The 72,089-nt window shown below is 35.8% G+C and overlaps 2 non-coding genes across 2 annotated transcripts; both read left to right on the top strand.

Moving 5' to 3' along the window:
• The first annotated feature begins 35,017 nt into the window (after positions 1-35,017).
• Positions 35,018-35,123, top strand: LOC112533753. The gene has a single exon (XR_003078087.1). It is a non-coding gene; the product is annotated as a small nucleolar RNA R71 (small nucleolar RNA).
• Positions 35,124-43,427: 8,304 nt separating this feature from the next.
• On the top strand, positions 43,428-43,534 carry LOC112533748. The gene has a single exon (XR_003078082.1). It is a non-coding gene; the product is annotated as a small nucleolar RNA R71 (small nucleolar RNA).
• Positions 43,535-72,089: the final 28,555 nt, after the last annotated feature.

Below are 72,089 nucleotides of genomic sequence, written 5' to 3'. Positions count from 1 at the left end.
CCATAGGATTTTCCGTAAGGCCCTCAATATATGAATCTGGAAAATGGGTGTTGACACTAGACATTTAGGTAATTTCACCCTCATACGAGAAGTTGTAACACCTCTTTTCTCAAATGAAACTCTCCCCCAAAATAAAGATTCAATCTATGTTCATTAACCTTAAACTTACCTTTTTAGGATGCGTTATTTTAACCATACCATATGGAAAAACTTGTCTTACCACGAATGGACCTGACCAATGTGATTTTGACTTACTTGGGAATAACCGGAGTCTCGAGTTAAATAAAAGTACCTTGTCTCTAGCTTAAAACTCTCTCATTGACTTAATCGAGCATCATGCCATGTCTTTGCACTCTTTGGTTAGACGAGTGTTCTCATACGTGTGTATCTCTATTCATCTAACTCATTAACATTTAATTTCCTTTTCAACCCTGCAATAGCTAAATCAAGGTTAACATGTTTAATAGCCCAAAAATCTTTATTCTCAATCTCAGCAAGTAGATGGCAAGACTTTCTATAAACTAATCTATAAGGAGTAGTGCTTAGAGTTGTTTTAAAAAGGGGCCTATAAGCCCATAAAGTGTCATCAAGTTGCATTAACCAATCTTTCATAGATTGCTCTACGGTCTTCTCAAGGATTCTCTTGAATTCTCTACTCATGTTCTCTACTTGGCCACTAGTTTAGGAGTGATAGGGGGTGGCAAATTTATGCGTGAAGCAAACCCTTTTTAACACTTTTTCTAATTGAGCATTATAAAAGTATGTGCCTCTATACTACTAGTTGCCTTAGGGTTGCCAAACCTACAAAATATCTTTCTTAAGAATCTATCAACTACCCTAGCATCATTTTGAGGCAAAGCTTGTGCTTATACTCATTTAGACACATAACCGATAGCTACCAAAATATACTTATTTCCAAAACAATTAGGGAAAGGTCCCTTGAAGTCAATGCCCCACACATCAAAAATTTCACATTCAAGTATACCTTGTTGGAGCATCTAATCACGAGATGAAATATTACATGTTCATTGGCAACAATCATATTCTAGCATAAAGGTTTGACTATCTTTGAATAGAGTTGGCTAATAGAACCCTAATTCAAGCACTTACTGAGTAGTTCTAGCTACTCCATAATGCCCTCCTGTTGGTCCACTATGACAATGACCAAGAATGCTCATAGTTTCTGGCCATGCCACATCTCTTGATTATCCTCTCAGCATAAACTTTAAAAAGAAAAAAGGGTCTACTAAAAAAATGATATTTCAAATAAGCAAAGAATTTCTTCTTTTATTGATAAGAATAGTCTTCCGGTAATTCCTTTGCAACGGGATAATTCGCATAATCAGCAAACCATGGAATTGTAAAATCTGTTCCACTTACTAAACTTACCATGGCATATAATTGCTCATCCAAAAAATAGTCATTGATCTCCTTCTCATATAGCTCTTTTAAATGATGGTTTTCAAGGAGAGATAAATGGTTAGCTGCTAGGTTTTCCACCCTTCTCTTATCTTGTATTTCTAAGTCAAATTCTTACAAAAGCAAAACCCATCTTATCAACCTCAGCTTCACATCAATTTTAGAGAATAAGCACCTTAATATCGAAGGTTAGTATAGACAATAACTTTTGATAAGATCTGGCATGATCATAACTTGTCAAAAGTGAAAATAACTGCAAGCAATTCCTTTTCACTAGTAGTTTAGTTTCCTTACACTTCAATCATTATCTTACTGGCATAATAGATAGGCTAAAAATGTTTCCTTTGACTTAAAACAACTCCAACTATGAAATCACTTGCATCACACATTAGTCAAAAGGTAGACTCTAATTCGATGCTACCATAATTGGAGCATTAGTGAGTTTGGCTTTTAGAGAGGAGAAGGCTAACACACATTCTTCATCAAACAAAAAGTCGACATCCTTCTCTAAAAGCCTTGTAAGGAGTCTAGCTATTTTAGAGGAATTTGATGAATCTGTAATAGAATCCCGCACGTCCAAGAAAACTCCTAGTAGCTTTAACGAATGAAAGAGGTGGCAATTCCTCAATTAGACTTAATCTTTGTCCTATTTACCTCAATTCCGTTACTCAAAATCTTATGGCCTAAACTAATGCCCTCTTGTACCATAAAATGGCACTTTTCCTAATTTAGCACTAGGTTAGTCTCCTCACATTTAACCAATACCCTCTCTAAATGCTCCAAGAACTGACCATACAAGTCTCCATGAATAGAAAAAATCATCTATGAAGATCTCTATAATATCCTCTACCAAGTCATTGAAGATTGCCATCATGCATCTTTGAAGGTTGGTGCATTACACAAACCAAATGTCATTCTTCTATGGGCAAAAGTCCAATAAAGGCATGTGAAGGTGGTCCTTTCTTGATTCTCAAGGGCTATTAGAATTTGCAAGTACCTCGATGTACCATCTAAGAAGTAGTAATACTTATGCCTGGGCAATCTTTCCAACACTTGATCAATAAAAGGCAAGAGGAAGTGATCTTTCCTAGTGGCATAATTCAACTTCCTGTGATTGATGCACACTCTCCATATTGTTACTATTTTTATTGGGATAAGCTCATTTATTTTCATTTATCACAACTATCATACCTCCTTTCTTAGGCACTACTTATATTAGGCTTACCCAAGAACTATTCTATATGGGATAAATTATCCCTAAATCAGGAAGCTTAATCACCTCCTTCTTCCCTACTTTTTTCATGTTGGGATTTAGACGCCTTTGAGGTTGCACTGAAGTTTTAAACTTCTCTTCCATTAGGATCCTATGTATGCAAAAGGAAGGGCTTATCCCCTTGATGTCTGCAATCTTCTATGCTATGGCCCTTTTTCACCTTCTCAAAACTTCCAATAGCTTAACTTTTTGTTCCTCCAATAATTCAGAGCTAACTATTACTAGCAGCTTAGAACCTTCCATTAAGAACCTATTCTTAATGAGCTGGGAGCTATTTAAGCTCCAAAGTAAACGGGTTCTCAATGGATGGTTTCATCTTCTCTTCCTTTGGCATCTCAGTAGACACAAATGCCCTCTTTCTCATTATTTTTCTAGCCTCAAAATTGGCTAATTGCTCTAAAGCTGCTTTCATTTCCAATTTTTCCTACTCTTGTATAAAACAACTCAAGAGGATCTTTAATAATAATAGATGAAATAAAATTAATAGTTTCATGCTCAAACTTATCATCACTAAAATCCATGTCATCGAGTAGAAGTGGATATGTCATGGCATAAGAAATTTGAAAGATCACTTATTCATCCCCTACCCTAAGAATAAGCTTACCATCATGAACATCAATAATGGTTAGCTATAGCAAGATAGGATCTATCTAAAATAAAGGACACGCCAACAGTTTCATCTATATCCATAATCATAAAATTCACAAGAAAATAAATTCTTGAACCTTAACTAACACATCCTCTACGATACCCTAGGACATACAACATATTTATCACCTAGCAGAAGATTCATGAATGTTGGTTTAGGTTCTTCTAGTCCTAGTTTCTTAAACAAATTATAAGCATAACACTAATGCTAGCCCCTAAATTAGCCAATTCATTATCAACATTTAGATTACTAATGAAACAAGGAAGAGTAAGACTCCTTGGATCTTTCAATTTCTTTGGTAAGCGCCTCTGGATGATCTTCGATCTCTTCTCTCACAATTGCACCATTGACACTTCCTTAAACTTCCTCTTGTTAAAGAGGAGTTCTTTCAAGAACTTTGCATACTCGAGCATTTGCGACAAAGCTTCCGTAAAAGGTATGTTAATATGCATTTACTTAAAAAGTTCAAGAAACTTACCAAATTGTGTATCCAACTTGTTTTTCTGAAGACGGGTTCGATAAGGCACCCTTGGTTGGTACTCCTTCATAATAGGGGTAGCCTTTGATGTTGCTTCTACTTTTTCTTTCACTTTAGCTTCTTCATCCTTCTCCTCATCAACTACCTTTTCAACTGTAGTAGATCTTTTACTTGCTTCATTCATTTTGTTTCCCAATTCCTTACCACTCTTCAAGGTAACATTCTTAAGCTGCTCTTTAGGATTTGCCTCTGTTTATTTGGCAAGCTTCCTTGGGGCCTTTCATTTAATGATTTTGCAATCTGCCCCATTTAAGTCTCCAAGTCATGAATTGAAGCTTGCTGATTCCTAAAAGTGGTTTTTGTAGATTGAAACCGACTTTCGAAAGTTGAGATGAACTTCTCCATTATCTCCTCTAAATTACTCCTTCTAGGAGGAGCTTGTTGTTAAAATCGTGGTGGTAGAGGTCTTTGTTGATTCTGATTACTCCAAGAGAAATTCAGATGATTTCTCCACCTCGGAATATAAGTATTGTTGTAGGAGTTATTCTTTTTCCTTGTAGCATTAACCCATATAATCAACTTACTCTGGTTTTGCATAAGTACTGTCATTTTGGCAATCTTCACTTTGATGACCACCGTCACACCAATCATAAGTCATAATCTATGCGTACCGTCTAGATGAAGACGTAATCAAAACATCCATTTTCTTACTCATGGTCTCTAATTATGCATTTACTGCTACCATGGGCTCTCTTGCATGGATCCCACTACCTTTAACTCTAACCTGCTCTCTACGATTTTGCCAGTGATAGTTCGTAATTGCCATATCCTTAATAAGATTCATAGATTGTTCTGGATTCTTATTATTTAATGACCCCCCTACTTCTGCATTAATAGATTATTTACTTGCATAATTCAATCCATTAAAGAATGTCTAAATTTGTAGCCATAAAGGTAGACCATGATATGGATAGCTCCTCAACAAATCCCTGAACTATTCCCAATAATCAAACAAAGTTTCATTGTTCTATTGAAGAAACACTACTATATCATTCCTCAACTTGTCCGTCTTAGAAGGTGGAAAGTATCTCCCTAAAAATTTCTCAGCTAACTGATTCCATATTGTAAACTTCGTAGTTGGAAATGACTTTAACACTTTTTTGGCTTATCAGTTAATGAGAATGGGAATAGCCTTAACCTAACCATCAATCTTCAAGGTATCACAAATCTCAAGAAAACTATCCAAATGAGTATTTTGGATCCTTATTCTGCAAACCATTAAATATGTAGTTGTTTTGCACTATTTGAATAATATTAGGCTTAATCTCAAAGTTATTTTACCGCTACATTCGATCTAACAATACTTGAGGCTTTCCCATTTAGAGTTGGACGTGCATACTCTTGCATAGTTCTCTTCCTAGGTGGACTTGCCATCCTTAATCGACCTTTTCCCATATTTGGATTCTCAATAGTCTCTTAGTTCTGATCTTGAACACCCACCACTTTTTAGCTAAGATTCATTCTCTTTCTTCTTTTCACTCGTTTCCTCAAAGTCCTTTGTAACTCAAGGTCGTGAGCAAGTATATTTATAGAACTAGTTCGAGTTATGCACATATCAAAATCCCTGTATAGAACACAAACATAAGGATAAAAGGATAAAAAAATAAAATAAAATTGCTAAATTACTAGCTTTTGAATTACTGATAATATCACAATATGATGTCCACAGCAACAACCCTAAAAACTTGATGAGCATTATCTGCACATGATAAAGTGCACCGATCGTATCAAGTAATAAAGTGAATAAGTACAAGTATCGTTCCACTAGGGACTTAATTATGAATACTATTTTCAACCTTTGACTAATTCTTAGCGAATAAAATGTTATTGATTTGTTGTAAATAAAAAGGAACTAAATTGAAAGCGATAAAAAAGTGATTAATAAGATTTATCAAGAAAGAGTCTATTCAGGTGTTAAATCCCTCTAACAAGGTAAACACTTTATGAACAAATAGCAATTAAATCAAATCCAAGAGATGAATTGACATTCTATAAATTTAGGTAGAAATCTTTCTCAAGTGATTACACCCTTAATTCCTAAGAGGAGGGAAAGAAATCTCTTCATAAACTTACCCACTTAGGTCATGCATTAAGATTAAGGAACTTATATACCAAAGAATCTTGTAGATATATCTCTAGTATCCCAATTGTTGTCCCTTGGAACCATAAGGGGGTAGAATTGGTGACCTTGAATTGTGAAAAATATTTTGAAGTATGAAATAACACAAGAATCTTAATGAAAGATTGAGCGGTTTGGAAGAAAGTTAGGGTTAGAAAGATTAACACAAAGGTATATAGTGGTTTAGGAACAATCCTCCTTACATCCACTACTCAAGGTCATACTTGAGTATTCCACTATAATCAACTTGATTACGACCTTTGGGTTTTAGCAAGCTCACCCAACAACTTGGTGTTTTCAAAAGGCTAAGACTAAACGTCTTCCCTTAGTGTCAACTTAATACACTATACAAGGAAAGAGTTTAAGTGTAGAAAGTTGAGAAATAAATTTACAAGAGTTTGGGCACTAATAAATTCACATACTTATGTCTAAACTCTTTATGAGGGGTATTTATACTCATACCAACCCTCAAAGAGTCATTACAAATAGTCCATACCATATTTAATTCAAACCTTGATGATTTAACATAAGTTACTTTCTGCCTAGAAAGCTTGAGGGTGCTTTCTAAAAAGAGTCGTTGGGGTTCCAACAATTCTTGGCATGTGGCTCTGCTGAAGCAGCTATCTTTGTAATGGTTACTAGCGCAACATTAAATGCAAAAAATTGCCCCCGCACCATGGGAGGGCCCTCGCGCTCCTCATCACTTAGTTTACTGCCACTTCAGTGCTTTTGCCTCGAATTAGACCGTGCTCGCGCTTCTTGCAATGAGGACTTATTGACTGTGAGGCGTCTTCAAGTTCTTGGTATTCTGTTAGGGCTTCCTTTAAACATGGATGTTCAAAATGACCATATGAAAAGCGCCCTTGCCCTTTCAAGGTGCCCTCGCGCTTAATAGGAGTTTTTATAATCCTTACTTGAAAGCTTAAGGCACTCTTGCCTAATGTTTGAACCTTTAAAGCACTCTCATATAGACACTCTAATATAAAGTTAGCAATGCTCAATTTGGGTGTTAAGATCAAGATAGAGATCAATTGGCCCTTAGGTCAACAATCTCTTCCTTTTTATTTTATTTTGACAAACATATAGAAAATAAAGGTGAAATTGATGTTCATAAGTGTAATTAGCTGAGCAATGACAAGATTCATAAGAAAATTATATATTTCTCCTTGAAATAATTGAGTTTCACACTAAGAATAATAAATTATGATCATTTAGATTAATTTTTTTTGGATATTTTTCTCCTCCCTTAATATGACATTCATTACAAGTATTTCTTTATAAATATTATCCTTATTATATTTTCCAAAGAGTCATTCCTATTTTATCAATTATTTCATTCTCCCCCCTTTGGTAAAAGCAAAAAGAAAGACAAAAAATAGGAAATAGAAAGCATAAAGGAAGAATAAATAAAGAAAGAATAATTGCATTCAATTAAGAAGAAAGAAAATATATAGCAAGATGTGTGATCAAGTAGGGACTAATGCATGAAAAAGAAAGCATGAAAAGCAAAAGAAAAGAAAAGTAAAAAGAGTAAGTTCTCAATCTTCTTCTTCTTCTTCTTCCTCCACTATAAGTTCTTTACCTTTAGCACCACTACTTGATCCAACATGAGTAGTAGGAGCATAAGTCTCTTCCTTTTCTTCCTCTTCCCAATCCTCTATATAACATGAAGGAAGCTTATGAAATTTTTGAATTTCCATAAGTTCCGCATGCAAATGGTGAAGGCAGTTCCAAGTCCTCTCCATTTGTTTAAGCACTTTATCTTCAAAGGAAAAAGAAGATTGACCCCCGAAGGTATAAGGGGTAGGTTCACTTGGAATTCTATGGTTTTTTTTCCTTTTCTTCCTATCATCAATAAACTCCCCAATGAGCAAGAGAAATCTCCACTAATTTCCCATTTAGGACTAAGCCTTATGACCTTGGCATGCTTAAAAAATGGTAGACCTAGGGAGTTGGAGCTATTGGAGGAGTGAGATAGGTTTTTTTAGAGGGTGAGGAGTTGAAGGTGCTTGGCAATTTTGGTGATGTGAGAAGAGATAAGGAGAGTACCTTTTTGAGTATTTCCAAGGTGAAGGGGATGATTAAGAAAGAATTTTGAAGTTAGGATCTTCTTACCATTGATCATTATATAGAGGAAGAGAAGGTTTTTTGAGGCACTTTATCACCCCATTGTCTTTAGCATGAATATTCGAAGCCACCATCCTATGCGCTATCCAATGAGAGAGGAATTTTAGATCCTTGGAGAGAGTCTTTGGAGTGAGTTCTTTTGTAGAAATTCGCCTCCAAAATTGGGAAGCATAGAGAGGTATTTCTACAATGTTTTCAATGATGCGCATTAGACCTCTCTTTTGAAATCTAAAAATGGAGGAGAATTGGATCTAATTAAGGTTCTTTTCTCCCTAAACATCCTAAACTCAATTCCATAAAAGTCATCCCTATCAACCTTTTTATTTATCACTAAAGACGAAATAAGTTCTTTAATAAGGTTTTCATAATCTACCTTTAAAGATTGGGGTAGAAAGAAGGGTTTTAGACTTACATTGTCAAGGAAGGTGGTGACTTTTCGATCGATCTCAAGCTTTTGGAGGGTCTCCTCATTAAAGAATCTATTGGCTTGAAGTTCCTTTCTCTCAATGGTCATGAATTTAATACTTACTTCATTATCAATTCCTTTTATTCTTTCTTAGACTGATTGAGATGATGAAGGTCCTCTTTCCATAACTTTTCTTGACCTTATTGGGTTAAAGATGAAGAGTAGAAGAAGAGAATAAATTTTTGAAAGAGAGGATGAAGATTTTTTGAGGGAAAAGAAAGAATACTTTGCAAAAAGTGATAAAACCTTAAGAGTGTACCTCATATAGCCTTTGGAGGGTGAGAGAAATGGCTATATTTGACTCAAAAGTCATTTTAAAAAAGCAGCAATGATTATATTCTTACAGAAATTAAGAAGAATCATAGGCGATTTGAACTTGAGCCACAACAACTATTTTTCAAGGAAACCATGGTCGTGCTTCTAGGACGCAAGCACGCTTTTAAGGTCAGTTTCCAGTTTGAATGAGACTTATAAAGCTCGAGCGTGCTTTGGAACTACAAGTGCACTTTTCATACAATTTTAAAGAAAACATGTTTAAAAATCATGCAAATAAATACTTGATCACATAATTTACTCTTTGAGTACAAGAATGCACAAAAAGCAAGGATATATCTCATTATGCCAAAAATAAATATTATACTCAATTTGCATAAAAAATAGAGATGCAAGACAATTATATCATGCAAATAGAGTAAATAGATATCGAGCCTAAACAAAAAAATTGAATAAGTAAGAGAATATTTGAGGAAACAAAAGAGAGCTAATATGAAGTGCTTCCATCAATCATCCCTAATTCTCTTTTGATGTAGGTTAATCTCTCCTCATTTAGGACTTGTCTAAAGATACTAGGTATGGGCAGCGGTTTCGGTCGTGCACCTAAATGTCTTTAGCGACTACGACACTGTAAGGCTTTTCAACCTAATAGGAACACGCTAACTAATTATAAAGACTAGCATGGAGATGAGAGTCACCACACAAGTAATTCTCTAGAACACTTTTACTAATCAAGTGGCATTTCTCGATTCTATAAGAAAGCTTTATCACATCTAAAGCTGGATCTAGAAGCCAACTTTCTTGTTTATGTATCCTTATTTTTTATTTTATTGTTTAACATGTTATTCCCTATAAATACAACAATTATATATTTACAAGCAAGCATTGCAACATATGAGGTACACCTAACTGTAGCCCATTTTATTTAAGCCCATATGTAACACCTGCATTTTCTCATCATACATGTTATATGCATTTACATTTAATCATTGGGCATATGATGATGTATTAATAATATTTTTATTTTATGAGAATAGATATATATTAATTATAAGTAGAGAATAAGAAGCATGATATTAGATTATTAATTTATATAAGTTGATTAAGTACTTGGGTTATGTGTATTAAGCCTTAAGACTTAATTGAACCAATATTTGAAAGTTGGGTAAATAGATTGGACTTAAAAGATACAATTAAAAGTTAGTACCTATGTATGGTTAGTAAAAATTAACTTAGGATGATAAAACTAGTTTAAGTAGGTGGTGGCGTTGAGAGATAAATCTTGGAAATTGGAACCATGAGCAAGCTCATTTTACCTCTTCATTTCTTTGAAATTCGTACATGATCAAAAACTCAAAATCTGGAATAAGAGAGAGGAGTGAAATACCTAGAAAAACTTAAGATTAAGATAGGACTTTACCAACTATTGAAGGAGCCAAGCTAAAGCTAAAGGATTTGAGCATATTAGCAACCCAAAAGCTGAAATTGGTGAGTTGTTACTTGAGTATTATTAATTTGTCATTAGGGTTCTTGATTACAAATTGGGAAAACTTCAATTGATGCTTTCATTGATTAATTAAAGGTCTGATTATCATGAATTAGTAGAGTATTGAATGATTGCATAGAGATTAAGCTTGATTTAAGTTTAAGTATGTCAAGACAGAAAACTGTCAAAATTCCAGCAACCTTGATGTTCTGTATTTTGGGCATAACATGCGTTATATAACACCAAATTAAGCTTAATTGGTTTCTATGGAAATTTTGAAGAGTCCTATATAACTTTGTAGTTTTGTGATTTTGCTATTTTTGCCGTTTTGGTTGCTTAAATTGAGCAAATAGATTGCTGCTCGGGTACAACTAGTTGTATGACCCTTGCTCAGTAATTTGAGGATAATTAAATCTATAGAAGTCAGAATTGAGTAATTCTTCTTGGAGATGAAACTAGACACATAAATGTATATGTATATTTAATATGAGATTTTTTGATTAAGCCAATTTTTCCCAGCAATAAATATACTTTGGTACTAAATTCTGTCTAGAAAATAGAGATGTTGGAGATTAGTTTTATGCAATTTATTTGATGTTAATTTGAGTTAAATTGGTATATAGCTAGATGGAAAATGTTTATATGATATTAAAACAGTAATTGAGAGTCTTAGAGGAAGAGTTAGACCTATAAATTAGAGAGGGGATGATCTTGTAATGCATTAGAACTAGCATTTACGTGAATATTTGGAATATGCATGAAATGTGAATTGATGAATGTGTTAATAGGAACTCAAAGGACTGGAAAGGAAGTTGTGGAGAAAGGAGGTTCTTCTATGCTGAAAGAATAAGTGTATTTTGAGTAAGTAAATAGTTAATATTTGCTATGTTCATATATTCAATCAAATGTTCCGCGAATGGTTGTGTTTGCTTAATATTGTGTTATGTTTGAATGAATGAGATGAAAATGATTGATGTTGAGTGGAACAATTATTATTGCTTGAATATGATATAAGTGAAATGATTGAATTGTGATGTTAAGTGCATATGTGCATGTGAATGGTGGATTCCCCTGTGAAAAAAAATATATATATATATATATATATATATATATATATATATAAAGCCTTGGGAGGCTAAAGCCTAGAGAGGCTATAAAAGTGTGTAATGTGAGGATGAGGCGGAGCAGCTTACGTGTGTGATAGGTGAGGATGAGGCGAAGGCTCACCCCTCTCCAAAATTTTTCATTTCAGGTTTGTAAATAGTAGTGCATCCATTGGTTGTATCCGAAGTGTAGCTTTTAGCAGTTCTGTCAGGTTGGGCCAGTTTTGTGGAGTCTCCTCCTGATGCATTTTATATGCAGTTATGTGATGTATATGGAAGTGTGCCTTGTAAGGCATAAGAAGATGTTTTAAATACTTGTTAAATGATGTTTAAGTATAATCATATGTTTATATGTTAATAACCTTGTGGCTTGATTCTTAACAATCTGCATATTGACCTATCTACATGTGGTATATAGTCTACGATGCTTGTATGCTACCTGGCTAATGTCTGTTGGTTAGCATGTAATGGGGATGTGACATTTAGTGGTATCAGAGCAGGGATTAGATTCATTAGGAGTAGATTCATGTTGCACATCATTAAGCATATGACATGTGTTCTTTGAACTTGACTGAGTATTTGCATTTCATAAATATAGATGGAGAGATAAGGAGAACACGCAGCTGGCCCAGATAAGTTATTAGAGTTTGTGCATGGTCATGAAAATGCATCTGAACATGATCAACATGATGAGCATGAGCTACATTCTGAAAATGCTGCACAATCGAATGTACAAAATGTTATGGAACAGCTTATGGATTTTCTGATGCAAAGGGTAGGCTAAAGCCTAGAGAGGCTATAAAAGTGTGTAATGTGAGGATGAGGCGGAGCAGCTTACGTGTGTGATAGGTGAGGATGAGGCAGAGCAACACATTAAAGGGGATCCACAAGCCATGAGAACTAACCATAATTGCTGAATTGTATTTTTTCTATGATGGTTGTAATGAATTGAGTAGAATGGTATGAATTTATGCCTAAATTATGAATCATGGTAAGTTATGTGATTGGGTGGAAATTGTATTAAGTGTATGTGATATAGATTATGTTGATTATTTATTTACTGAGCTGGAGGCTCACCCCTCTCCAAAAATTTTCTTTTCAGGTTTGTAAATAGTAGTGCATCCATTGGTTGTATCTGAAGTCTAGGTTTTAGCAGTTCTGTCAGGTTGGGCTAGTTTTGTGGAGTCTTCTCCTGATGCATTTTGTATGCAGTTATGTGATGTATATGGAAGTGTGCCTTGTAAGGCATAAGAAGATGTTTTAAATACTTGTTAAATGATGTTTAAGTATAATCATATGTTTATATGTTAAAAACCTTATGTCTTGATTCTTAACAATCTGCATATTGACCTATCTACATGTAGTAATCTACGATGCTTGTATGCTACCTGGCTAATGTCTGTTGGTTAGCATGTAATGGGGGTGTGACACCATATCCCATTTAAAGTTGTTAACCTAATTAGGCTACTTATTATGTACGGGTCCATCTAGACTAGCCCAAATACTAATTATGCTTTTTGAATTCCAGACCTTTTTAACCTAAATGGACTACCTTTTTTATATGCTGAGGCCCAATTAGGTGACCTTATTATGGCAAAAGTCCATTAAGTCTATATGAATTTTAATTTAAGCCCAATATTCCATCTTATTAACCTAATAGACTACCATTTCATGTTAAGGTCCACATTAAAGCCTAATATCTAAATGTCTAATTTTTAATTAAGTAATTAGAAATCAAGTATTTGGAATACATCAAAACTAAAGTTGAAAATTAAAAATTGCCAGTATAACCCTCCTACAACTAAGAAATGAAAAATAAAACGACTAAACTGAGTTACAATGTACAAGAATTGCCAAAAATAGAATAAAATCTAGATTTAGGTCAACTTTGGAAGCAGACCCAATTAGCTGGGGTCATAGAGCCGATTGGCTCAGCCTTAAGCCGATTAGTTTAGCATTGAGCTGATCGGTTCTAAGTCTTGGTTACATATGATTTTGTCTAGTTCTTCAACCCCCTCGCCTAAAATTTGATTTAACATGCACAAAAAAATAAAAAAAATCGACTGATACACATAATTAAACTAAATAAAAGAATACAATTCAATTAAATAAAATCAAACATATAAAAAAAAGAATGACTGATAAAAGACAAGAACCTAGCATTGCTGATCCTAGATTGAAGCACAAAACCCTAAAAATACGGATCTAATCAATATAACCAAATGTAATGTCATAAAGCAAAAACAAATATAACATATTGTTATCATAGAAATTCAGAAAATGAAGTTATAAAAAGCCCGATGATGAGAAGGTTTAGTTGGCTGCAAGTCAAAAAATGAAAAGGAACTCTGATCGTAAAAAAAACAGGAAATTGCCCTAGAGCGAAAAAGGAAAAGAAAAAAAATCTAAAAGATATCAGTCTCGAGCTTGACTTTGCATGAGTCCAGGTTGACCCCGCCCGTGTTCGGTCTGTCCTTACACAAGTGGACTTAGACATTGCTGCAGTTTACAGCCTCACGCATGTCCCAAATAAGCTCGCACGCCTTTAAGTCGAACCCATGCAACTTCATTAAACCTCGCGTGAGGAGAGGAATTGACCTAAGGGAACTGCCCCTACACATGTGTTCGTGCAAGATCACTTTAGGCCGGCGCGTCCAAGCTAAGCTCGCCCGAGGACTCCCTCTGACCTCATGCAAGCTTAGTCTATACAAATGACAGGCTAGAGGTAACGTGTCAATCGTTCATTGCTTGAGAGTTTGGATGGGATTTTTCCCTCCAATGGGGAAGAAACACATGTCCAGCCTCTATAAAAATTAACTCTTCCTACTTAGTTAAAGGTTGGTAACTTATTTGGTTGGTGAAAAATTAAATATTGTGAGTTAAGAAAAAAAAAAAGGATTTTTTTTAGAGAAAAGACAAAAGAGAACTTTTAGGGGGCAATTAATCTAGTCTCTTTCAAAGAAAACAGTGCTCCTTTCTATTTTTTCATTCACAAAAATCTTATATTCATCCTTGATTTCAAATCACTAAGGTAGTTGCTTGAGGGCCCAAAATCTACTTTTGATTTCATTTTCTTGCATCTTTTTTCTATATCTGATGATTTAATTTCTGCCTATTTCCCACTATTTTCTTATTCTTGTTTTATTTACTATTTCATTAGTGCTATTACACTTTTTTGAGTATTTTGAATGTGTTGAATATCTCTTGAATTGGTTGAACTCACACGAGTTGACCCTATACTCGCACGAGGTCAACCTGTTCCCCACAAGTTTCTATCGCTTTGAGTATTGTGCTTTGCGTTTCGTGTTGGAACAATGTCATTTAAGGCTGTTGGGACCTGAGCCATTAAGCTCATGCATGGTTAGCCTCTACGCATGCAAGGTCAGGGAGCCTAAGGTTTCTTGATGTTGTTTTGCTTGAAACACCATATTTGGCATGATTTAAGCCCTAAGACCTTAAGATCATGCGAGGTTATCCTCTTCGCATGCTGGTCTAGGTGTCGTATGAACCCAAACTATGGCGTTTTGAGAAAAATAACACCACATGGCATCTATAGTCATCAATAAGGAACATTGTCATATACGAGCCGAACCACGTGCAAGTTCGATCGGTGGTTACCTCTCGGGACCATGATGGCTGGACTTTTTGGAAGAAGGGCATCCTAGATACATTTATTCGCTAGTGCTATCCTTATGGAGAATTAAGCACGTTGCAGTTAAAGTATATTACAATTGTGTGCCTTTACTTAGATTACGGGCATCCACTTTTTACCCACCCTCAAGGTTTTATCGTCATTAGGGGTATAAGCAATAGACCTTGGAATTCCAACCTGAATTTGAAGGTTCCCACTTAGATAAGATTTCTGAGACAAGATGGAGAGACTCTGGCCTTGCCAAGACATAGAGCGTAATCTTGAATTTGAAGGCAACCTAACCACATATGATAACTATAAGGTCTGGGTCGAGCTTTAGATTACCACTTCCCTTGCACTTGCAAGGTTCAAGAGGACCCGAGAGCTAGCTGTTGATTATAAAGTTGCAAAGAGAAAGAAATAATAAATATGTTTCTTTCTAGATCTCATTCATTTTGCTTAGTACTTTAGCTTTATTTTTCTTTTCAATTAGTGTGCAAGATAATAAACAGACAAATATATCCTTGATAAAAAATTCCAAATAATTTTATTCATTTAATGAAGGCCCAAATAGGTACATTTTGATTTCTCATGATACAACCCCTATCATCAATTAGTCTTTTCAGATTTTTTAACTGATTATTTTCTCTCATTGCCCTGATTTTTGCCTAACTGGCCCTTTTGGGTTTTCCGATCAGCAGGCTATATTTTCTATTTTTTTTATACATTGTATTTCTTGAGACAATCCATATTGATTGGCTTAAAGAACTCATTTCCTTCCAGATCCAAGATCTTAGCGACAGCTTTAAGTATGATTTTTTTCACTAAGTATGGTCCTTCCCAATTAGGCTTGAACTTTCCTCTTGGATCAAACATAGTAGGTCTTGTGTGTTTTAACACCAAATCTCAAGCTCTGATCTTTCATGGCTTCACTTTCTTATTGAATGCCCTAGCTAGCCGTTTTTGGTACAACTGTATATGATATAGGGCTTTCATCCTTCTTTCATCAACCAGAGCTAGCTTTTGGTATCTCTACTCAGCCTATTGGTACTCTGGTATTTCTGTCTCCAACACCACTCTTAAAGACTTTAACTTCAACTCAACTAGCAAAACCGCTTCGATCCCATAAACCAAAGAGTACAAAGTCTGCCCAGTCGATGAGCATTCAGTCATTCGATATCCCCAAAGTGCAAAAGGTAACCAAAATGACCAATACTTGTGATTCCAAACCATCTTTGACAAAATTTTCTTTAGGTTCTTGTTAGTTGCTTCTCCTACTCCATTTGCATGAGGTATGTACGAAGAAGACCTGTGATGCTCAATCTTGTATTCTACTGACAAGTCTGCCGTTTGACCCGTGAACTACGCCCCATTATCTGTCACAACATGATGTGGGACTCCATATCTATAGATCAGGTTTCTTTCTATAAACCTGGCCATTTGTCTTGTCCCACAAATAGTGAATGAGTCAGCCTCGGGTGATTTGGAGAATTAATCGATCGCTACTACTATCTACTTATGCTCATTTGAAGGAGGAAGGAGGGTTTACTTCTCCAATGATGTTAATTCCCCAGGCTCCAAAAGGCCATGTAAATTTTAAGTTATATAGCTTAGTCATAAGGTACATGACTCAAGTCACTATAAAGCTGGCACTCACAGCTTTTCCTTACTAAAGCTATACAATCCTTTTCCATCATTAACTAGTAGTAGCCTTAATGCATGATCTTCTTGGTCAACCTATATCGGTCATATGAGGCCCTCATACAACTTTGTGCATTTCTTCCATCACTTCTTGTGCTTTGACCTTAGTAACACAATGAAATTGGACACCTGAAGCCATTCTTCTATACAACACTCCTTCATGGCTGAGGTAATTTCTAGCCTATATCTGCAGCGTGTATCTTTCCTCTATTGTTGCTTCCTTGGGATATCCCCTATCTTCTATAAAACTTTTCAAATCATAGAATCATGGCTTCTCCTCTAGCCGTATTTGAACTTGCATGACCTAATTTCCTTGATAGCAGGGTGATCCTGACTTCATGATTACTAACGGCTTCATCGAAAGTTGTGAGAGGTTGTCCTACATTGACGATAGGATAGCTAGCACATCAGCCATCTGATTCTCATCTCGCGGCAAATGAATGAATGAACATTTGGAAAAATTGCAAACTAAAGTTATGAGGTAATGGGCATATGGTTTTAATCTTGCCTCTTTCACATCCATTCTTTAATGGCTTATTGGATCACTAGCATGGAGTCCCCATAGATCATCAATTGTCTTGCTCCTACTACCCTGGCCACTTTTAATCTAAATAAACATGCTTCTTACTCCACCATGTTATTAGTCACTTAAAAATCTAGTCGCTTAGTCATCAGTAGCATTTCTCCTTCTGGTGTAATCAAAACTACTCTTAACCCTGCACCTCTTATTTTTACAGCTCTATCGAAGTACATCTTCAATTCCTAAATCTCAATTTGCCCCTATATTTTCATCAAGGAACTCTAGATCCTAAGGGTCATCTCCTTCAATCAAATTTGAGCTAAAAACTCCACTACGATCCTACTTTTGACCCCCTTCTTAGTGACATACTCGATGTCAAATTTTGTTAGGAGTACTAACCATATAGCCAGCTTTCCCACAAGAGATGGGCTTTGAACATATATTTTAGTGGGTTTATTTTTGAAATTACCTGCACCTGTAAGATTGGAAATAAAGTGTCACGACCCCACCCGTGGGCCCGTGACCGGCACTAGGGAATGGGTAGGCGTAAGGCCACCGAAACCCATAGTAAGCCTGACACTCACTGACTTAAACAAATCTCATCTCAAATTAATATTATTAAAGCCACAAATTATCTTAAATGCTACATTTTACATAATTTAATCGGTGCCTTGGGAAGAACTAGGCGAGACTGAAACTCGGAAAATTTACAAACTGATACATCTACTATTACTACTCATGAGAATCTAAGATTTACCAATTTACATACCAAATCAAATACATCACCCGATGATGAAGGAGTCGGGTTACTGAATAAGAGTCGCGAGAGGACTAACAGTCACGAATCTGAAAAACAGTAAAAATGAGACTGTCAGTCTCGAGAGTGAGCTAAAATCATATATCTAAAACAGTTTCAAACATTTCAATATCACATTCATTTAATTTTAAAAATAATTAATAAATCACGCGAACCATACGTGTCATGTTAAGACATATGTGTCATGCCATGCTTAAACAAAAATTATTCCATATACAACGGGACGGAGTACTTCAGTATAACCCTAATCCCAACTCTAACATCTCGATTTATTTCAACACTTATGTCTCAACTAACCTCAACTCTAACATCTCAAACCTCTCATTCCAACAGGACTGGCGCCTAGAGTGCAAAGCTCAACCAGGGACCTTACCTCCAGTCCGTTCACTTAACTCTCAGCCTTAGCCTTTCGGCTCTCTTATCCAATAAGATCGGGCGCCCGGAGAGCATAGCTCGACCGGGGACCTTACCTCCGGTCACTTAAATTTCCAAATAAGCGGCTACCAGAGGCAATGCTCGACCGGGGACCTTTACTCCGGCAACCACACTCTACTAAGCCCGAGAGCGATGCTCACTGGCAGTCCTAATCTTTCTTTCTCAAAATTTTTACCTCTTTACCCTTTTCCTATCTCTCTCATATTATATTGGAACACTCATCCAACTCCTATGTTCTACTGTCGTCCTATCCTGAGTCATCATGCAATATTAAAATTGGTGATAAAGGAAAAACATATTTAAATAGTAATTAAAAGCATCATGAAAATAATGATAATAATTAAATGAAAAATTAAAATTGCAAATGAATAATCACAGTAGCAAATCAAATTTTATGCATGACACGTGCATAAGCGATATATGACTTTAACTCACAGAATTGGGCGACCTCCTAGCTCTGCTCCGGTGCCTCAGTTGGAGCGAGCCGAACAAACGGACAATCTAGTCACGGAAAACAATTTATCAAAACGCTGAAACAATCGATCTTTAATCCTAGGTCTAGACTCCTAGGACTGGCCTAAGAATCTCGACTCAAGAGAATTCTACCCAAAATCCCGTGAACCTCCCCTACAACACGAACATTACCCCCCGTAAAAACGGGTCCAGGACCTGCCAGAAAAACACTCCAAATACTTAACGATTCAAACAATAGGAGTCGGGTCCCCAAACTTCATTATTTCCCGACTCCGCCACACAGCACAAAAACACGACTATGGCAGGCAAAACTGACAATTATTTATGACTCACAAAAATCATCAAATACTAAATATAATCCAATAGACACAATTAAACCAAGAATTTCTAAAATTAATGGGCCAAAGAAAATTACCGAGACGCTCGGTCGCTCGGTCGACTAGCCTCCAGCCGCCAGAGTCCGATCGACGATCCGAACACACCATCGGACTCACAACGACGCGCTAATGATGATCCCCACTTTCGATTTTCCGATCTGACACCCGATCATCCGGAGAGATTTGCGGACGATCTCGACCGTCGATTTGCAAACGAAGCCCGATCCTCCGGGATACGTCCTTCGGCGAAGCTTGAGCTGAGGAGAGTCGGGATACGTCCTCCGATCGTCCATCCTCCGCCGGATCTCGCCGGAAAAACCCAAAACGTCCGGTACCGCCACCATTTTCTCTCTCCACCGGATCTTCCGCTTCCGGCCACCTCTGGCCGACACCGCCGCCAAAACAAAGCCGAGGCCGAGAGGAGTCGATCCGCACCAAGATTAGTGACCACCGACGCCGGAAGCGCCCGCGGCGGCAAGGAAGCTTCGGCCATCTTCTCCTCGCAGAGCCGCCGCCCCCGGCCGACCCGCCCCGGACAGACGGCCCGACGTCATAGCTCCTTCCTTCGCACGCTCCTCCCTCTCCCCCGACATCTCTCTTCCTCTCTTCTTCTTCCTCGACCTCCATTCCTTTCAATATCGACATTAGGCCCCCGAACTTTTCCTTATTACAACTTGGTCCCTCAACTTTCTTAATTACTTACAATTTCATCCCGCAGAATTCCAATTTGACCCCCAAACTTCTTTTTAGCCTTTCAATTAAGCCCCTAACTATTTAATTTGGGCCAAATCCGAATTATTGAAAGTACACAATTACAAAAAATACCCCTGACCGACATATTTATTTACAAAAATACCAAGCTCACAAATTTCCATTAAAACCCCATAAAAATAACATTATACTTTCAATCCTTATTCCAAAATAAATTTCCAATTTAGTCCTAACACACAATTAAATTAAATAATCAATTTCCAACTTAAAATTTAATACTACTAATCAATTATAATACCAATTTTCCCAAAATTCTTTTATAAACATCCTTTACAATTCTACCATAATTTTCCAATATATAATTTTACTTATATAAATATGCATTTGGAAAAAAAAAATTTGAATAACCAAAATATAATCATTTCTCAAATAGTTTACTTAATTAACTCCTTAAAAATCAAACTAATTGGATATGGAAAATAACTCATTTATTTATCTAACATGAACATTCAAAATTTATATTTAAATCATTCCAATTAAACCGAATAAAAAAATAAAGCTAAAATTAACTTAAATAAAAACTCATTATTAAATATATAAAAATTCCGGGTGTTACATAAAGCCTCAACTCTCTTGTAGCCCGTATCATGGCTAGACATGTCTTTTCCATGAGGTTATACTTCGACTTATAAGGTAGCAACTTCTTGTTGAGATAGTAGACCTCATGCTTCACGTTATTTGGCCCACACTGCGCCACCATTACCCCTATGGCTTCCTCTTCCAAGACTAAATATAGAATTTATAGTTTTCTATCCTTCAGCGGCTTTAGTACTAATGGCTTCATTAAATACTCTTTAATCTTGTTAAAGGCTTTCTGACAATGTTCATCCCATAGAACAAGTTGGTGTTTCTTTAAAAGTTTGAATATAGGATCACAAACCACTGTGACTTGGAAATGAACCGTTGGTGTACTATAATCATCCTAGAAGTCCTTTGACTTCCTTCTCTGTCTTCGGCGCTAGCATTTCTTGAATAGTCTTTACCTTGTCCAGATCAATCTTCATTCCCCGTTAACTCACTATATGCCTCAGCAGCTTTCTTAATGTTACCTCGAATATGCTCTTCTTCGAATTGAGCCTTAGGTTATACCTTTCCACTTATCTTAAGAACTTATCAAGAGCCTGGAAGTGCCCTTGTCTTATTTTAGACTTTACCATAATGTCATTTACATATACCTCTACCTCATTGTGTATCATGTCATAGAACAAGGTGGTGGCTGCTCTCTAGTAAGTTGCCCCCACATTCTTTAGTCTAAAGGGCATAACCTTATAGAAGTATGTCCCCCGCTTGGTGCTGAATAAAGCCTTCAGCTTATCTACTACTGCCATCATGATCTAGTTATATCTAGAGAAAATATTAGTGGAAGAGTACATAGCACTAGAAGCTGCACTGTCAACTATGACATCTATATGAGGAAAAGGAAAAATTATCTTTAGGGCATGCCTTGTTTAGATTCTGATAATCCACTCACATTCTTACTTTACCATCCTTCTTCAGGACTGGGACGATGTTCGCCAACCATTCGGGATAGTCAACTACATCGAGGAAACTAGCTTTCACTTGTTCAACAACTTCTTCCTAAATTTTCTCTGCTCATTCTAGCCTTAGCCTTCTCATCCTCTACTTGATTGGCTTGACATGTAGATGGATTAGGATGTGGTGCTCCCCTATCTTTCTATCTAAACCTGTCATGTCATTGTAAGACCAAGCAAATACTTCTTTCTTTTTCTCCATTATTTTTCTAGTTTTATTCTCTCCTCAAGAGCTGTATCATGAGCTACCGTAATGTTCCTTGGATTTTCATTTGTGCCTAAATTAAATGAGTCAATTTGTATGGATTATCGTCAAACATGCACATGCAATGATTATTAAAAACACACTACCATTAGGAAAAACATCGTACTAGTAAGCAAAATTATCATTCATATCATTGATTTTTGAAAGAAAAGAAACATTTTTTGAAAGAAAAGAAACATCGTCCTCACAAAGATCAGGCGTCATTACATCGTCATAAAATACATCAATGATGTGCCCTTTTATTAGGGTAGCTAGCTCTTGTGGCTTTAGCTTCTCAGGAGGAGCGACGAATTTTTCCAGCTTAAGCTCTTCAACCTTGGTGGTAATCTTCTCACAAACCTCCTTAATGCTCAAGTCGACCATCCTATCAATGATTAGGCTTTTGAATATCTCAGATCCTGGCACCTCGGTCCCAGATATGGTAACAGGTTCAAGCTCCCTAGAGTAAGTCTTGTACTCCTGGATAAATATGTCTTTTAGAGTCTTACCCTTTGGTTTGCCCTCATCTTCATCTTTATGATAACCTAGCCCATGTCGAGTTTTCTGACCCTTAAAATCTGGCAGCTCTATAATTCCCTGCTAATTCTTAGCCAGCCCGATTCCAGGCATAAAATCCATCTTTTTGAACGGACTAGCTACTTTAGGATCCATGTAGCCCTCGTAAAGAATAGTGACTTAGAATCCATAAGGTTTCTAGCTCATATGCAGCTTCCTGGATAGTCGAGACGACCTTACCACCTTTGGCGTTAATAGTCACTATTTCGCCTTCATGAGGGAACTTGACCTTTTGATGTATAGCGAAAGGCACTCCTCTTAGGGCATGGAACCATAGCCTATCCAATAACAGCGCAAAAGTTACTAGGATGTCTAAGATAGTGAATTCTATCTAGGATTCGATAGGACTCGTCTTTACCAATGCCGAGAATGTTGCTTCCACGTCTTTCTTCTTTCTCATTATAGGCTCTTATCACCATATATGATGGCTTTAGATCTTTCGCAGTCATTCCTAGTTTAGAGAGTATGCAAGAAGGACACACATTGATGGCTGACCCATAATCTACCATCACACATGGGGTCCTTTTCCCCTTGACTTCTGTTGCTATATAAAAGGGCTTGTTATGGTCTATCCCCTTGAGTGGTAAGTCTTCATACGAGAAGGTGATCATCCCAGTAGTTTTTTCAATCACCGTTTTAATCATTTCCTCTAGGGTATTTGTTGTGCTAATGCTTATGCTGGATAAGGCTCAGATTAGAGCCTTCCTGTGATCCGATGAGTGCATCAGCAGCTCTCAGATGTCGGTTGTCTTCTTTTCCTTTTTCAGCTACTCTAGCAACCCATTATCCCCTTCAAGAGCTTTCTCGACCTGCTTTAGTTCTTGAACCCCTATGTCCTTAACCACTCGCTCGACTTCCCTGTCACTATAAGCCCAAATATCCTTTGCCCCAACATCTTGGTCCTCACACTCATCTCTAGAACTGTACCAAATATTAATTACCAAGACCGACTTATTTTCTCCTTCCTTCTAAACTTGTAAAAGATAAGGCTTATAGGCCGCTTCATCCTTTGACCCCTAGCCATTCAACATAATACCCTTAATTCAAACATCAACCGAAGGAGGCTTCAAATAGCGGACTTCAAAGTCGTATTTACCCGAGGGCTATCCTAACAGGTCTTCACCTTCATACCAAGAAAGTCGCTCAACTTGCCATTCCACACAATCAATCAAGTCCTGAACCTCGTGCTTGAGACGGTTGCACTGGTCCGTCACATGCCCGAAAGCTTAGTGATACTTATAATACTGACCATTATGAGGCTTAGGACTATCCTTAGATGACTAGGGCTTAAGATTCCCACTCTATTATAAGTAACGGAACACCACAGACAGTGGTGCTCCTAGCATAGATAAGGTTCTTTGTGGGCTATCTGGTTTGGTTTCTAGTTTTGGCTCAAGTTGGAGGATGTCTTCGAAACATGACATCCTCTTCATTGAAGTCAGGGGTGATCATGGACACTTGGTTTGGTGGTGTTTTGTTGTTGTAGTTTAGTAGAGGGTTTCTTCTAGTACTGGGTTGGTCTAGGTCGGTCGATTTTCTAGCATCGATAAGCTCTTAAATTTTATGTTTCAGCCGGATGTAGTTGTCTATGTGGTGGCTCGGTGCTTAGTGGAACTTATAGTAGGTGTTGGGTTTGTAGCCGGGTGCATTTGGCTTCAGTGGGTTTTTGGAAGTGTGTCAGCACCCATTTTCTAGATCTAGATATCGATGGAATTACAGAAAACTATATAATGAAAGTTACTGCCATCTCGGGTCTCAAGAGATGAAGAATGGGCAAATATGAGGTTAAGGTTAACATATAATGAAAGTTATTGCCATCTCCGATCTCAAGAGATGACGGACGGGTGAATCCAAGGTTAAAGTTAATCCAGCCGAAATTATCTTTTTAAAGTCAATTTGGAGTTAATTGTCAAGAAAAATAAAGTTTGAGGGTCAAAACGATGGATTTCATAAATTCAGAGACCTAATTGTAAATTTTTGAACTTCCCATATATAGAGCCAATCAGCTTTATGCAGATCCGATTAACTCTACACAGTGCAATTAGGATTTTCTCGATGCTTTTACGTCCAGATACAAATTCTAGAAGAGAATTGACGATAATCATGGATTATTAATGATATTTATTTAATATTTTAAAGAACTAATATTGAATATTTATGAATTAATTTTTTGAAAAGTTGATGTGTGCTAAGTCAAGCAAGACTATGACCTAAGGCAGTGTACCTATCAGTGGAGTATAGCTAACGGCGAGTACCAAGTGTCGTATTCCCCAAAGAACGTGTGAACCTAAATCTACTCAATCTTCTCTGTTATCTAATCACAGAACATAAATGGTGTTGATGAATAATTTCTAAATTAAATAATAGTTACTCTAATTGTTGTCGAACTACGTATACTAGGGAATGATTAATTCAAGTAAAAGAATAACCCTTTGGGAATTCTTGTCTCTAAGGAATGGAAATTAAGGGTGGAATTGATTGATTGAATCCAATTTTCGCGGGAAAGTCTCTACACAATTAATGGCTTTCTCAAGGACACTAACATCTTAACTTAGATTAATTAGGTTGAAATCTCTTCCTAACTCTAATTACCCAAATTAGCATTATGTACCATTTAACACTATTGAGAGTTGTTAATTCTCAATCCGGTAGAACGAAAACCCTATCTCTAGGTGAATTCAATTCTAGGTTGCAAAGGACAATCCAAACCTAAATGTCTTTCTTAAGATCATTCAAATTTCAAAAATCATTCAACAAGATATGAAGAACAAATCAATAAATACTTCCATTACAAACCAATATTGACAATCAATACATTCAATTCAAAATTGAAGTACAAAAATCCCTAGATAAAGAACCCCAATTGGTTAATAAGCTTAGCTAATCATGTTCATAATCACAACCAATAAGAATTCAATTACAAAAAATGAGTAAAGGTAGAGGAACCCGAATACACCCTTGGATGAGAGTGAACAGCTCCAATTCCTCGTGCCCAATTTTGGATCGATTCTTGTTCCTCTTACTCGGATTGAAACCAATCGACAATCCTCGCCAATCTTTGATCTTCGAAGAGAATCCAAGTGAAACCTTGATCCAAGTCTCCTTTTCTCTTAGTTTCAACTCAGAAAACCCTTAGACAGGGAAAAAGATGAGTTTTGGACGTTCTAACCCTAGCTGCCTTTCTTCCTTTCCACTCTTCGTTCTTTTAATTAATACCCCCTGTCGCCTCAAACACGGCCGTGTCCCTGGCCGTGTTAAGGACACGGGCTGGTGTTCCTGGCTGTGTTACTCTCTATGGCCGTGCTCCATAAGATCTACTTCTTCTTTGATGTCCAACACGGTCGTGTTTGGTCTCGTGTTGGTAACACGGCATGGGTTTGTGACCGTGTTGAGACCAACACGGCCATGTTCAGCTTCCTCATGCTCGTACTTAGCTCGTTTCGGCAGCTTTGACGTCCAATTATGCTCCAATTCTTTCCTTTTTCATTCTTTGACTTCTTTTGGACCTAATGCATATAAACATACGCATAGGGTGAGTGTTGGTACCAATTCACATCCAAATATCCATAAAATCGATCTTAAAAACCCCATTTAGATGTGTGTATTTTACGCACATCAAATAACCCCACACTTAGCTCATTGCTTGTCCTCAAGCAATCAAAAGTAAAATAAGGAAAATAAACCACTAAGAGACAACACTTAAACTGACAGACAAACTAGAAAGCTCCTGCACATATCCTTAACAAGTGTAAGTCAAACAGAAAGAAACGAAGCAATCAATTCAAGTATCACAACCAAGATGCTATTGATTCACAAAATACTATCTCAACAAAATTATTTAGAACCAACTCCTCACCAGATTCACTCTAAATCACTCAAAGTGTTTAAAGGGGTAGTGTTTAATTGCTCAATGCATCAACTACTGCCTTACTTACTATATGCTTGCTCTTAAATCCTACTCCTACCACTTATGGAGAGTCAACAACCATGTCAAGAGGTCTTTATAAGGGTTGTAATGGGGATTAGGTAGGGGTAGGTAAATTTAGTCAGAGTTGAACCCACAGTGTTCTGCAATGAAATACATGACATGCACACAAGCCACAAAAATTATAAGGGATAAACAATGAACAGTAGTCCAAGGTGGGAAATAAGAATCAAGTCAAAATGTTTAGCTCACTTACTTTCTTTCTTTTCATCACCTTTCCCTCTTATTCTTCTATTTCTATATTTTTCTTCTTTCTTTTTTTTTTCTTTTTTTTCATAAGGGAAGAACATTCACATAATAGAGTGAATTTCTTTTTCGATTGAAGTAAGCTGCTACAAGATTCCAAAGCTATTCCCAAGATAAAAATTCCCAATAAAACAACTCATGTGCAAAATCATAACCCAAAGCAGAATAAAACTAAGTGGTAATGGAATATGATACAAGAAATGGTGAAAGAAGGGGTTATCTACAGAATCAATAAACAAATGAAGGCTATTTGGCTAGAATGAAAAACCTAAGTGCCTCTATCACACCAAAGTATTAAACTCTCCTTGTGGCCCTCATAAGCATTACCGAGCAAGTTCTAAAGGTAAAGACAGTAATCGACACTCTCAACAAGAAATAAATACAAGCATATAAAGTGTATGCTTACAATTGAGGCTCAATTTCTCACAAGTGTGCTTTTTGAGTAGGTTCCAAACAAAAATCATCAAAACAGAATTAAATAAACCAAAGCAACTTAGTGCAAAACTCAAACTAATTATCTTACATTCTTCCGCAAGACTTAACACTATCGGTTTTACCCGATCACATGGACATAAACAGGATTTCAAAAGCAAGTCAACAGTAAGAACATCAAAACAAAGTGAAAAATTTTCAAAATTTTACAAAAAATTGCACAAAGAATAAACAAATAACTGAGATGGAATAAATGAAATGCGATATATACACTAGAAAAGGATCTGAATTTCATATACAAAATAATAGAACATGAAAGCAAGTATATATTGATATCACCACCCCACACTTGAAGGACACACTGTCCTCAATGTACAAAATATATGAAATGAAAAAGGAAAAAGAAACTAATACTGCCCTGATTATGGCTCCGGAGTGAAAAGAGGTGCATCAGCAGGTATATCAGGGCGTTGGCTAGTCTGTGGTGGAGGAGTGGCTGCTCTTTGAGGATCGAAAGTAGTATCACATGTAGGAGCTGGTGGATCAGCAGGAGTAGCGTCAATAGGAGGCTCGTCAAGCTGTTGTGTTGAAGGGTGCTCAGTCGGAGAGGGAGGGCCAGCTAGAGGGATGTCAAAATGGCTCTGCTCTAGAACCCGGCTCTGTGGACAGGCAGGTGCAAAGTCTGTAGCAAAAATATCATCAAACATGTCATTGGCCATAGAGGCCTCTAACCTACCTCCCTGCTCAATCAGGGCCTAAAGCATAGCCCTCTGCCTCTCAAACTGAGCCATCATCTGGCTCTGAAACTCAGCCTGACGCTGTAAAAGATCCTGTTGAAAAGCCTCTTGTCGAATGAAATGCTGCTGCTGCTCCTCTGCCAACCTCTGCACTCTAAGCTGCAGCTCTCTAAACTCAATTGGGGAGACTCCTAAAACAGCTGAAGAAGACCCAGAAGGAGCTGAAGTAGACGGTCTGGAGGAAGACTCCAGAATATCAGAAGAAGGTGGGACATCCTGTGTACCATGGGCTCGTTAGGTGTCGCCTCCTCTCTCGAAAAGTCGCCAAGAGCATTCCTCGATCCTATACTCGGTCCTAGCGGACCACACTGCGAGTTACCATCCCCATACTAACCATCTGGGGAAGTCCCAACGTTTCCATCACCCCCAGCTCTGTCAAATGTGGTATCGCTTCCTCCAAAACTCCTAAACTCCTAGCCAGTCAAGTAATGTAAGTCCTAAAATAGAAAAATACCTTCTTTGAGTTGTTGCAGAAGGCACTGATCTGTCTGGCCAATAAGTACCCCATGTCGACAGACTGGTGCTGGTGCATGCTGTAAAGTATAAACAGGTCCGGCTGGGTAACTACACCACCGCTATCTCCTCTGCCAGTGATGGCCCTAGCCAGCAATGCATGCAAGTACCGCAGTCCCTCAGGCAAGTTAGACGCCTAGGACTGGCTGGCACTGTATCCCTCAGTGTCATCAGAAATCTCGGCCCACATCTGCGGATATGACACACCAAGTGTGTGTATACAATGATCAGAAACCTCTCCGATTGCATCCTCCTCGGTCCACAAGCCTAAGTGTACCCCAAACTGCTGACACTCATCATGAAAGTCTGCTTTGCTAGTCTAAAGCGATCGCATCGGTTGTTGGAAGTCTCATGGCCGGCTTTGCGAGAAAGAAATTGGCCGGCAAACTCCACAGTCAACTCCCTATATGTTGGTTCAACAATATCAAAAAATGTTGAAATGGGGGCGTCTCAAGATATCGGTGACGGTGCAAGTCCGAGCTCCCAAGGTCGATCTTGGCCTCTATCCACGCCCTTTCCCAAATCTTTGTGCCTCATTGATTGATATCTTTGCTCAAAGGTGGGCTGCCCTTGGAAAAGTAGGAATCGATGGCTTCGCGGTGGTCTAATTTGGCCCCGAACTAGTTTGGCGGCGATCGCGAGGAAGAGGAACCATCGGTCTGCCTCCTCTTGTAAACTCCTGATCCTCGTCTGGTGGACATGGTACCTGAAAAGGAAAATTTTAGTACTAAGGATCAACAAAATTTTGGCAGTATAACGGCATAAAATGAACAAACCAAACGATTTAACTCGATAAAATTAAACTGCTCAATGTCCTGCAAAGAAAATTTAATCCACAACACTGCCAAGCAATGCTAACCAATTAAATTTGCAATTCATCCATATGGAGTTTACTTTGCCATAATCCATCACAAGGCAAACCAACATGCTAATGGCCGACAATAATAATAAAGAGAAAAATAAGGAATTAATCACAATCATAAATAATGGTGGAAAATAAAAATGGAAAATATGAGCAAGTTAAGTATATAAACTACATTACAGAAAATAAAAGAAAATCAAGCACAAACATGAATGTAAATGCATCCACCATATAATAAAATAAGGAAATAAATTAAAAAAGATAGAAAAAATTGAAACAAAAATTCGAACACAAAGAAAACATAAATTTGAACTAATATCAAAATAAAATAATGGAAAATGAAGTTGGAGGATACTTACTTGACAAACGTAATATCCAAAGCCTTCGAGATGAGAAATAAGGAATAAGAGAGTAAGAGAGGAGAGAATTGCTAAAACTAAGGGGAGAATAAAATTTTCGGAGATTTTGAAATGAAGTGGTATATATAGGCAGTGTACGGAACACGCCCGTGTTAACCAACAGGGGCCGTGTTAAGGAACACGGTCTGGATATCGGGCCGTGTTAAGCGAATAAAAACGTGCTGACTTACCACTTCTGAGAACATGCCCGTGTTTCGGACACGGTCTTGGACATGAGAAAGTGTTGTGGACACGGTCGGGCATAAATGCCTGTGTTTCCTACTGTAAACGTGTTCATCTTAATTTGATTTTCTTCAATTAGAACACGGACCGTGTTAACGAACACGGTCTCGAACACGCACGTGTTGAACTCCAGAAAATGCAAAAGTTACAATTCCCAGCACTTTCTCACTCTTTCTCACCTGCATAACCAATAAGTCCTCAACTCATACACTCAACATAAATAAAACTTACCAAAAACAAACTGTAAAATCTAATCAAACTAAGTTCACAACAAAAACTATAGAATTAAAAGGAAATTAAAAGAAACAAGCTTCTTTAAAGTCATAAGCTGGACTTTATTCTTTTCTTTGAATCAGAAATGGAGCACCAAATTCACTCACTCCTCCACATCCAGTGACCCTCTAAGGTAATGCTTCAACCTCTGCCCATTAACCTTGAAATTTCCCTTTTCTGGATGATGCACTTCAACCGCACCATAAGGGAAGACTTGTGTCACTGTAAATGGCCCCGATCAATGACTCTTCAGCTTTCCTGGAAATAAACGGAGACGAGAGTTAAATAATAACACACTATCTCCTACGTTAAACTCCTTCCAATTTTTCAATCGCTTGTCATGCCATTGTTTGGTCTTCGCCTTGTAGATTATTGAATTTTCATAGGCTTATTGACGCCACTCCTCTAGCTCATTTATTTGCCACTGCCTTTGTCTACTTGCAGTATCCAAATCAAAGTTACATGATTTAAGTGCCCATAATGCTTTACGTTCTAGCTCCACAGGTAAATGATAACCTTTTCCATACACAAGCCTAAAGGGAGTGAACCCTGTAGAAGTCCTATAGGCAGTTCTAAATGCCCATAAAGCATCATCTAGCTTTGTAGTCCAATCTTTCCTGATGGCTCCTACAGTCTTCTCTAAAATGCGCTTGAGTCCCCTATTAGTAACCTCTACTTGCCCACTCGTTTGTGGGTGATAAGGTGTGGAGAATCGCTGAGATACTCCATATCTTTTCAGCACTTTCTCAAGTTGAGAATTACAGAAATGGGTTCCCCTATCACTAATTAATGCTCGAGGTGTTCCAAACCTAGAGAATAATCTCTTAAGGAACCTCACAACTACCCTAGCATCATTAGTAGGCAAGGCTTGTGCCTCAGGCCATTTAGAAAAATATTCAACAGCCACCATTATATACTTACATCCATACGAAGAAGGAAAATGACCCATAAAATCAATGCCCCAAACATCAAAAATTTCCAACACTTGTATACTATGTTGGGGCATTTCATCTTGGGCAGAAATATTACCTGACCGTTGGCATGCATCACAAACCTGGACATAAGCTCGTGCATCTTGGAAGATAGTCGGCCAATAAAAACCAGCATCCATAACCTTCCTGGCCGTATGATTTGCGGCTTAGTGTCCACCAACCGTTCCCTCATGACAATGCTTGAGAATTTGAATGATCTCCTCCCCATATACACACCTCCTGATAATTTGATCTGCACAAATTCTAAACAAGAAGGGGTCGTCCCAAATGTAATACTTCAAGTTAGCAAAGAATTTCTTCTTTTGATGGCCCGTCATACCCTTTGGGAGTACCCTTGCAGCCAAATAATTTGCATAATCAGAAAACCAAGGAATATCATTTGCCGCCTGCATTGAGCATAAGTGCTCATCCGGAAAGAAGTCATCGATCTCTTGCTCATTAAGCTCCTCCAAGTGCAGGTTCTCTAATCGAGAAAGATGGTCTGCTGCAAGATTTTCAGCTCCTCGTTTGTCCTTAATTTCCAAGTCAAATTCCTGTAATAGAAGAACCCAACGAATCAATCTTGGCTTAGAATCATGCTTTGAAAATAAATACCTTGGGCGTCCGTAAGTGTCTTGCTAGCGTAGTAAATAGGTTGGATTCTTCTCCTTGCGCTGGCCTAAAACAGCTCCAACTGCAAAATCACTAGCATCGCACATAAGCTCAAAGGGCAGCTCCCAATTAGGAGAAACCATGATGGGAGCCGTGGTTAGTTTTTCCTTTAATAACTCAAAAGCTCTTAAACAATCATCATCAAATTCAAAAGGTATATCTTTTACTAGCAATTGAGTTAAAGGCCTAGCGATCTTAGAAAAGTCCTTAATGAACCTTCTATAAAATCCTGCATGCCCTAAGAAACTTCTAACAGCCCTAACCGAAGTAGGGGGAGGTAGTTTACTTATAACTTCCACTTTAGCTCTATCTACTTCCAACCCTGCATGTGACACTTTATGTCCTAAGACTATACCCTTTTGGACCATAAAATGACATTTTTCCCAATTCAACACCAGGTTAGCTTCAATACACCTAGCTAACATCCTTTCCAAATTTTTCAAACAATGGGAAAAAGAGTTACCGAATACAGAGAAGTCATCCATGAAGACCTCCATCAACTCCTCTATCATGTCATGGAAAATGGCCATCATAAACCGCTGAAAGGTCGCAGGCGCATTACACAAGCCAAACGGCATCCTCCTATAGGCAAATGTGCCATAAGGACAAGTGAATGTCGTCTTCTCTTGGTCTTCTGGTGCTATGGGAATCTGAAAATAACCAGAAAAATTGTCAAGGAAACAGTAATACTTATGGCCTGAAAGCCTCTCAAGCATTTGATCGATAAAAGGAAGGGGAAAGTGGTCCTTTCGGGTTGCATCATTCAAGCGTCGGTAGTCTATGCAAACCCGAAAGCCTGTTACTGTTCGTGTAGGGATCAGCTCCTCCTTTTCATTTTTCACCACCGTCATGCCCCCTTTCTTAGGAACCACCTGCACAGGACTCACCCAAGCACTGTCAGAAATAGGGTAAATTAAACTTGCATCAAGAAGTTTAATTACCTCTTTTTTAACCACCTCTTTCATATGAGGGTTCAACCGCCTTTGTGGCTGCACCACCGGTTTGAACTCATCCTCCATCAAAATCTTATAAAGGCAGTAACTCGGGTTTATTCCTGGTATGTCAGCCGTCTTATACGCAAATGCCTTTGCATACCTTCTCAAAATACACAGCACCATCTCCCTCTCCTCAGGGGTGAGATGAGCGGAAATAATAACCGGTAAGTGCTTTGCTTCATCTAGGTAGGCATATATTAAGTGCGCTGGCAACTCTTTCAATTCAAGAACGGGCGGCTCCTCCAAAGAAGGCTTCAGCTTCTTTACTCCTAACCTATCAAGATCAACAAAACCATTAGTCTTTTCATCATCAACATCAGCAGCTAATAAGTGCTCTAGCTGCTCCAACACTTGTTCATTGGATAAATTGTCCTTATTTTCTTGCATTGCCACTTGCAAAGGATCATCAATCATTATTTCCTGCAATTGAGATTCCACAATATCATTGATAAAATCAATCGAACAGACAGTACCATCATGCTCATATGGGTATCTCAAGGATTTAGTCAAATCAAATGTAATGCTCTCATCATCTACCCTAAGTTCCAGCTTTCCGCTACTATCATCTATCAAAGCTTTAGATGTAGTTAAAAATGGTCCACCTAGGATCAATGGGACATCACTCTCACCATTCATATCCATGACAACAAAATCCACAAGAAATATAAATTTGTTAACTTTAACTAGCACATCTTCTATAATCCCTTTCGGGTACTTAACAGTTCTGTCTGCTAGTTGTATACTCATCCTGGTAGGAGTTAGCTTAGAAGTGCTTAGTCCTAACTCCTCAAACAATGAACTAGGCATCAAACTGATGCTAGCTCCCAAATTAGCTAATGCTAGCAATTTCAATTTATCTCCAATCAAACAAGGTATAGTAAAACTCCCTGGGTCGCGTCGTTTGACTGGAATCTTACTCTAAAACACTGCTGAGCATTCTGCATTCAAGGTCACCAATCCCAAATCCTCTAACTTCCTCTTGTTGCTTAGGATTTCTTTTAAAAACTTCGCATACTTTGGCATCTGCGAAATAGCTTTAACAAACGGCAAGTTAATCCGCAATTGTTTAAAAAAGATCTAAAAATTTACTAAATTGCTGATCAACTTTATCCTGCTTGAGTTTTGCAGGATATGGAATGGGAGGTTGGTATGGCCTCAAGGGAATCTTCTTCGAATCCTCCTTCTCTTCAACTGCTCCCTTTTCTTTCTCTTCAGGCTTGTCTTTCTTTTTCGACTCATCCACCTACACATTAGAATCATTATTAGCGAAAGGCTTAAATGAACTAGTAAGTTCCTTACCTGATCTCAAAGTAATTGCTTTGGCATGCTCCCTTGGATTAGACTCTGTGTTACTTGGAAGCGTGCCTGGCTGCCTCTCAGCCATCATCCTAAACAACTGCCCAATTTGAGTTTCTAATTTTGAATTGAAGCTTGTTGATTTCGAACGGCAGTGTCCGTTTGCTGAAATCTGTTCTTTGAAGTTGCAATGAGCTTCATCATCAACTCTTCCAAGTTAGGTTTCTTCTCTTGACTACCTCCTGGTTGATGGGGAATAGATTGCATAGGTTCTTCTTTGATGCAACCTCCCCGGTATCCCTGGTGGACCTTGGTTATTGGAGTTCCTCCATCCAAAATTAGGATGATTCCTCCACCCTGGGTTGTATGTATTGCTGTAGGGATCATTCTGCTGCCTACCTACATAATCAACATGCTCAACGTTAGAAACATTAGTAGGCATAGAAGATGCAAACATACCTCCCGCATTACAATTGGCACTGTAATGCGGTCCACCACAGAATTCACATTCGGGCTGAACTGCTTGGACCGGCATCTGAAGTTGTTATATCTTTTTGGAAAGTAGCTCTACTTGTGCCGCCAAGGCTGCTGTAGGATCTGCCTCAGCCCGATATACAACGGGCCTTGGACCTCTAGCCCGTGGAATTTGCCACTAATAAGTATTGGTGGCCATCTCTTCTATCAAATCCTGGGCTTGCTCAAGTGTTTTACTATTAATAGCTCCCCCTGCAGCTGCATCTACCATTTGTCTAGTGGCTGTATTCATGCCACTATAGAATGTCTGCACTTGCATCCAGAGAGGAAGACCATGGTGTGGGAAACACCTTAACAAGTCCTTGAAGCGCTCCCAGGCTTTGTACATCGATTCTCCTTCACCCTGCACAAAAGAAGATATGTTATTTCGCATTTGAGCAGTCTTAGCAGGAGGAAAATACTTATTCAAAAACTTTTCAGCCAAAGAAGTCCAGGTAGTGATCATTTTCGGTGGCAAGGACTGCAGCCATCTTTTCGCTCTATCGCTCAAGGAAAAAGGAAACAGCCTCAATCGTATGGCATCATCAGTTGTTCCATTAATCTTAAAGGTATCATATATTTCCAAAAAGTTGGCGATATGCTCGTTCGGATCTTCGCTCGCCAATCCTCCAAATTGCACCGTATTCTGGATCATCTGGATTACATTCGGCTTTATTTCAAAATTATTGGCTGCCACGGGAGGCCTTACTATCCCAGTTTGCGTCCCTGCTAGAGAGGGCCTAGCAAACTCGTACATGGTCCTTTCATCATTACCTCCATTTGCATTGTGGTTCTCCATCTCACTAGTTTCACGAACAGGAATCTCTGATTCAATCTCCTCCTCTACTGCCTGCATACGCCTCCTTAGCAATCTAAGAGAGCGCTCGGGTTCAGATAAAGGCTTTGTAAGATTAGGATTAAAGCTCCTGGTCATAAACTACCTGAGCACAATAAAGAACAACAACACCAACAAACGGAATAAGAACAAAACTATACACAGAAAATAAATTATGAACAAAAAGAGAAATGACTAGACTAACAAATATTAAAATTTCAATTTAGTTCATAGAAACCGTTCCCCAGCAACGGCGCCAAAAACTTGATGTGTGCTAAGTCAAGCAAGACTATGACCTAAGGCAGTGCACCTATCAGTGGAATATAGCAAACGGCGAGTACTAAGTGTCATATTCCCCAAAGAATGTGTGAACCTAAATCTACTCAATCTTCTCTGTTATCTAATCACAGAACATAAATGGTGTTGATGAATAATTTCTAAATTAAATAATAGCTACTCTAATTGTTGTCAAACTACGTATACTAGGGAATGATTAATTCAAGTAAAAGAATAACCCTTTGGGAATTCTTGTCTCTAAGGAATGGAAACTAAGGGTGGAATTGATTGATTGAATCCAATTTCCATGGGAAAGTCTCTACACAATTAATGCCTTTCTCAAGGACACTAACATCTTAACTTAGATTAATTAGGTTGAAATCTCTTCCTAACTCTAATTACCCAAATTAGCATTATGTACCATTTAACACTATTGAGAGTTGTTAATTCTCAATCCGGTAGAACGAAAACCCTATCTCTAGGTGAATTCAATTCTAGGTTGCAAAGGACAATCCAAACCTAAACGTCTTTCTCAAGATCATTCAAATTTCAAAAATCATTCTACAAGATATGAAGAACAAATCAATAAATACTTTCATTGCAAACCAATATTGACAATCAATACATTCAATTCAAAATTGAAGTACAAAAATCCCTAGATAAAGAACCCCAATGGGTTAATAAGCTTAGCTAATCATGTTCATAATCACAGCCAATAAGAATTCAATTACAAAAAATGAGTAAAGGTAGAGGAACCCGATTACACCCTTGGATGAGAGTGAACAGCTCCAATTCCTCGTGCCCAATTTTGGATCGATTCTTATTCCTCTTACTCGGATTGAAACCAATCGACAATCCTCGCCAATCTTTGATCTTCGAAGAGAATCCAAGTGAAACCTTGATCCAAGTCTCCTTTTCTCTTAGTTTCAACTCAGAAAACCCTTAGACAGGGAAAAAGATGAGTTTTGGACGTTCTAACCCTAGCTGCCTTTCTTTCTTTCCTCTCTTCGTTCTTTTAATTAATCTACCAAAGCTGAATGACCCGCTTTATGTAATTCTTTTGTCAAATAATGTCATTACAACACTCACTTAGAAGTATCGATCAGGGATCTAGAGTCCACCAAACAAAAGCCAAATGAGTCCTTCTCTGATTTCTTGAGTAGATGGAGGCATAAGGCTGGACTAATGAAGAACAAGCCCTTTGAAAAGGACCAAGTTCGTCTGGTGGTTTGAAACATTCTTCTAGGATGGGTTGAAAGGTTGCAAATGATGAAACCGAAAACTTTTCATGGACTTGTACGATGATGGACTACAAGTCAAGGAGATCGAGAACAATAAGAGAAAGACTGTAAGAATTGATGGAAGGGCGAATTACCAAACTGGAGAGAGCAGGACCCTAGATGTGAATGTTATGCAACAACCAAGAAAGTTCTATAACTTCAAACAACCTCTCTCAAAGATCTTCAAGAGATTGGTACATAATGGCATGTTTGATCCTATTACCCTTAAGAACCCACCGAACCCTAACGCATTGTAAATTCCACCAAGCACATGGCCGACACTAACAAATATATTCGGCTGAAGCACGAAATCTAGGACCTTATCGATGACATAAAGCTCACTGACCCTGGCCAACCCAGCGCTAGAAGAAACCCTTTACCAAACTACAAAAACACATCGCCCCCAAACTAATTGTCCATGATCAATCCTAGTTTTAAGTGAAAAGAAGATCATGCACTCTTTTATAGACATACCCCAACCCGAGCCAGAAGCCAAACCAAATAGCCCATAAAGAACCTTCACTCCGCTAGGGGCATACTATCCGCCACTTAAAATGGAGCGGTAAGCTTAAGCCCCAGTCACCAAAGGACAGCTCTTTGCCTCACAATGGTCAGTATTGTGAGTATCATTAAGTCTTCGAGCATGTGACAGACCAATGCAACCATCTCAGGCATAAGAACCAAGACTTAATCGATTGCGGGGAATGGAAAGTTGAGCAACTTCCTCGGTATGAGTGTGAAAACCTACTAGGGCAACCCTCATGCAAGTTTAACTTCAAGGTTCGATATTCGAGGCCTCTTTCAGCCGACACTCCAATTGAGAATACTGTGCCAAGTGGTTGGGGATTAGATGATGATCATGTCGTTTGTTAACCTTATCTCCTAAAGGTTTGAAAAGAAGGGGAAAAGAAGTTGGTCATGGCTATCGACATTTGGTATAACTTTAAGGATGAGTGTGAAGTTTAAGACACCGAGGCTAAGGATATCTGGGCAAACAACGACTCTAATAAACAAATCAAGCCAGCAGGTAAAGGTAAAGAATTTAGGATACAAGAGCTGAAGCAAGATAAGCAAGCACCTAAGACAGGGATGCCATGTTGTTAGAGCGATGGAAGAAAGAAAAGAAAATAGCTGATGTTTGGGAACTGCTGATGCACTCATCGGACCACAAAAAATCTTTAATTCATGTCTTGTTTGGTACAAGCATTAGCATAGCAGCCACCCTTGAGGAAATGATCAAATAGTGACTAAAAAGACCACTAGGATGATCACCTTCTCGGATGAAGACCTACAAATTGAGTGAAGAGACCATAATAAGGCCCTCTATATAGCAGTATAAGTCAAGAGGAAGCGAACCCCATGTGTGAGAGTGGATGATAGATCAGCCATCAACGTGTGTCCTTTTTGCATACTCCCTAAGCTAAGGATGACTATGAAAGACCTAAAACCATCATATATGGTTATAAGAGCCTATAATGAGACAAAAAGGAAATGTTGAAGGAACATTTTCAGCACTGGTGAAGACGAGTCCTATTGAATCTTGGGTGGAGTTCACTATATTGGAATCTTGGGTGGAGTTCACTATGTTGGACATTTCGGTAACTTTCACATTATTATTGGGAATGCCATAGTTCCATGCCCTAGGAGGATTTCCTTCCACTATACATCAGAAGGTAAAGTTCCCTCATGAAGGCGAGATCGTCACTAAAAATGCCAAAGGTGGTAAGGTTGTCTTGGCTATCCAAGAAGCTGTCAAGGGAGCTGGATACCCCCACTCGATTCTAAGTTGATGTTCTCTATAAGTCCTAAAGTAGCCAACATGTTCAAGAAAATGAACTTCATGCTTAGAATGGGGCTGGGAAAGAATCAGCAGGGTATTGCAGAGGTTCCAGACTTCAAAGGTCAAAGACTCGGTATAGATTGGGTTATTCCGAAGAGGAAAATAAGGGCAAACCAAAGGGTAAGACTCTAAAAGACATTTTCATCCAGGAGTACAATCCCTACTCTAGGGAGCCCGAACCTATTATTATAGTTGAGACTGAGATACCAGGGTTTGCGATTTTTAAGAACCTGATTATCGACAAGATGATTGAGTTAAGTATTAAGAATGTCCGAGAGAAGGTCACCACCAAGATGGAAGAGCTGAAGCTAGAAGAGTTCACTGCCTAAGAAATAAGTCAAGAGGAATTAGCAGCTCTTATAAAGAATAACATTCTTAATGTTTTTTATGATGATGTAATAATATCTGACATTTATGAGGATGATGTTTCTTTCCTTTCTAAGATCAATAATATAAATGATTTTGCTTACTTGTGCGAAGTTTTTCTTAATGGTAGTATGCATTTTGATAATCATAACATATGCATGTTTGACATCAATTTCATATAAATTGATTCATTTAGTGTAGGCACAGAAGCAAATCCACATAACAGTTTAATAGCTTATGATCTAACTCGAAAGAACTCAAGAGGATAATAGAAGAAAAGCAGTTTTTGGTCATATGATGACATGCCAAGTCTAGACAGGAAAATAGCAAAGCACCATATCCCGACTTCTCCATACATCAAGCCGGTCAAGCAAGAGATGAGAAGACTAAGGTCAGAATGGGTAGAGAAAATACGAGAGAAGGTTGTTAAGCAGGTTAAGGCCAATTTTCTCGACGTGATTAATTATCCCGAATGGTTGGTAAATATTGTCCCAGTCCCGAAGAGGGATGGTAAGGTCCGAATGTGCATGGATTACCGGGACTTGAACAAGGTAATGTACTATTTTACAAATGGGTTCTTCAAGCAAAATCAAATCATGATGGCAGTGGTGGACAAGTTGAAAATATCATTTATCACCGATTGGGGGGACATACTGCTACAAGGTTATGCCTTTTGGACCAAAGAATGTAGGGGCAACTTATCAAAGAGCAACCACTACCTTGTTTCACGATATGATGCACAAGGAGGTGGAAGTGTATGTGGATGACTTAATGGTAAAGTCCGAAACAAGGGAAGGGCACTTCCAAGGTCTTGATAAGTCTTTAGGCCGAGCGGAAAGGTATAACCTAAGACTCAAATGAAGAAGAGTGTATTTGGAGTTACATCGGGGAAGTTGTTAGGGCACATAGTAAGTCAATAGGGCATAGAGATCGATCTGAACAAGGTCAAAGCTATTCAAGAGATGCCAGTGCCAAAGATGGAGAAAGAAGTCAGAGGTTTTCTAAGACATTTGAATACATCAGTAGGTTCATTTCCAATCTCACAATGGTTTGTGATCCTATTTTTAAGCTTTTAAGGAAGCACTAACCCATTGTGTGGGATGAACATTATCAAAAGGCCTTCAACATAATCAAGGAGTATCTAATGAAGCCACCAGTAATATCATCAAAAACTAGACTCATTAGCCAAGAATCGATCCTTAAACAAAATACTAATATCTAGTGCAATCTCATAGTAAGAAGTAAAGAAAATTAAAAACTTCACATCAAAAGTTAGGGGAATGAGCATTCTTTCCAAACAAATCAAAACATCAAAGAAAATATAGATAAAGATTTTCTTCCTAAGCACATAACAAAATCTCATGAAGCGCAGTTACTTATGTCTCTTTTGTTTTTAGAGATTTAAGCTTCAAAATTGTCATTCTAGCCTTTTGACGTGTGTAAATATTGGTGATGTCAACCCTCGATCCCTTGATTACTCAATTAGAGTCACAAATCCAAACAACTAATCCTATTCTCAGGTTTTCTATAATTTATTTCTTTTCATTTCGAACCTTTTTTAGAATAGCGGAATAGGGCGAAATACTCTTAGCATCGTATTTTTTACATTCATTTTTTTTTACATTTTAAAAGAATAAGAAAGTACAAAGGGATATTGGATATGTCTACTAGACAAAATTAAGAGAAATTTGAAAAATCAATGATCATAAACATAACTAAAGTTTCAAAATATAAAAATAATACGACACTATTAATAAAAAACCCTAGTATGGATACCAAGTTCAATTCATAATTCAAAGCTAAATCAAATAAATTGCAATTCAATAAACAGCTAACCAAGTTCATTACTTTCAACTAACAAAGACAATAAAAGCCCTTCCCCCACACTTAATCGACATATTGCCCCCAATGTGTTTGGCATATAACCTACAATAAAACAAAAGCAGGAAGAAAATTCCCTTAACCAAATTTTTTTTTCTGAATCCAAAATTCATTCCAATTCACTACTCATCTGTTTATCTATCGAACAGCTAAGAACAAAAGTAAAGGTTATAGCATATATAATCATCCAATAATAAAAGAAAACAAAAATTACCAAAAACATAAAATAAAAAATATCCTATTTATGTACAATTATGCAAAAATGAAATAAAAGACATAAAAATAAATAAAATAATAGTCTAGCTCAAATGCTAGAGCAAAGTGGAGGTTCAGTCCTCCATACCACCATTTCCATCAACTCGCATCAAAGAGCTTAATCATCTCCATCAAAAATGCATATTCTAAATGAGATGGAAACTGCTTGAGCTTCAAAGTTGGTGGGTCTTTAATAGAAGGCTTCATTCTTTCTTTCCTGGGCATCTTAATAGCTTCAAATGCCCACTTCTTCATCGATCTCCCAACCTCTAGCTGCGCTATCTACTCAACAGCTTCTGATGTTCCCATTTTTCATGTTCCTACACAAGACACAACTCAAGAGGATCTTTAGCAATAATAGATGAAATAAAATTGATAGTTTCATGGTCTATCATATCATCAAGTGCAAGTGGATATTTCATACCATTGAGGGTTGAAATGTCAATTTTTCATCCCCTACCCTAAGAATGAGCTTACCATCATGAACATCAATAATGACTCTAGTTGTAGTAAAAAAAGGTCTACCAAGGATAAGGGATACATCAAAATCATCATCCATATCCAGGATCACAAAATCCATAGGAAAAATAAACTCTTGAACCTTTACCAAAATATTTTCAATGATACCCCTAGGGTATACAACAGATTTATCAACTAGCTGAATGCTCATGAGTGTTAGTTTAAGTTCTCCTAGTCCAAGTTCTTGTACTATTTATAAGGCATAACACTAATGTTAGCCCTTAAATCAGCCAATGCATTATCAACATGTAGATTACCAATAATATAAGGAATAGTGGAACTCCTTAGGTCTTTTATCTTCTTTGGTAACCACCATTGAATGATTGTCGAGCTCTTCTCTAATAGTTGCATCATCAACACTTCCTCAAGCTTCCTCTTATTAAAGAGGAGTTCCTTTAAGAACTTACCATACTTGGGCATCTGCGATAGAGCTTCCATAAAAGGTATGTTAATATGCAATTATTTAAAGCGTTTAAGAAACTTACCAAATTGTGTATAAAATTTTTCCTTAAGATCAGTTGGATAAGGCACCATTGGTTTATACTCCTTCACAAAAGGGGTGAGTTTTGGTGTTGCTTCTACTTTATCTTTTACTTTATACTCTACACCCTTCTCTTCTTCAACTACCTCTTTAACCATATTAGATTGTTTCTTTACTTCCTTTCTTTTGGTTCCTAATTATCTCCCATTTCTCAAGGTAATGCCCTTGAGTTGCTCTCTAGGATTTTTCTCTGTATTACTATGCAAGCTTCCTTGGACCCTTTCACTCAAAATTTTCGCAATTTTTCCCACTTTATTCTCTAAATTTTGAATCAAAGCTTGTTGGTTCCTAAAAGCAGTTTTCATAGATTGAAACCTCAATTCAGAAGCTGAGATGAATTTTTCCATCATCTCCTCTAAATTACTCCTTCTAGGAGGAGCCTGTTGTTGGTTCTGCTGTTAGAATCCTAATGGTGGAGGTCTTTGCTGATTCTGATTTTCCTAAGAGAAATTTGGATGATTTCTACATCCCGGATTATAAGTATTATTATGAGGGTTGTTCTATTGGCCCACAGCATTACCCATATAATCAACCTACTCCGACTTAGTAAGAGTATTGTCATTTGGTGATCTTGACTTTGATGACCACTCCCACACCAATCATAAGTCATAACTTATGCCTGTCTTCTAGATGAAGACATAGTCAAAGCATCCAACTTCTTACTCATGGCCTCTAACTGTGCAGTTACAGCTACCATAGGGTCTATAGCATGGATCTCACTTCCTTTGACCCAACTTGCTCTCTTAGATTTTGCCATTGATCATTCGTGAGTTCCATATCCTTAATAAGGTCCATAGCTTATGGTGGAGTGTTATTATTTAGTGATCCACTTGCTGCTGCATTAATAGACTACTTACTTATGTAATTCAATCCATTAAACAATGTTTAAATTTGAAGCCATAAAGATAAACCATGATGTGAAAAGCTCCTCAACAAATCCTTGAAACATTTCCAATAATCATTCAAAGTTTCATTCTCCTACTGAAGAAGTCCTGATATATCATTCCTCAACTTGGTCGTCTTAGATGGTGGAAAGCACCTCTCTAAAAATTTCTCAAATAATTGATTCCAGGTTGTAAATGTCCCAATTAGAAATGACTCCAACCACTCCTTTGGCTTATCCATTAATGAGAATAGAAATAGCCTTAACCTAATAGCATCATCTAATACCCCATTAATCTTGAAGGTATTACAAATCTCAAAAAAATCATCCAAATGAGTATTTGGATCCTCATTTGGAAAATCATCAAACATGCAATTATTCTGCACCATCAGAATGATGTTGGGCTTCATCTCGAAATTTTTTGTTGCAACGTTTGGTCTAACAACACTCGAGGTGCCCCTATTTAGAGTTGGACGTGCATACTCTTGCATGGTTCTCTCCTTAGATGGAACTGTCATCTGTAACCAATCTTGTCTCAAATTTGGATCCTCAACAACCTCCTAATTCTGATTATGTAAATCTGCTACTATTTCAGCTAAAATTTGTTCTCTTTTCTATTTTCACTACTTCCTCAAAGTCCTTTCTCACTCAAGCTCGTAAGCAAGTAAATTTATAGAACTAACGCGGGTCATGCACAGATCAAAATACCTGTATAAAACACAAACCACAAGTGAAAAAGATAATCAAATAAAAAAATGCTGAATTAAGCTTTTGAATTACTAATAATATCATAACAGAAAAGTTCCCCGGCAATGGTGCCAAAAACTTGATGCGCGCTATCCGTATACAGCAAAGTGCACCGATCGTATCACTTTCTTTGCTTGAGTTATTTTATTTCTTTGATTACTTAATCTTATATTTCAATTGATAAGTCGATGTATTGATTGAGATTTGTTTTCATAAATTGATTAGAGATAACTATTTATGAATTGATCACATCTTAGGGATTGAAAATTGATTAGGATACTAGAGATAGATCTATAAGATTCTTTCTCTTAGGAATTAGGGGTTTAATCACTTGAGAAGGATTTTTACCTAATTTTATGGAATGCGAACTCAACTCTTGATTTTAATTTAATTGCTATTTGTTTCATGAATTATTCAGTTATTAGAGGGATTCATTACCTGAGTAGGCTTTATCCTTGATTAATATACTAACTTTTTTAATTCTCATTTTTTATATTAACTTACTTTTAAATATTACTATAACCAACTTATACTTAATTGTTATACATTAGTATATATGATTGAAAATAGTATTCATAATTAAGTCTCCAATGGAACAGTACTGTACTTATCAAGTGATTAAACCCCTAATTCCTATGAGAAACAAAATGAATCTCTTCTCAAACCCATTCACTTAGGTCATACAATAAGATTAAGGGACTATTAAACTAAAAGATCGTATAGATCTATCTCTAGTATCCTATAAGATGTGATCAATTCATAAATAGTTATCTCTAATCAATTTATGAAAATAAATCTCAATCAATATATCGACTTATCAATTAAAATATAAGATTAAGCAATCAAAGAAATAAAATAACTCAAGCAAAGGATTTAATTGCATTAACTTTGAATCAATCCATAAGATATAAATTAAGGTTCATCAAAATCTAAATAGCAACCTACACATTGAAATCAAGAAACTAAGATTAGAGAAAGAAGATCTCAAACTATTTATAGATGATTAGAGATGAAATTTTTTAATCTTCAATCTTCAATCTTGGAAAACAAGGTGGAAAATTAATGTTCTTCCTTGAAAATAACCAATAAAACCCTAAGAAATAAAAGGAAATTAAGTTCTCTAAGTGTTTCTCTCTCTAGAAATAAAACAATGATGGCATCCTATAAAACTACCCTAAAAGTTCCTTTAAATATTATATTTTTATTATTAACACAAGGACCACATGGGCACCACACGGCCGTGTGACGTCCTTAGCTTTTCGTAGCTTGAATATGTGTCTCTTTATGTTATTTACTTTTTGGTCTACTTTAGGGCATCTTAGAAATTGAATTGAGCTTATATTTTTCATCAAAGTTGTAGCTCTTGAAGCATAGTTCATTTAGTATTTTGAATTAACTCAATCAAGCCTCTATAACTCTACATCAGGCCCAAACACTGAGACTGACCCAAACCGAAATGGACTACACAATATTTTAATTCAACCTAAGTTTTCTCATTATTAGCAACCTAATATGGAGTTGAGCCATTCATAAGAATTATAACTTAGGAAGTTCTCTACAAAGTTGATGCAGAACACTTTTCAATTCTGGACCTTGAAGATCACGAAAAACTACACTAAAGCTAATATGATCAAATGTGCTAATGCTGAAATTTGCCATTTTCTTCCACACATGGAGCACATGGCCACATGGGCTTCCCGTGTGGACCCTTCATGCAATCTGCCTCTTTTCGCAACTCACACGAGAAGGCCACATGGCTGTGTGGCTTCCCGTGTTAGACTCAATTTTGGATAAATATGTATTTTCTTTACTCGATTCCATTCAACTCCTTGACATGTATTGTCCTTAAAGTGCCTAAAAGAGCTGAAAACTAAACTTGATCAAACAAATCAAACTCAATTGAAGGTAAAAATAAAGCTTAAAAGTAAGTATCTTTAGCACTTATCAAATATGGTTTATAAATTAAACTCCTTTAATTCAATGTTAATTTTCTAATTTAACTTAATCCATATTCATATATCAAGATTGATATCTAGCAATGCATGATGACCATCCAAATATATAAGAATAATTAAAGTGATTTAATCAACCTTTAGAGTGAACAATCTTGCAATGTAATTCAATCTTCTCATTGTACTTTTATCCTAATTGATTCCTAGATTGTGGATGTAAATATAAACTCTATAATTGAATACATATAACATCTTGAATAAGATCTATAAAACACTTTTCATAATCTTCATTTATACAACCTTGACTAAGGATTTCCATGTTAAAGCATAGTAAGAATCATCGGGATAAGCTTCCATGACATATTACCTTGGGTAATGAATTCTTTATTGATAACTTATTATCTTTATATGGCTCTTACTATGCCCAATGATTAGCCCTTGAGCACTCTATGGGTAGGAAGATATAAGATAATATTAAAGTATGGTAATCCTATATAAGATAATATATTGTTATCTCAAGTCTAAGGATCACATCTTACATGATTGTCATAAGAGTGTTATTCATAGACACATTGGGTAAATTCCTTATGGACTACTCAGTAGGGTCATGTTCAGTGAACTTATTCGTGTAACAAGCACTCATATGCTTATCTTGGAATCCTTATTCCTCAACCTTTTGAGAGAGATTGCTTACTTCATAAGTAAGTGATAACACATTATGCTAATCTCGAGCATTTGATAAATATCTAACAATCGATATCTAATTCTTAATCAAATATCAACTTTGAATGAAATTTTGGAATGTATGCAATAAGAACCTCATCATTATAAACTCGCTTTGGTCCTTAGTTGGCGAATTACTAGTTCAGTCGCTAGAGGGCAAAAACAGTCAAATTATATCCTGAAGTTGGAAAGCCATCATTGCATATTTCAAGAGTGATAGATTAACCAGATTGGTTCCTAGAATGGGAAAATGACTAATTTTACCCTCAAGTGGAAATTATCCAAGAAAATACTAGTTCAACACTTGGAAGTAGGAAATTTACCAAGTCACAACACGAAACGAAAATCAAAGCTTTTTGCTTTCCAAAGTGAAAGGCGGCCAAGAAAATTGCAAACAATTAGCGGCCATGACCTAGAAATTTTTAAAAAAAATGGATTAAGTCCCTAAATCAAAGACAAATAGAAAATCTGCACCAGGTCGGTTTTAGAATAGAAAACCATAAAGCTAGAGGGAAGTCTCTACATATATTTATCTTTAGGGAAGGTCTTCAAGATGTGACAGGCAAAGTCCGTTAATTGATAACAAAGCTAGAAAGAAAATCTGCATAAGAAAGCTGGAAGAATTCTCCACACACAGTCTACTCGGAGGGAGGTCTTCGAGATATCACGGGCCTATAAGGCGAAGCTTCTATAACTCATATGTCCTTTTATCTTGAGGTTTATGATTTGTCTATTTATTTAGTCATGCACATGTAAGCACCCAATGATGAAAGTTGCTACTTCTCTCAGGTCTCAAGGAGTTTAGGATGTTCAAATCCCAACTAGGGTTACCAATGATTAAATTAAATATCATTTTTTGAAATCAATTTGGACTAAATTGACTAAAAAATCTAAGTTTTTGGGCTGAAATTGAAATAATTTGAAGGTTCAAGGATGCAGCTACAAAAATTCCTAAAAGTTGCCAATTGGCTCTGCGTAGAGCCAATTAACTCACTGTAGAGCCAAGTTGGCTCGTAACACATATTTTTATGTTGTTTTGAGCATTTCTCCACTCTAAACACTAAAAATAATTAAACTATGTCTTCTAGAAGATTTTATTGATAACTATTCGATTTTTGAAATTTTTTATGATTAATTCAGTTTTTATCAATAATTATCGTTTAGAACAATTTTTTATAAAGCCCTTAATTATTTAATAAATATTGGTAATTATCAATAATTGAGAAGATGGGTTTTCTCCTTGTTTATAAATAGAAAAGAAACCCCAGGCCAAGGGGTTGGCAATTCTTGGCAGAGAATGACTAGTAAGCTTTTGAGGCAAACATATTGAGATTTTTGAAAACTAAACAGTAAACCTTAAACACTTTGCATACCTACCTGATCTTTGAATCAACCTCCTCCTCTACTCCCGAGACTCGAGGATCTGCTCAATATAGTGACAACTTGAGGGTTTCTAAACTCATTGCATCATTCTGATTTCTTTCTTTTATGCTTTTATTTATGAATCTAGCAACATACCTAGGTTTATATGATAAATGATTCTTATTGATTGTTGATATGTTTTTGCATGATTAGATCTAGGAATGCCATCTTTAAGTTTGATAACTTACTAGTTTCATTAGAAAAGCATAATAGGATTTTGAAATCTGATGACTTTTATGGAAGTATATTTCTTGGATCTAAATATAATAATTTCCTTGTTTATTACTAGATCTAGATTTTTTTTGTTATCAAATTCATATGATTAGTCTAGATTTGTTGATTTTCATGTCATTTAGGAAAATTTTCATATCTAATGAATCTACTTGTCTACTGTAAGTCCATGCCCTATTGTTTTTTCCCCAAAATTGACTTATTTATGCTTTTCATTGGGTTTTGTAAGTGTATTAACCAACATTCATGTCTTTTTGTGCATGTAGATCGACTACCTAGGAGTTTAGAGGGTTTGTTCGTCAAATTTGGCCTAGGAAAGCCCTAAGAGTCAATTGGCTCTAAGCACAGCCAATCAGTTGTACGTAGATCCGATCGGCTCCGTGACACGGCCAATTGACTATTTGTCCAACAGTCGCCCATTTTGGATGATTTCCAGCCTTTTATGCATATTCAATCAATTTTTAGTTACTTTAGTTGTAGGAGAGTTGTAATAGCTTAGTAATTTTCCTGCTTTCTTTATCTTGCTTTATTTTACTTTATTTTTATAACCTGTGATGAGAAATGCATGTTTGATTCATTGAAAATTAAAACTGATCATCTAGACTTAGGCCTAAAATTGGATTTTGGCATAAAAATATAGTCCACTAGGTTAATAAGATGGTAGCTGGGCCTAAAAGTAAAATTAATCAGACTTAGGTGGGTTTTTCCATGTTAAATAAATAAACTGACCCACTTAGACTTAGGTAACTAAAACAGGCTTTGGCATGTAAAATGTAGCCCATTTAGGATTAATACTTGGTAATTGGAACATAACTTATAATAATTGGGCTAGACTAAGCGGGCCATTTTTGTATGGCTGAATAATTAATTAGGTTAATCAAATAAATGGGAAATTAGGCTAAGCTTAATAAAATGGGCTAGAATTAGGTGGACCTAACATGTTGTATTGTTTGATGCATAGAAAGTTATGTTGCATTTATAGGAAATAGGTTATTAATTAATAAAATCAAAAGTAGGGATACATAAATAAGCAAGTTGGCATCTGGATCCATCTCTGGATGTGCTAATGCTTCCTTTTCAAATTTATATATGCCATTCAGTTATAAAAAGTGTCCTGGTCATTTACTCGGGTGGCAATTCCCTTTCTCCATGCCAGTGTCTTTGACTAATTAGTATGTTCCCGATTAGATTGAAACGCCTTACAGTGCCGTAGTCGCTAAACACACTTAGGTGCGCACCTGAAAGCACCACCCATGTTTAGCTAAGTCCATGTGGCCTAGTGATGAAATCAAGGCTGATCCTTTACCACCAAGCAAGCCACGAATGGATTCATTGAAGTATGAGGGTCCAATCACATGAGCTAGAAGCAAGAGATTCAAGGCTGCCTTGTGTTCTTTCATGGTCCACGTGATAGATAAGATGCATTCAAGAAGCAAGGATAGCAGGTTGGACTTAGAAGATCAAGATTCAACTTTGATTAATTGTATTTCATTTATGGATTAAAGCCCAACGTAAAGACATGAAGATCAACTCTGATTTATGTTGAATTCAAGCCCAAACGTAAAGCCCAAGTCCAAGGTTGAATATTCAAAATCAAAATCCAAGTCAAACTAGGAGTTTTCTTTTAACAAGTCCAAGTTAAAATAGGAGTTTTCTTTTCTTTTAATTCAAAGTTTTATTTATTTAGGAATCTTGGCCACATATCCTACTCATTCTAGGATTAGGATTAATATGTTTTAAACTCTATAAATAGAGCTATGTAATTCGGCAAACACATATCTTTGATTGAATAGAAAACCTTGTTTTTGCTTAAAGAGTTTCTTTAAGTGTTCTTGAGATTAAAGCTTATTGTTTAGGTTTTGATTTCACTTCTACCTTAATTTAATTCTATTAACTTGTTAGTTTCTAGGATTAATTAAGTTCATCTCATTATAGCTATTGATCTTATTTTTTTATAAATAAGGGTGATAGTTCTGCAAATAACTTTTGGCAAACCTTATAAGTATCGATCTTGGCGTGTAATCTTCTCTTCCATAGAAGGTTTACATCATCTTGGCATGTTATCTTCGTTGTTCTTTGATGTGATGCTACTTGTGTTAGCTACAATCTAAGGCAGTATACCTATCGATGTAGTCTAGCACTAATGGTGAGTATCAAGGTCGTATTCCTCGAGAAAGTGAAAGCCTAGAGTTACTTCTTTGTTCTTTGTTATATTAACCTAAGATGAATGATGAATAATTTCTAAACTAACTAATAGTTACAAGCTAAGTTCTAAGGGAGATGCATGAATGAATAGATAAATGAAATAACCAAGATAAGAAAGCAAACCCAAAGGGAACCTAAACTAGTTGGTGATCAAACAAAAGATAAAGGATTGATGAATCCAATTATGCTACCCATGGATGAATTATTAACTGAATTCGATTTCTCTCTCTCGATAACAGAATTCCTAAACCTAATAACCTAAAGTTGGAATCTCTTCCTAACGATTGATTCTTAAATTAGCATTAAGCTTTAATCCGCCTCTATTAGGCTTTGTTAATTCTTAATCTGGCTAGTTAATTATCCTTATCTCTAAGTGATTATTAACCAGTTCTTGCTATTCAAAATTCCAATTGCCAAATGGACTTCTCAATCACACAAAGCAATCTAAACACCACAATTCACAACGTCTCATGAATAATGCTATCTTATTAATGCTGAAAGCAAGAAGAATACAAAACCAACTCAAACAATCCAACAATATAATATTAAGCCAACATAGTAAAGAAATCTCAATGGATTTAATCAGTCTAGCTAAACATGTTCATGTTTAAAACAATGTAGGAAATCAATTACAATGAAAGAATAATGAAAATGTACACCCTTTTCTCTTGAATTGGATGAACAGCTCCAAATCTGGATCTACACTTTGATTAATCTCCCAAATTGCCTCTTGAATTGCTCCACTACTGTTTTGCACTCGGAACCTTGCAATTCCGGGATTCTTCCTCCCTGCAACTCTCTCTCGCACTCAATACTGTGCAGAAACCGAACCAGCCGCCAGGGCTCTATGTCACTCCTTCCCCCTTCTTTCTAACCCTAAAAAATTCATTTTCCTTATATATTTTGTTTCTACGACCGTGGTCAAGGCCGTGTTGGTCAGCATGGCCGGAGTCTAAGCCGTGCTGAAACTGTAGATCTCACCAAGTAGGTTTTCACCATGGCCATGCTCCCGCCGGTGCTGGCCACCACGGCCCGTGGTGGAGGCCGTGGTGGCCTCAGAAACCGTGCCCAAACCATTATTTTGAAGACCAAGTTTCGATGGTTGGTCACGGCGAGAGTCCAGGCCGTGATGGTTAGCACGGCCTTGACTCAGGCCGTGCTCAATGTGTGCAACGCGAGCTCTTGTCCGATCTTGATGAATTCTCATCCATTTCCATATGTATTGACCTATAATTGCTTAAACACTGATGACGGTCCTATAAATGCTCCTGAAATGCAAAAAAAGACAAAACACGAGTAATCTAGGAATATAAGCACAATAATTGCTAAGAACATATGCAATAATATGCAAGCAAATATGTGTAAAACTATGCACATCATTTGGTATCAGAGCTAGCTTAAAAGGTTTGGTTACGTATCCTATTTATTATCTTCGTTGTTCTTCTACTCACATACTCTTTTGTTTGGTTAAAGTCTTCGAGACGTTCTAGATAAATTGGTTTATAATATCTTCATCTTGTTATTTCGTTTCCTTTAATTTGCTTGATCAAAGGCTTCGAGACGTTTCAATCAAATTAAGCTTTATGTGTTTTGTTCTTGTTTGGTTATAATAAAAAAAATTGTGTGTGGATCTGAATTATTGATCCAAAGTGAGGCTTAAAAAAAAAGAAAAAAAAGAGTATAGAAAGCAAGATTTGGAGTTAATTCAAAAAAAAAGATTGACTTGGTCAAGGTCAAAATCCAAAGAAAATCAGGTTTGAAGATATCACATAACCTTCTCTTTTCAATTCCTTTTCCTATTCTACTTTTCCTTAATTGTTTCCTATTCGATTTCTTATATTCCTCTTTACCATTCTGTTATTCTATATTTCTTCTACTTCCATCCTTATTCTTAGTTCGTTATTTTATTCTCCTTTTCCTCTAATTCATATTTAGCTTTATTAATTTATGTTCTAGCTTGTTAATTGTGTTTTATTAAGTTGGCTATGATTTTAACTTTTACAATTTGAGTTAATTTTGAAGGGCACAAAGACAAACTCTTTCTTTGATTGAGTGCAAACACGTGAGGGAGAAACCAATCTTCTTGAAACCATGTCTAATCAATCTTCTTCCAAAGATTCTGATCACGGAATTCCAGATATGAGAGCATTCATGGAGGCTATAAACTCCAAACTTGAACGACAATGGCTTGATAATGAAAATAGGTATGCTGAAATGATGGATGAACTAATAAAAATCAAATCTGAATCGAGAGGTAGGAGCTTTTGAGATGAGGAAAGTATGTCTAGAGCGAGGAGAGGAACGTGGAGAGATGAAGAAGAATGGGGAGATAGAACCGAAACTCACCATGGGAGAAATAAGGTAGATTCAAACTTAGGTAGTATTAAGCTTACAATTCCTTCCTTCCAAGGTAAAGGTGATCCCGAGTTGTATCTAGAGTGGGAAAAGAAGGTTGAGAGAGTATTTGAATGCCATAACTATAGTGAGGAGAAGAAAGTAAAATTGGCCGTAGTTGAATTCACCCATTATGCCACAATTTGGTGGGATCAACTAGTGAGTAATAGGCATAGGAATGGTGAGGGGGAGATCCAAACATGGGTTGAAGTGAAATGAATAATGAGAAAACGCTTTGTTCCTTCTCATTACTATAGAGAGTTGTACAATAAGCTACAAAGTTTGGTACAAGGGGGAAAGAATATAGAGGAATATTATCAAGAGATGGAGATTGCGTTGATTAAGGCCAATATAGAAGAGGATAGGGAGGCTACTATGGCTCAATTTTTGCATGGTCTTAACAAAGATATTGCTAATTTTGTTGAATTGCAGCATTATGTAGAGATGGAGGACATGCTACACATGGCAATCAAGATAGAGCGGCAATTAAAGCAAAAGAGAAAGAATTCATCTTCAACAAATTCTAATTGGAAATCCATTTGGAAAGGTCCAAATTCTGCCCAAAACAAAGGAAAGGAAGTGTCTAAAGATAATAAAGCCAAAACAAAGAGGGATCAAAGTAATAAAGGCCAAACTCAAGAAGGCAAGCCCAAAAAGATCCAATGCTTCAAATGCTTAGGCTATAGACATATCTCTTCTCAATGTCCAAACAAGCACACTTTAGCATTAAAAGGAGGTGAATTGGTGTATGCTAGTGAAGAAGATAGTGGAGCTGAAAGTGATGAAGATTCAATGCCCGAATTGGAAGATTGCTATTTCGATGATGGAGCTAAGCAAGAGGGGCATTCAGGTGAGCTATGTAGAGTCACCATTAGATCCTTAAACGTGCAACAAGGGGCTGATGATGAAAGCTAAAGAGAGAACATCTTCCATACACGCTGTTTGGTAAGAAAAACTCCTTGTGTTTTAATTATTGATAGTGGTAGTTGCACTAACGTTACTAGCACAATGATGGTGGATCGATTGAAACTTCCAACAACCAAACATCCAAAACCATATACTCTTCAATGGTTGAATGATTCGGGAGGTATCAAGGTTACAAAGCAAGTTAGGGTGGCGTTTGGTATACAAAAGTTCAAAGATGAAGTATTGTGTGATGTGATCCCAATGCAAGCTTGTCATCTACTTTTGGGAAGGCCATGGTCATTTGATAGAGATGTCATCTACAAGGGGCGTTCAAATTGCTATTGTCTTACACTTCACAACAAACTTTATACTCTTACACCTTTAAGTCCAAAGATTATTAATGAAGACCAACGTATAATGAAACTTAAAGTTGCTGCCTATGAAACAGAAAAAAAAAAGAGAGAGAGTGCACGTGAAAAAGAAAAGGTGCACAAGCAAAAGGAGAGCTGTGTGGAAAACCATGAGTGGTGTGAGAAAAGAGAGGAAAAAGGAGAGAAAGAGAGTTTGTGCAAAAAGAAAACATTGAGTTGTAAGGCGCAAGAAAAAGGTGAGTTGAGTGCAAAAGGGAGAAAAGTGAGCTTTGTGGTAAGAGAGAGAGATGTGAGAAAAGCTTTAATGTCACCAAAAATAAATACTTGTGCTTGTTTGCAAAGAAAGTTTTCTAACCACTAACGATCTTAATGTTTCTTTGCCTTCAAGTTTCAAGTCTCTTTAGCAGGAGTTTGAGGACGTGTTTCCCGATGAAATTCCAAGTGGAAATTACCACCCATTCGTGGAATTGAGCACTAAATTGACTTTGTACCTGGTTCTACCATACCCAATAGGCCGGCATATAGAGCAAATCCCGAGGAAACCAAAGAACTACAACGCCAAGTGGAAGAACTTCTTAATAAAGGTTATGTTAGGGAAAGTTTAAGTCCATGTGCTGTTCCTGTTATATTTGTCCCTAAGAAAGATGGCGTATGTGTGTGGATTGCCGTGCAATTAACAAAATAACTATTAAATATCGTCATCCTATACCTAGGTTAGATGATATGCTTGATGAGTTGCATGGGGCTGTTGTGTTCACTAAGATTGATCTAAAAAGTGGTTATCATCAAATTAGAATGAAAGAGAGTGATGAATGGAAAATAGCATTCAAAAACAAATTTGGTTTATATTAATGGTTAGTCATGCCGTTTGGTTTAACTGATGCACCTAGTACATTCATGAGATTAATGAATCATGTTTTGTGTGCTTATATAGGCAAGTTTGTTGTTGTCTATTTTGATCATATATACTTATTTATAGCAGGTCTTATGATGAACATGTAAAGCACGTGCGTTTAGTTCTTGAAACTTTACACAAAGAAGTTTTGTTTGCTAACCTCAAGAAGTGCGATTTTTGCACAAACAAACTTGTTTTTCTTGGTTTTGTTGTTAGTTCAAAAGGAATTGAGGTTGATGAAGAAAAGGTGAAGGCAATTAAAGAGTGGCCGATTCCCACAAATGCAAGTGAAGTTCGAAGTTTTCATGGACTAGCAAGCTTCTATAGGCGTTTTGTGAAAGATTTCAGTACCAAGCTGAATAGAAGACATGCTAAATGGAGTGAGTTTATTGAAGCATTTTCTTATGTCATCAAGTACAAGCAAGGTAAAGATAACATAGTGGCCGATGCCTTATCTAGAAGGTATGCTTTACTTGTTGTTTTAGATGCCAAATTACTAGGTTTTGAACAAATAAAAGACTTATATCATGATGAAAGTAATTTCGGCCAAGTGTATAAGGCATGTGAACAAGGTGTGTTTGATAAGTATTATAGGCATGATGGTTTTCTTTTCTTTGAAAAATGTTTATGCATTCCTTCTTGTTCTATGCGTGATTTACTTGTGAAATAAACACATGAGGGTGGTTTGATGGGACATTTTGGTGTTCAAAAGACTTTAGATGTATTGCATGATCACTTTTATTGGCCTTGCATGAAAAAGGATGTTATGCGATTTTGTGCAAATTGTATTATGTACAAACATGCTAAGTCTAAGCTTCAACCACATGGTTTGTATATGCCTCTCCCTATACCTAGTTCACCTTGGGTTGATATTTCTATGGATTTTGTACTTGGATTACCTAGAACTAGGCATGGGCATGATAGCATATTTGTTGTTGTTGATAGGTTTTCAAAGATGGCACATTTTATAGCTTGTAAGAAAACTAATGATGCACAACATATTGCTGACCTATTCTTTAGAGAGGTAGTGCGTTTACGTGGTATGCCACGCACCATAGTTAGTCATAAGGATACTAACTTTTTGAGCTACTTTTGGAAGACTTTATGGGGTAAGTTAGGTACACGCTTGTTATTTTCAACAACTTGTCACCCACAAATCGATGATCAAACTGAAGTAGTAAATAGAACACTATCACAACTACTACGCACCATGGTAAAACGCAACATTAAGAGTTGGGAAGATTGCTTGCCGCATATAGAATTTGCTTATAATAGAACCATGCATTCTTCAACTAAATTCTGCCCTTTTGAGATTATCTATGGGTTTGTATCTTTGAGTCCTTTAGATCTGATTGTTTTACCTTTAAAGGAACAAACTAACCTTGATGGCAAGAAAAAGGCCGAATATGCGCTTAAATTGCATGAACAGGTTCGAACTAATCTAGAGCGCAAGAATGAAGCAAATGCTAAACACGCCAACAAAGGAAGAAAAGAGGTGATCTTTGAACCCGGAGATTGGGTATGGATATACATGCGCAAAGAAAGATTTCCAAACCAAAGAAAAAGCAAGTTGATGCCAAGGGGAGATGGACCTTTTCAAGTGTTGGAACGCATCAACAATAATGCTTACAAGATTGACTTGCCCGGTGAGTATGGAGTTAGTGCTACAATTAATGTTGCTAATTTATCTCTATATTCTTTTGATGAAGGTCTTGATTCGAGGACGAATCCTTTCGAGGAGGGAGGGGATGATGAAATCAAGGCTGATTCTTTACCACCAAGCAAGCCACGAATGGATCCATTGAAGTATGAGGGTCCAATCACACGAGCTAGAAGCAAGAGATTCAAGGTTGCCTTGTGTTCTTTCATGGTCCACATGATAGATAAGATGCATTCAAGAAGCAAGGATAGCGAGTTGGACTTAGAAGATCAAGATTCAACTTTGATTAATTGTATTTCATTCATGGATTAAAGCCCAATGTAAAGACATGAAGATCAACTCTGATTTATGTTGAATTCAAGCCCAAACGTAAAGCCCAAGTCCAAGGTTGAATATTCAAAATCAAAATCCAAGTCAAACTAGGAGTTTTCTTTTAACAAGTCCAAGTTAAAATAGGAGTTTTCTTTTCTTTTAATTCAAAGTTTTATTTATTTAGGAATCTTGGCCATATATCCTAGTCATTCTAGGATTAGCATTAATATGTTTTAAACTCTATAAATAGAGCTATGTAATTCGGCAAACACATATCTTTGATTGAATAGAAAACCTTGTTTTTGCTTAAAGAGTTTCTTTAAGTGTTCTTGAGATTAAAGCTTATTATTTAGGTTTTGATTTCACTTCTACCTTAATTTAATTCTATTAACTTGTTAGTTTCTAGGATTAATTAAGTTCATCTCATTATAGCTATTGATCTTATTTCTTTATAAATAAGGGTGATAGTTCCGCAAATAACTTTTGGCAAACCTTATAAGTATCGATCTTGGCATGTAATCTTCTCTTCTATAGAAGGTTTACATCACCTAGGCAATAAGCTCACGTGGATTTAGGCTCTATAAGGCTATCTACTTTAATTTTTAAGCCTTTAACGGCTGGAATTCCCCTAAGGATACATGCCATCATCCATATACATCCTCTAACCCCTACAAGTTAATCGTTTATCATCCATTTTCTCATCCAATCACAACACACCATTCTAAACCCTAGAAACCCTTACTTTCCCATATATAACCATCTTATTCTTTACACTAAACCCTAAACACAACTCCCTGTCTCTACAACTTACATCTAACAATAAAGAACCCTAATCTTTTCATTTAGAACACCACTTCCAATAACCATTCCTCTTTCAATCATATAAAGACCCCAAAATTCCTTCTTCTATTAACTCATACACACCTCCACACTTAGAAACCCATCACCCACATACACTACACCTTCTAAAACACCCTCTACCACCTTCAAGCTCTCTCCTTTAAGTTTTTCCAGTAACCCCTAAAGCACGAGACAATCCAAGTCCTCAATTTTACTCATTCTAAACACTCAAGACAATCCCTTACCATCTTACACTTTTGAAACCAAAACCACTCGTAAAACATCACCTTCATCCATTTTACATGCTAAGCACTTCTGTTTTGTAAGTTTTATAGGGGCTCTTGGTGTCTATTTGAAGCTTAGGAGCTTAAGGAGTTTTCCTTACCATTCAAAGTCACTCTTGCTTTAGAAATGATCAAAGGTATACCTTGAGGGCCCAAATTCCATAGTCCAACTTGCTTTAAATCACATTTGCCTTCATTTTAATCATATTCATAGTGTCTAATTGATTTTGGAGGGTTTCCAGCATCAAAGAGCATAAAAATGGAAGCTTTCAATCTTCTGTAAGCTTATCCCATATGGGCTTCCATTAATCCCACATGGCTAAGACTTACCCTACGCAAGGTAATCCCATAAAAGCTTTAAAGATTCAACTTTCAGGCATTTTTAATAAATTGGGCTTTGAGTGCAATTTGCATGATAGAATGATGTTTATAAGTATGTTTAGCATTTGTTCATATTGTTTTAATATAGATTTAAGATTTCTAAACATGTTTTAAATTGATTTTAATTTGATACATGTTTGGATGAATTGTTAGACTTAATCATATTTTGAGCATGTGATTTGTATAACTAGGCGCATTGATTACGGCTAAATGATTATGTTTGTTTTATGTTCTATTGGAAAATGATTTAATTTTAGGTTTTATATGTAACTCTTGTTATTTATCATGGTTTTAGCATTTTAAGCATCAAAGTTGTTGTCTTGATTGTTTATTGCTTAATCACTTATGTTGAGTATTAAGCTAACTATGTATTTTCACAGTACAAATTTGGCCCTTTGGAGTTGGTTTAATCCTCTCTAATGAGGGTTCCCTAGGTCCATATTTGATTTAGAGTATTTATATGTTTTATGTGTCCATATGCTTATATTTGGGATTAATATTAGTTAGGATGCTAGTTACCCCCTTTTTATAATTGCTAATCCATTTTGTATCCCCCTTAATTTCTTCTTTCCGTTTTTATAGATTATGTTTAGTTCCATTTTGATATGCTTAGATTTTACCAAATATGATAAAGATAAACCGAACTAGGTTAATTGATCATCTTACATGCTTATTAGAATGAATCAACTTACCAATATGAGTTCTTGCTTTCCATTTTTCACTCACTTAATTAACCTAAAACATAATGAACCCGACACCCATATGCTAAATAAAAACTAGCTCTTACTTGGTCACCTTCATATGTCAAATAAAATCAAAGGTACTAATGTACCTCCTTTAGGACTAGCTGCACTAATGTGCCTTCCATTTAGGTAGATGCATGTTACATTAGTTTCTTCTTTCCCTCACCTATCCATGTTTAATAAAGATAATAAAAAGCCCCTATAATTAAATGGGTAGTAACAAAGCTAGGTTAGTATGATTAGAGAACCAAAAGCCTTAGAGTCTAGTGAAGGCTAGACTTTGTGTCCATGCGTGTTGTGGTGCCTAATTGATTCCCAACACATACATAAATTTCCAAGCCTAAATCTCTGATTCGGCGAAGGGGAAAGTTAGACTCTCCGAGAGGAATCCGAGCCACCCATCCTTCGCTCCTCTCTATTTGTCCCGATTATCTTGCCCGGGTGGTAACTCCTAGTCTTCTTTGATAATTTACAGTTATTACGGTTATCGTGATCTCTTAAGACCTCCTTCCAAATAGCTCACTTTCGTATTGAGCCTTATAAAAATGAGACAACCTTTGACATGGTGATGCAATCGTGAGCACTTAGGGCAGGCTTTGAAAAGTCGCACTCACACTCATGTCATTTTTGTTATTTTGATTCTATGCCTAATCTTCATGAGGTGTCATTTTGAGACCACTAGGACTTAAGCCACTAAGCCCGCACAAGCTCGTGCGCTAGGCCAGGGATCTCTAGCCTCGAAATGACATTGTTTTCACTAAAAATGGTGCCATTTGTTAGGTTCTGGGTTCTGGACAATTGAGCTCGCACGAGGTCACTTTCTACATGTGCAGGTCTAGAGACCACATGAACCCATATGACGTGTTTTAAGTGCATACGATGTCATTTTATTTCTATAACTGATGAGGGACTGTCCTCACGTGAGTAGACCTTGTACTCGCACGGCTTTAGTTTTATTTCTTCGAAACAGAAAGTTAAGCATCCCAAAATGATGTTGCCTCCCTCCTTTATGTCTTGAGGAAACTATCCACGCGCGAGGTTACCCTTGTGATGAGGTCAGAAATTTATTTTTGGTAATTTTATTTATCTTCATGCTTTATTTAATTTTTGTCTTTGTTTATTTGCATTATATTTTGTTTATTTTAATTATGTGCTATATTATTATTTTATTAACATGCTTATTTTATCCTTGGGCTAATTTTATGTTCTAACCCCTTCGGATGCAAGGATGATATTTTTAGAGGAACCCCTCTTAAAATAGAATGGACTCCCCTAGACAAAATGATCTTGTATGTAAAGCCTTTAAGACTGTTGTTTGTTTAGGTTCTCCTCTAGTTTTTCCCAATTTTCCTTAATTCATTGTCACTTTTCTATTCTCCTCACCTCCTTTTTTTTATGTTTATCTTTATGCTTTATGAATGCACCTCACATGTAATAAAGGATAAAAATTTGACTTAGCAAATATTGTGATCACCCCACATGCCTATATAAAACAAACAACAAGCTCCCGTGTCTTAGTATGTGTTCACCTCACATGCTAAAATTAAAATGAATTTGTCACATAGAATGATAAATAAAAATTGTAAAGTCATATGAACACCAAAGCAAGCAAAGATAAAACATCATTTAATGATTTCTTTAGGTCATCAATGGAGGATTTTAAGGAGGCAATTTCCTTCTTTGAAATTTTAAGGTCTTCCTCCAAGCAAGAACATTTATTTTTATAAAATTTTAATTTTGAAAGCATGTTTTGCAAGAGTTCATCCTCATCATCCAACAAATCATCACCAAAAGAATGAGAAGATGAAGAAGAAGAAGAAGAATTACATGAATGAAAAGTCTATTTGAGGATCCATAGTGATTTCCAAGCTTTTTCATATTGTTGATTATGGTGAGAAGTCTATTTGTCATGTCGGTGACAGACTCATTAGGCTTCATCTTGAACATCTCGTACTCAGTGATGTACATTTGGATCTTTCTTGATTTTACTTGTTTTGTGTCGTCATGGTAGTTCTCCAAGGTAGTCAAAATTTGATGAGTCATGGTGCGATGTTGCGCTCTCCCACACTCTTCCCTGGAGAGGCAACTCACAAATACAGCCATTACTTGCCTGTTCTTATGGTTGTGCTTCTTGTGGGCATCAACCCATTCTTCTCTAGGAAGAATTCTTTCTTCCCCATTCTTTATTTCGGTGGGAGCTTTTCGTTCCTTCATCACATAATCCCATACTTTAACCCATACGAATCTAAATAAATTTCCATATGCAATTTCCAAAAGGCATAGTTGGATCCGTTGAAGAAAGGCTTGAGGTGTTGGGCTCCTTCATTGGTTGTCATGATCTTTGCACTCACGATTAAGCTTGATAAGAGTGACTTAGCTTTGATACCACTTGTTCTCCCTTGAAACCAAGAAGGGGGAGTTAAATTGGTGACCTCAAATTACAGAAATAAAATACTTTAGGTAAACATCCCTACGTCCACTCCTCAAGATCACACTTGAGTGTTTCACTATAATCACTTTAGATTACAACTTGGATTTTACAATTTCACCTAACAACTTGGTGTTTTCAAGGCTCACACTAAACCTCTTCCCTTAGTGTATCAAACTCTCACTAAGTCCTTTAACCCTTAAGTATTAATGGTTACTCAATAATCAATTCCTCATGTTTTTAAATATCTAAGCTCACACAACAACCCTTATTAAGTTTAGTTGAACAAAGGTTTCAACTTAATATACTTTACAAAGAAAGAAAATGAGTGTAAAAAGTTGAGAAATGATTTTGTAAGAGGTTTTGTATATTTAATTCAAACATTTAGTTGTGGAGTCTTTAAGAGGTATTTATACGCATACCAACCTCTTAGAGACGTTATAATGAAGCCAAGACTCATTAAATGCAAGGTTTGATGACTTGGCAAAAGTTGCCTAAAGTCATAAAAAGCGCTCATGCGCTTTACAAGCATGCTCGTGCTTTCTGAAAAGAGACGTTGGGGCTCTAACGGCTCCATCCACATGGCACTAATAGGGTGGCTGATGTCTCAACGGTTACTGACATCGTATTAATTGTGAAAACCACCCCCGTGCCACAATAGCGCCCTTCCGCTTCTCGGCGCTATCTTCTGCCAAAAAAATATACTCAAGGCTCAAGGAGAGGCGCCCTCGCGCTTCTTGGAGCTTTGATACTTTGACTGCCAACTATGATGAGATGATTGGCCTTCTGTCAAGTGGACTTTTCAATGTCTTATAATCTTCTAGCCATATGAAAAGTGCCCCAGCCCTTGTGAAGCGCCCTCACACTTTTTATGTCTTTTTACTAGATATGCTTCAGGATAGGCTTGGTTCCTTTGATGCTCGATCACGTAGACACTTAGTCATGGTGTTATTGATAATTAATTTGGTTATTATAATCAAAATAGAGATCAATTGCACCTTAGGTCAATATTACCAAAAAATATAGAAAACTCAAAAACAAATGAAATAAAGATGCAATGAATGATGAAAATGAGATGAAGATGTGATTTTGACCATCAAGTGGCTACTCTTATCAATTTTATAGAAAAAGTAAATAGGTTTAGAGAAAAGAGGAATTTCAAATCTTAAACACCCTTTTTACCACTCAAAACTTAATAAAAGACACTATTTTTATGTTTTCTTTATTAGTCACAAGTGGGTAAGGTTGACTTGGGTTTTTCTTTTTCTTTTCTTTTTTCTCTTTCTTTTTCTTTCTTTTCACTCTCTCTTTTATTGTATACAAATCCAATCTTTAAGTTGGAAGGGGAGTCATTTATCTATAGGCATTTCAAACCCTCAAAATTAGACGACCCAAAATAGATCCTACTCTTTTCTTCTTTTGTTGCATGAGCCACATCTTATTAATGAAGGTTTCTAGGTAAGCTAAGCTAGCGCTAGCTCAGATTGAGCCTGCATTGACCGCGTGCAAGATAAAGCTGAGCCTGCGCTAGGTTGGCCTAGACGCGAGCCAGTTTAGGCTTAGGACCCATGATGCCTCCTTTAGCCTGGCCTCGCACAAGTTCTTAGTGAGCTTGCACAAGCTTAAGGTGGACCTGCATGGGCTTACCTTAGGCTTGCACATGCATAGGCCTAGGGCTTGGTCCAATTAGCTCTTTTTCGGTATATTTCTTATTTTGATTGTGTCTTAGGTGCTTTTGAGCCAAAATTATTCTTTTCATCCTCTTAACCGTTAGCTTGTTAAATAGTTACATCATCAGGCTTTATATAAATCTATATATCGCATTTCAATAATAATAAGGCACAAAGATCGAGGTATTCTTGAAATTGCTAGTGTTGAAAAAAATAGGACTTAAGACAAAGGTGTCAAAGGTCATTGTCCCATCTTTCTTGAAATTGCATGCATAGTTTTTGCTGAAAATTTGTTTTGGAGTAAACTCATTATGAAACAAATGTCTATTTATGGTTGTGATGTTGCTTCTCCTTTAGGTGCTAGAGGATCAAACTGTGAAGGATCGGTTATCTCAGTTCTTAGAATAGATCTTAATTAGTCGTCATTAGCTTGCTTGAATTGGTACGAAAAAGGCTTTATGCTTAAGTCTCCTATAGGCAGCGCCAATTGTTAACTGGTGAAAAATAAGCTATTAGTAGATATTCCTTTGGCTGATTTGAGCTTTATAATATCTACAAAAGTGGTTAGAGAAGAGTCCTGGACAAGGTTGTCCAGCCACTCACTCTGCTGGCTAAGTTAGTAAAGAGATTGCGATTATTGAAAAGTATCTAGTTATAAGAGATGGAACGTACATTTTATGCTATGTGTCAATCCCTTACATAGGGTTTAGAAGTCTTCTAGTCCTACTATGAGTAAGACAAATAACATGAAAACCCTAATATATTAACGTTCTTGCTCGGGTTAGGCTACTTAAGTAGAATTCGACTACGACTTGGTCTTCTCTGGACTCTAAGTTGAATCAGGATTTGGACTTTGTCAACCCTAGCTTTCTTGGCTGTTCCTACTTGGTCTGTGATGTTCGGTTAACATAAATCATAGCGAAAACACCAATAGTATGTTCAAGTCACCAAAATGAAAAGATACAAAGGAACCATTATAACATAATCAAAACGCCATTTTCATAATAAAGGTTGCAGTTGAGACCAGTGTAAATGGGACAACAATAGCTTTAAGTTCCACAGTATCCTGTCCATTCTAAATTACACTTTGAGAACACAACCATAAGCATTGATCGGGCCAATAATGCAAAATGTGCATGATTTCACAATAACAAAAGTTCGATTTATTTTTCTGAAATTTTAATTTGAAGAGAATATCACAATAATGACAAATTTTAATGTAATTGATGAGAGTATTTTAAGGTAAGTTTTCTAAAGGAGTTACACGTGAATTTAGGGATTTGAGTTTTATTTTTAGAGTTTTAAAAATATTAAATTGGAAATAAAATATGCAAAATTCATTTTTTTTAAATAATAGATTAAGTGAAACCTGACGTGGTATTTCATTTAGACACGTTCTATAGCATCCATAAATTTTATCTGATACGCTCGCATAAATACATTAAAATAACTAAAAGCTAAATTAAAATAATAATAAAAATTAATTTGCAATTAGGCAAAGAAATAATAAATATGATTATTATTTTATCCTTTCAAGTTTTAGGTCATGAGCCTCGTTAAATGGCATCTTGCGTGATTGTTTTTGTTATTATTGAAAGGAATACTTTAAGCCATGGTGCTCAGTAGCTCCTGTGATTGTTTCTGTTATTATTAGAAGCAAAAACTTTGATTCCATGTATGCTTCACCTATAACTTTTCTGCTTTAGCCCTTAATCTTTTAGGCCTAATAACTAGCATGTTTCACTGGTGTAACAAAAAATATTTTTGAATTTATAGACGTTAGATCACTAGAATTAGATTGAAATTTAAGTACTGCTTTCGGACTAATATAAAATCGTAAAAGTATTTGATATAGAAAAATAGTTGTTTTAAATTTAAATTTTCTTCTTCTTATTAAAGAAATTATTAAATTGTTACTTGAGTGTAATTTATTTTATTGCCGATTGAGTTTTTAACAAATAAAAAAATAAAATTGATATTTAAATAAAAAAATTATATAAAATACTATTTTTTTAACATAATATCTTTTATATTGTGAATTTTTTATTTTCAAATAAATACGAATCACTGTTTTAAAAGTATTGTATATTCTTTTTTTTATTTCTCTTTTACGAGCTACCACATGACCAACCTCTATTCTCTTTTTATTTTCTTTTAGCTCTTCTTTATCCGTCATTTTCTTCCTCTTTTATACTCATTACCACGCCCTTTATTTTTATGGTTTTAACTCTCTCTTTCTCTTTCTTTAATTAATTCTCTTTATTTTTATAGTTTTCATTCTCTTTCTCTCTCTTTAATTAATTCAAGTTCATTAGTTAATGGTAAACTTACTTATAAAAAAAGAGAAAAAGGTGTTGAAGAGACAAAAGGGAATTGAAAGTCAAGCTTACTTATAGTATGATTTTTTTCTTTGGCTTTTATTTTCTCCATTTCTCATCTCATCCTATGGTAGCTGCTGTATACTAATGGATTTTTTGTGCTTTTTCTTATGAATCATAATTACTTTTAAAGATGATTTTCTTCTTTTATCTTTTTATAAGTAGCAAAGATCATTTTTGATTGGTTTATATATCTTTTTAGACTATGATTGATGTTATTATTAAATTGAGATTGTTAAATTTTAATTATTTTCTTCTTTTATCTTAAAGTGTTTGATAAATTTTCTGATAATGGATGTGCATTGATGGGTTTGGTGTTGTATTCGAATAATATACAAATACTTTATATATGCATGAAAGATACCAAAATATATAAATAGATACTATCTTTTCTACAATTTTAAAATGAGAAAAATTTTATACGTAATTTTGTTATTTAATATGCTATAAACTTTTATGTGTAAGGAAGAGTAAGTGAATTATTATACAACTAACAAAGAAATGAGATGACATAGAGCATTAATTCAAGAATTGTTGGCTAATTGGTTAATTTAATTTGATTTTTTTCTTATAATGGTCCTATCCATGTATGGATAAACAATAAAATAACGATCAGAGTTGGCTAATAAATTTGATTAAATGAGATTATATTTTGCACCGATGATGTTTGATAATATGCTTGTTTTAAGAAATTGGCTAAACTTTTTGAAAGTAGCTAAGCTTACATGTAGATACCAAAGGTACAAGTAGAAACCAAATAATAGTTTTAGTACCATTTATATACATATATATATTAAATATATAGGAAACATATATCTACATCTATAAAATATATATCATTTACTGTAACTTTTTTTTATGCTCTTCTAAAGATATATAATATATTATATATAAAGAATATATATTAAAATAATTTGAATGTATTTAATTATATTGAATGAACACTCATATTATATCCTATACCACTAGTAAAAAAAGTTAGAATAAAACTATGTAAAGAAAATTAAAATTTTGATTAAAAGTTACCTAATATATACCTCACATATAGCTAATATATACATTTTATACCCAACATATAATAAAATAAGTGTAATTTATATTATTTTTTAAGAGTTTACCTTTTTAATCTTTATAAATTAAAATAGTTGCAGATGCTAAATATGTATTTAACATATACCGCATTTTATTAAGTTTATACATTTTGCTGTTATTTCTTATCTTTTTTTTTAAATGTGCAAATATTTGAAATATATTATAAATATATGTAACGGATATTAAAATAAGTGTAATCCAATACTATTTCTTGGGAGTTTATCTTTTAAATTCTCTATTTTTAAATGTATTTCATAGTTTATTCAATAAATTCCATTTGCTTCAACCTTCTTCTATTATATTTTGTTGTAAGTATACAAAACATTTAATAATTTCATAGAAATATAAAATAATTATCATCATAATATTTTTTTAATTTCTAATAATAGTGAGTGTTATTATATACAAATCTTAACTAAATCAATCAATAAAAACAGGTATCATATCCCTTAAGACTTTTAAAATTAAAATATATTAATTAAATAAATTAAAATTTTGATTAATTTATACCCAACATATACCAAACATGTACTTTTTAGTAATATATTTATATAAGAAAAAGGTTCTCTTTATGACGATTTTTTAATTTTTTTAAAAATATTATTTTATATGTAAAATAAATTATATTCTTAATAAATTCAATTTGTAACTTAACATTAATGATTCATAATATTTCTTTTTTAAAATCTGATTTTTGTTAACATATATCATTTATGTATAAAAGTATATTTTTTCCCACATGTTTGTAGAAACATATACTATTTTTTTGGATTTTATGTTTACTTGTAATTTTTAATTCTAACCTTTAAAACTCAACTCAAAATCCTCTACTAACATCATGCAATGACATTGATTATTATAACTCAATTTCAACCAAAACAATCAAAGTTCTATAGAAAAAACTAAATTATTATACCCAATCTATCTTTGAACAAAAAAAAAAAAGAAAAATATTTAGATCTGACTTTTTTCAGCAAAGCATCATAGAAAAATAGTATGGACAGTCGAATAAAAGAAAAGAGATGAGATTGTAGTGATTGGCTAATGTAGAAAATAAGAGATGGAGAAGCTTTTTGGGAAGATGCCATTTTGAGAGAGTTGGAAATAAGATTATTGTGATATTTACATATTTTTTAAATAAAACTTCAACTTACAGTATTTTTAAAAGAAAGCTATTTTGAGATTAAAAATGATACATTAAATATCTTTTAAGGTATTAGTGAAAGATTCCCTTCAAACAATGAAATTAGTCTAAGCGATAAGTTACTGATAGTCATTAGTTCAGACGATTACTAGTTTTCGTTCATTTCTAACATCAAATTAGACTTTTTATGAAATCATGACAGTTAGAGATGGCAAGGTAGGGTATGTTACACAATCCTTCAACTTTTTCTTGTATAGAATTCAAGTATTTGTAAACAGGTTTATGATTGGCGCAGCAGACTTATTATTAAATACTCATTTAGAAATACTGTGAGTAGTTTGGATTTAGTATGTCGTGCACGCGAACTCAAAATATTATGCTAATATGAATATATAAACTACAGTTAAATATTAATCTTTTCATCTTAATTTGATACTATACGGATTAGAATATTTATATTTTTTTAATTAATATTATTAATTTTTATCTTTTTTTCTAAATTTTCTTATTAAAATTTTATAAAGACTATAATTCAAAATTTAAAAATAAAAATTAATTGCTTTTAATGATATTTATGTCAATTAATAAAAGATTTTTTAACAATTACTTACTACACTAGCAAATAAAAAAGTATATTATATTTTAAGACAAATGAAAAATATAAAATAAAAGAACTATTGATCTAAAATGGAGGGAGTAATAATAATTTTTTAGAAATACTAATTAACTTCAATACTATTATATTGAAGTTATAAATTAATTGTTGGATTAATAAAACATAAAATAGCTCATAAAATTATAAATACAATTACCTTTCATAACTTGAATTTCCAAGGGTCACATTTTTTTTATGTAAGTTACTTCTTATGTAAAGAAAAGTTATAACTTTAGCACTTTATATTATGGAAATAGGCTCACCCTTCTTTACATAGATTACAAATGAATAATTATAAAAAATAATAAATTTTAGATTCTAAGCATGTAAATGAGATGGTTAACATCTTTTTAGTTTAAATAAAGTTTTAAATTCGAGTTTTCGATATGTAGCTGCATTAAGACTCATAAATTAATATTTTATCTTTGACAAGAGTCCTTCTGGACTCGCTTTAGGTTAGTTACACTAATTTTAGATACTAGATAAAAAAAATCAAGGTCTAAATGCAAATTTAATCATGACCTTTCGTGTTTTTTGCAATTTTGATATGACTTCTCAATTTTGGCAAATTCAGTCACTTAGTTACATTATTTTGCAATTCGAAGCACCGATATAAATCTCAGTGAGGTGCTTCCAGCATATCAGGTAGAGTTTGTCCATGTTGGACTCATTGTCTTATGTTGGAGCCACGTCAGAACCACGTTATTTAAACACAAAACACCACATTTTGATTATAATAAGATCAAAATAAAAGACACAGTGTTAAAGTTAACCCTAAATACAATACTAAAATTCCCAATTTAGTTTTATATCCTATCAAACCAAAACCTGAAGAGTATTGTGTTCTTCATCTCTAATTGACATAACGGTAATCCTATCTTGAAATCAGAGTTAAAGAATCCCAAATCAATTATTGTCATGTGAAAGCCTTCCATTTTACAGTGATTAGGGACTCTGTGGTCTGAATAAATGATTTTAAAGATTTAATATAGAAGTTTTCAATGGCTCGTTTCATTTGTGGTCCCAAGTGTTTTCTAGAGTTATAACAATAGTGAACATGTAAGGCAACTTTCTTAAATTTTATAATGTAGTGGAACCTAACTTTAAACTTTTTATTAGGGTTTGTATTGTTTCTTTATTATCTTATGGTTTCAATAGCAAACATATGTCTTTTTCATGGTTTGACTTTGTCTAGCTAAGTAATTTTCTAGTTATATTATAATGCAATGATAAGTTTTCATTTTACTTCCGCCATGGTGGGAGAGTAGTGAATGTTGCTTGTGAAATAGTATACGCTGGAGGTGACATATCCCTAAGGAATGGGTTTGATGTAGATATATTTGGCTATTTTAATTTAGAAGAGGAAGTATAGAAGCTAGGTTATAACTGTTAAGACAAACTCTCATTTAGGTTACAAGATGTGAGAACCAATGAAAGGTAAAAGACTAGTAAAGATGATTCTAATGTGATAGAGATACTTAAGTATGTTTTGCAATGGGGATGGTATGATGAATGTATTTGTAGAGGGTGGTAGAAAAGGCTTTAGTAAGAAATGACAAGTTAGTGGGTGGAAATGGCAGAGTTTAGATGCAAGTTGATTCTAGTGTTACAGAAGAACTTGAAAAAATTGATGTAAGAGGAGAATATGTAGGAGTTAACATTAAGGTAGGTTTTAATAGGAATCTGAATGATGGTGGAGAGGATGAAAGTGAACATAATGTAGAAGATGAACATGCAAATCTTGACTACAGTCTTGTAGAAGAGGGTGTGATGGGTTGCTTATGCAACTACAACTAAGGCAGTGAACCTATCGATGCAGCCTAGCACAACGGCAAGTATAAAAAAATATTGTATCCTTCGGGAAAGTGAAATCCTAGAGTTACTACTTCGTTCTTTGTTATCTAGCCTAAAACTAATAATGGAGGTTTCTAAATTTACTAATGACTAAAAACTAAATTCTAAGTGTAATGCAAGAATGAATGAGCAAAGAGAATAATCAAGACAAGAAAGCAAACCCAAAGAGGACCTAGACTAGTTGGCAACTAAACTAAGGATAACAGATTGTTGAGTCTGATTATGCTACTCGTGTACAAACTAATAAGCAATAGTTACTAACTTCCACAATTCAGCAATGTAGGGCAGATTAAAAGAAAAGGCAGAATTACATAATGAGAATTAAATAATTAATCTAAACCTCAAACAACAACAAAAATTAAAAATAAAATAAAATAAATAAGCAGAAAGCTAAAATAAAATAAGCAAAACAATATCAAATAAATAAGCAGAAAAATTAAAAATTAAAAGAAATTAGAAATTAAAGAAGAAAACTTACTTGGTTAATGGCAAAATGCGAGAAAAAATGCACAAAGAGTGAAAAATCATAGAGAATACCCGAAAATATGGAAGAGTTAGAAAGATTTTCTCTAAAAACGATCGTGATACGCCCATGTTATGCTCGCAAATATATAGCAAAACGGTCATGACACACCGTGCTCTGGCCCGTGTCAGGTCTAAGTCATGCTCTTCATCAATCCATGTCCGCAAACGCCTTATATTCAACACGCTTTGACACGGGCCGTGTTGTAAATCGTGTGACTCTCGGGAACCGTGTAGCTCCTTCTTTTATACCCTAACACACCCTGAGCAATCAAGCACGGGCCGTGCGAAGCAGCATGGGCCATGTTTGAAGCAATGTTACTCTCGGGAACCGTGCAGTTTCATTTTTCACAACCAACAAGCCCTATGAAATTAAGCATGGGCCGTGTAGAGCAGTAGCACAGGCTGTGTCTAAAACCGTGTTAGTCCCGTGTTGAAGCCCAGAAAAGTGCTTTTACTCCATTTTATGCACTAACACCTATATAACTCAATATTCTACATAACCAATTAATTTTCAACCAAAACAACATAAAAATGAAAAGACTTAAGTTCAAAACCAATCGAAATTTAAAAAAGAAAAGCTAAGTAGAAAATTGCAAAAGAAGAACAGAAAATAGTCAAATGCTAAAAATCGCAAAAATGTAAAGGATAAGCTCGGGAATGCCTCTAAGAGCGCTTTTTTTGACCGAGTCATGTAGCTGGACTCATGCAGAAGGTCATTCTCACTAGAACAAAACCATATTGACCCGCTCCTCAACCTCAAGTGAGTCTCCATGATAATGCTTCAAGTGATGGTCATTCACCTTGAAATTTCCCTTATCGGGATGATGCAGCTCAACCGTTCTATATGGGAACATTTGTTAGATCATGAATGGTC

This window comes from Ricinus communis, chromosome 6, assembly GCF_019578655.1.
Source record: "Ricinus communis isolate WT05 ecotype wild-type chromosome 6, ASM1957865v1, whole genome shotgun sequence".
In the NCBI taxonomy this organism is placed as follows: Eukaryota; Viridiplantae; Streptophyta; class Magnoliopsida; order Malpighiales; family Euphorbiaceae; genus Ricinus; species Ricinus communis.
This window is presented reverse-complemented; position numbering and strand designations above follow the sequence as displayed.